The 72,089-nt window shown below is 43.0% G+C and overlaps 1 pseudogene; it reads left to right on the top strand.

Annotated features, from left to right (window-relative positions):
* Positions 1 to 33,862: 33,862 nt before the first annotated feature.
* LOC116641436 lies at positions 33,863 to 34,575 on the top strand (annotated as a pseudogene).
* Positions 34,576 to 72,089: the final 37,514 nt, after the last annotated feature.

Below are 72,089 nucleotides of genomic sequence, written 5' to 3'. Positions count from 1 at the left end.
TCCTTTAACCTTATAATATGCATGGGGTTCATGCCACTGTATCTTCTTTACAATGAGGAAACAGTCTCAGAGAGAGAAGTTAGCTTGTTCAAAGCCACTTACACAGTGAGTGACTCAAATCCAGTTCTGTCTGACCAAAACTTCCATAATTTCCAAAGCGGAGAACTTTTAAAACTAACCAAATGCCTGGGCCCCACTCACTTCATATACCTGAATCATAATCTTTGAGGGCAAGGACTAGGCATGTATTATTTTAAGTAAAAATTTTAATAAACTATAGCAGACATACAGAAAAATGAACTCATGGAGTATAGTATGGTATATTTCCCCAAAGTAAACATACCGTGTGTGCAGAACAAACCAGCCCCCCAGGAACCCCCTTGTATACTTCTTAGTCACTACCACCCCGTTCTGTCCAAGGATAACCAGCATTCTGACTTTAAATAGCAAACATTCATTTTCCACCCTTTTGAACTTTATGTAAATGGAGTCATATTGTTGACATACTTCCGTGTCTAGCTTCACATTACATTCCTGAGATTCATCAATATTGGAAAGGATGGAAGTTGTTCGTCCATCCTTGTTGCCGTAGTGTATCCACTGGGTGAATATACCACAATTCATTTGGCCAATCTGCTCTTGATGGACGTCTTTCCCATTCTTGGGTGTTACAAATGTGGCTGCTGCTAACATTCTTGTATCATTCCTTTGGTTAACAAAAATGTATGCCTTTCTGTTGTGTGTCCACCTAGGAGTGCAACTTTTGGGTCACTCTCTGTGCAAGTTAAGCTATAGCAGATCCAGGAATGAGTATTTTAGAACTCCTAGGTGATTCTGATACATATCGAGGGTCGAGAAACCCTGCATAACCCTATGTCACCTCCCTTATTTAGGAAGTAGCTGTTGTTGCTTTCTGGAATATAATTAAGTCATAATAAAGTTCTGCATGGAGCACCAGGTGTTATATGAAAACAATGAATCATGCATCACTACATCAAAAACTAATGAGGTATTGTATGGTGACTAACATAACATAATAAAATTAAATTAAAGTAAAAAAAATAATAAAGTTCTAGATAGAAGGTTTTGCCTTATTACTAAAGACAGCCTCTCTTCCTCCCTCCAGTCCTCCATCCCATTTCCCTGAACCGAGGCATTCTAACTTTTTAATGCCTAAGCTTCAAAGGCTGGCTGGTCTTGGAAGAAAAAAGAGCCTGCTTGCCCGTGTCCCTTATTCTTGGAAACGGGAAGATTTTGCCATTGCAAAGAAGAGAATAATGGACTAGTATAATTTTTGGCACCAAATCTCTTAGTTGCTGAGGACCCATGAAAGGAACTGATGGTGTTACGGCAGATAATAAGCACACAAAATGCATAGTACACAGCGTGGCTCTCAATAAATGGTTCTGTTATTATGATTATGATTATTGCTATCATCAGCAGCAGCAAAGAAGTGAAAATATGCTAGGGCTGTGGGTTCTTCATGAAACAGATCTGGCCAGTCATTTCGGAATACTCCCAACATGTACCATGGCCCAGACTATATACGGCACGAGGAGTTTAGGGGGGAGCAAGCCAGGCTGACTTGAAGACACTCACTTGTCTAGTGGCAGAGGGGAGGGCCGCTGTATCTCTGAGCTCGTGCTGTCTATGCGTAATGTATGTGGTAGAGGGAGGGCACTTCAAAGGGTGGGTATTTCAGAGGAAGCCAGTCCCCACTATTCCAGGATCGTAGGAAAGCAGATTCCTACTGAGGATAGGCCACAAGCTTTACTTCAGGCTCAAGGAATCTATACACAGAGACCTCAGAAACTATATACTTTAGTCAGGGTGATTTTAATCTCGAATTAAGAGAGAATAACCCAGTTTAACTCAGAAAGAAGTGGGTGGGAGACCTTGTAGTTGAAAGGTTTCCAGTGCACAAATGCTTAGAACAAACTGCACCACTGGGCTTCAGGCAAGGGGAGGTGGGCAGCTCCAAGTATGGACAGGTCTCAATGTTTTGGTTTCTTTGCTCTGTGTGCTTTTAACTCTGTCTTGTTTTCTCCCTCTGCCTCTCTCACCAGGTCTCTTCTTTCTCTCCATCTCATAGGTTCTTTGTGTCTCTGTGCCCCTGCCCCTTTCTCTTCTTTTCCTTCTAGATCCTCTGCTTACTCACAGTTTCTGCTCCCCAGGATTTCAGTTTGTGCGGGTCATTGCCTTGCCATGGGCCTTAAATCTGTCACAACTCAGCCTCAGGGTCTCTGTGCTTTTGTGCCCCCTGCTCTATTAGTAGCTATATTTTGTGTCTCTTTATTCAAGCTCCCAACTGATTGTCTCAGTTGACCTCTCAGAGCTCACCACTTGAATTATAGATGGGTTTCCATTGCATAGAGTGGCGTCCTCCAAGTTGGGAGCCCAACTCCGATACAATCAACTGTGGCTAGGGGAAGAGGACTGCCTGATCTCATGCTCCGACCATTCAGCTACAGATGGGCAGTTGCCTTAAGACAGTGTGTTGAGTGAAACAGGCAATGAAACATGGTAAGAAACCTTTCAAGCTGCAGAGTCCTAACATCTGAAGTTTGCTTGGTGGGTAACTAGAGGCTCCTGGGGGCCAGAAATTTTGTTTGGATTCTCTTTGAACACAGAAATTGGTTCATAAGGCTCAATAGTATTTTTGGAATGAACGGATTCACTTCTCTGTTCTCTATCATAAATGTGTCTTCCCTCTATGCCCCAAGACTTGGGGTTTCACTCTTTCACTTACTCATTCAACAAATATTTACTGAGCTTCTACTTTGTGCCAGACACTGTTTTATATACTCAAGATTTAACAATGGATAAAATCCCCTGCCTTGGTAGAGCATAGTAATAAGTGCTAGGAGAAAGAATAAAGTAAAGTGGTAGGGTAGTGATAGGGAGGATATTTATGCAAGGGGGTCAGGGAAGTCTAGTTTGAGGAAGTAACACTGAGTAGCTAATTGAATAAAATGAGGGGTAAAACTTACACAAATCTAAGGGAAGGTTTCCCTAGAGGAAAGATTTCTTTTCACTCAGATGAAACAAGCAACAAGTATAAAAGCTGTAAGTGGGGATAAGTTCTGCACTTTATAGGAGAGCAAGATGGTATGCTTCCAACCTCCAAGATAGCTCCTAATCTCTGCTTCAGTGTGTGTGTGTGTGTGTTTTCTCTCTCTCTCTGTAGTCTCCTCTCCTGTGGATTCAGAGCTGGTCTATGTGACCAATAGCATATGACAGAGGTGATGGTGTGACTTCCAGTGATAGATTACAGAAGGTATTGGCAGTCCTGCCTTGGCCTCTTGGCTTACCCACTCTGGGAATAGTCAGCCACCATGTTATGGGGCCACACGAGAACCCTGTACAGAGACCCTGTGGAGAGGAGCTAAAGCCTCCTGCCAATAGCCAGCACAAACTTGCCAACCACGTGAGTTAGCCACCTTGGAAGTGGATATTCCAGCCCTGGTCAAACCTTCAGGTGACACCAGCCACAGCATACATCTAGACTGCAACCTCATGAGAACCTCAACCACAAAAGTCCAGCCAAGCTTCTTCCAAAATTCTGGTCCACAAGAACAGTGAGATAGTAAATATTCACTTTTGTCTTAAGCCTTTAAGTTTTGGGATAATTTATTATGCAGCAACAGATGATCAGTACATGTGACCAGTGAGTCTAGAACAGAATGAGCTCTGGAGGGATGTTGTAGATTAAGGATGGAGCACATGGTCATATTATATAATACTTTGTAGCTTATAACAAAGAATTTGAATTTATCCTGAACTTGATGTTAAACCAGTAGAGGGTTTTGACCATGGGAGTGGCATTAGGTTTTAAAAAGATCATCCAGGCAGCTAAGTGGAGAACTGAACCCAAGGGGGCAAGTGTAAAGGCAGGGGAACCTCTTAGGAGGCTACTGTGTTTGTCTAAGTAGAACATGATGATGCCAGGGACTCTTTAGGCTCTATTTTGAAAGGTATAATCTGTGGGTTTTCTGGTGGGATTGGAGTAAGGTGTGGAAAAATGAAAAGTCAAGATGCATTCAAGCTCTTTGACATCAGCCACTGGGAAAAGAGGATGCCTTTTACAGAGATGAGGATCACAGTGCTGGTGGCATGGGGAACAGATGTAAAGATGGAAGAATGGAACATTTGGAAATCAGTAAGAGGAAGAAAAGCCAGTTGTAAAGACTGAGAAGGAATGGCCAGGAAAGTAGGAGGAAAACCAGGAGAGTGGGCAGTCCTAGAAGGCATGGGAGGAAAATACTTAAAGGAGCAGAGAGTAAACAACTCAACCAAATCTGCTCAGTATATTGGTAAAGTGAGCTGTAAGCGCTGACTGCTGAATTCGGCATGGTGGACATCTTTGCCAACCTTAGGAATGAGAAACACAGCCTGGCAGGTGTGCTTATGAATTCATCAGCCCCAGAATATATTTTGCTAGTCTTCCTCTTCCTTGTTCCATAATAAAATCAATGCAGACAGTACCATTTGTCACCCATCTGTCACATTTACACGGCAATCTTCATTTTGTGATTCTCCTTTGCACACTGACCTATCAATGGTGCCCAATTTTTCACACCTGTGGAGACTGATACTAAGTTAGAATCCACCCTGCTTTGGAAGTTGAGAGTCTTAAGTATGTATTGGACGGAAGAAGAGCTAGAGGTGAGGGGACCAGGTGGGGCTGGACAAAGTAGTGAACACTTGATTCGATTCTGTGGGCCATAGGAAACCACTGAAAGGTGTCCTGTGAGCATTTGACACGTCCACCTTGTACTTCGTCAATCTTCGTCAATCCTCCAGTCAGTAAAGTGGAGAGCAGAGGGGCTGAGAAGGGGATATTAACTGAATTTAAGAGGCTAAGCAGAATTTGAGTCTCACAGTTATTACTCAGGATGAAGACAAGTTTTTGCTGAATTTTAGGGATCTATAAAAATCCAGGAAAGGGAATAGGAATGATGTTGTCAGAGGATTAACAGGATGAAGTGAAGAATCACAGATTCAAGAGACCCTCTACTTTCCGGACTGGAAAATTAGAAAGAGCAGGCCGACTGTAAATTCTTTGCCTCAGTTTCTCCACCTGGAAGCAAGGATTGCCCCAACACCTGAACTTTGATCACAGGTTTCTCTCAAAGAGGCCACCGGAGCTCCTGCCTCCTGCATCAGCAAATCGCTATTTGCTCCCAGAGAGAGCAGTTATTTATGCAGGGGAACAGAGCAAACCTGGAAGGAGGTGCAGTGCAAACCTCCCTCCTTGGCACCTCTACGGCCTTGGTGTCTCTCCTTCAGCCCCTCAAAATCAGATCAGATCCATAGGGCGCTGGCACTTAGAAGGTGCCCAACCAGGGCCACTTACCATTATCAGTATTGTCTTAGAACCCACAGATCAGTGTATACAGTTGATCTCCCTACCAGGTCAGCAGCCTACTTCCCCGGGGAGTGCTCTTTTTCCCTTTGGTTCCCCTTTGATTCCCAGCACCTAATGCAGTCTCTGTCACATACTAAGGGCACAGAATGATGCCGAATTTTACTCTTTGCTCAGTGATTCTCTCTGTGCCTTTACAGTTTTGGCACCACTCCCCAAAGCCCCCTACCCTTAATTAATTTCCAGCTTCCCAGGAAATGTGAAGGCATTGTGGTCATGCTTTCATTCATGCGCTCATCTCATGGATATGCATTCGTTGGTGGGTCCAGACCTTGCAGCAGAGTGAACAAGATAGAGGCTGAGCTTATAGTTTCATGTCAGAGTTCTTCCATCAGAGTCACTTGGGGAACTTGTAAAAAATATAACTGCCAGGACTACATTCCCATCCTGTTGGTTAGTAAGTTTTCAGACTAGGTTCTGGGGATTGGCATTTTTCGACAGATCCCATGGGATTCCGTGGATGGGACACGGAGAGTTCTGTGAGAAGGTATGGCGTATATATTATTCCTGACTCAACAACTTAGTTTGGAACCTCAGAAAGTTCTGTCATAGTTAACACTCAGTTTCTCCACCTGCAAAGAAGAAAAAACCTCTCTCCTGCCTACCTCTAAGGGCCAATGTCGGGACAATATAAAATAATCAATAGCAGTATGGGCTTGGTATGTGTCACATGTCTCTACACAAACCACAAATTGTTGTCCTTAAGCATTAGCCAGTGTTGGCGACTTCCGTGTGGCTGGCACTTCATTACTAATTTAAAAATGCATTATTGGGGCACCTACCATGTACAAGTTAGGGTCTTCTATCTTCCATGGACTCTTGATAGGGGTTCACTAAATTGGCTGTAAAATTAGTGGCTGATGACATTTTAATGTACTGTCTCTCTGAGTATGTTACATTTACCATCTTGAAGAAAATAATAAAATAATATAATTGATAATAATAATTGCATTCATTTTATTGAAATTTTATAATGTATCAAGTGCTGTGCTAAGCACTTTTCTTAGAGCTGAAAAGGACTTTTGGAACTGTCTACTAGAGGCTGCAAATCAACATGTAACTGATCATTTTTTTAACCTTAATAGTGTTTTAAAAGGCAGTGTCTCTAAGCATGAGACACATTTAATAGAAATATAAAAATCCTAATCCTTCTTGTTTCTCAGAAGACTCATGGCACACACCACTGTCACCTGCCTGAGCCTCAGAGGTAAACTCAATCCTCCCACTTCACAGATTAAGAACTGGATGCTCAGAAAGTTTATATGGCTTATATGGAATCATTTGGGTCTGTCTGAGTGCTCCGGCTCTTTCATGAAATTGCTTCTTCAGCTTAGCAGCCATCAAAATCTCCAGTTCAGTCAATTAACCTGGAGCCTTGGCCTTTAACTCAGTTACGCACCACAGGCTGAGCGAAGCCTTTTCCTTCATAGCCATGACCTACCATGATCTCTAGCCCTTACTGTCTCTCTGGGGGCTCCCTCAAGCCCCGTATCTTTCACATGTGCTCTCCCCTGCTCCCGTGCACATCACAGGCACGGAAATGTCCCATCAGGTGCACGCTCCTGGCGCTTCCTCTCATGATCTCCTCCTCACCTCATTAGCCACTAGATACCCTTTGTGTGGAAGACGGGTTCCTGGCATGATGATTTAAGCAGTCAATTTAATTGGAAGATTAGGAAAGACCTGGTGTCCGGCCATCATTTAAGAATAGATGGAGCAATAGTCCTTTTTAAAGCCTTTTCCCCGCTCTCAATTCTTGCATATTTTGCACAGTTCCCAAACTCTAGAATTTCCACCTTGTTTTTGCACCACTAGTTCCTTCATTTGTTGTCATCTCTGCCCCAAGCACCTCTGCAGAGAGGACTTTCTCGCTGCCCCATCCAACGTGGCCCTCCATTGCCTCCTGCCACTCTACATCCAGATCACCTACATTTACGTCATCCACAATATGGTGGTGGGTTGATGGTGGCCTCACATCTCCCTCCAAAGGGTTCATTGCACAGACTGGAAGGATCCCCAAGATCCCACTTTCTAGTCCTCACATCTGTAAGTCCGTCCTGTTAAGTATGGGCAGGACCTGTGACATGTTTTTAACCAATAGAATATGTCAAGGTGATGAGATAAGATTATAATTTGAATGTGATTTCTTGATTGTATCACATTTGGTAGACTCTATCTTGCCAGCAGACTTGTTCTCTCCATTACCGGCTCTGAAGAAGCAAGCTGCCACGAAGTAGGTAAATGCCCTGTTAGAGAAGTCCATTTGGCAAGGGTCTACGGCCAGCATCTAGGAACTGAACAAGAAGCTGAAGTTTTTGGACTTTCAGCCATGGGGAGATGGATTTGGCAAACAACCTTAGTGAGCTTAGAAGTAGACCCTTTGGCAGTTGAGCCTCCTGATGAGAACTGAGCCTTGGCCAACATTTTAATTTCAGCCTTGCAGAGAGAATGCAGCTCACTTTTGCCCAGACACTTGAACCGCAGACACTGTGAGGTAATAAATATGTGTTCTTTTAAGTTGTGGTTTGTAGCAATTTGTTAGAAAGCATAGAAAGCTAGTAGGGATATTTCCCCATTCCTTTACCTTGGCTTTGGCTGAGTAACTTGCTTTGGCCCATAGAGAAAGGCAGCAATGTCAGTGTGCTGGTTCTGTGCATGAGCAAAAAGAGGTCTCATGTGTTTGTGCTTGTTCTCTTAAATTTCTGTCATCATCTTCAGAAGCATGTGCGTAGGCTAGCCCACTGCTTCCAGAAAGAGAATGAGAGCCCCAAGGAATATTCTCCAGTGAAGTCTAGCCTAGATTGGCCCTTTCTCAATTGACCTACAGATGTGCAAGAACCACTGAATTTGGGTCAGTATGATTCCATGGGTAACTGGGCAGAACTGAGACTGGAGCTCAGCTCTTCTGATTCTTAGTGTGTTGAATTCTCAGGAAAAAGCAACTCAAACTAAATACTAATATTTATATTTGCTTTATACTTTGGCATCTGGGGTTTTCATCTGGGGTTTATAGATAGAGGCCATGGAGGGAGCTCTTTGAAACACTTGAAATTATAGATTAAATTTACATTTGGTGCATTTGGTGGGAGAGATAGCCTATAATGGCCTCTCACATTTAGAAAGAGATCCGTAACTCCTCTCCCGTTGAAGACCCACTGACACTAACAGAAATCACTTTCTCCCCTGCTAAGGCCAAGGGATGGTGTTGTTCACTTAAGAAATATGATTCTCAATCCCAGTTCATTTCTCTTAGTTATTTATCTTAAAATTTTATGGATTGGTTCTTGATAGCTTTCAGACAAGGTACCATTTCTTTATACCCATGCATTTTCTTTATCAGTTAAAAAATATCAATATTTCCCTAAGGAAAATGATTCTAACAAGGATGTTTTTAAAAGCCCAACAACAGAACCTACTAAGAATGCTAATTCCCTTAAGTTCTTTCAGTTTTATGTCTCCAAAAGAAATTACTTCCATGGATGTGAGTGTGGTATATTGATGGGACACATTGTGTTTCCAATTGCCAGGAAGAAAATATCAGAGAACCCAAGGGAGCATGGAGTTCAAATCCCCACTTTGCTCCCATTTCCTAATGGCACAGCCTTGCAAAGGTCACTCCACCTCTGCATTTTGGTTTTCTTAGCCTCTAGGTTGAGACAATCATATCTATATTTACAGGGTTGCTGTGAGAATTACATGAACTAACATGTGAAAACCTGCTTGGCACATAGTAAGTTGTCAATAAATGTTGAAAATTCAAATTTATTATACTTCCTGCCATTTCTGCTCATTTGCAACTCTTCAAAGTGGGGAGAGCCACTTCTTTGTCTCCAAGTGATCACTTGGGGAGTGGAAGTGGGTTGTTTATTGACTATTCAGCCAGGCTCCTCCTTTTGGGAGACAGGGGCTATGTAAATACCAGTATTATTATATTATCCATCTGGCACTGTGGCTTCGGAGTATAATTAGCTATTGCGGAAAATACATTGAAGAAAGAAGGATCCAGGATGATGTAACAATAATAGTAGCAATTAGCATTTTTCTTGTTTTGTTAAGGACACAGAGTTTATGAGGCACTCCAAGAATTTCCAAATATTAAAGAGACTTTAAAATCATTACACTTGTCTCTACTCCCATTACTTATAGCCCTCATCTCAGTCATCAACCCATCTCTTGTCAAGAATATTCTGACAGTTCCTAACTGGCCCCCTCCGCTCTAGTCTCATTCCCTTTTAATTTATTCCATGCTCTGAAGTCAGAATGATCTTTCTAAGATACAGCTCAGACTATGTTCTCTTCGAGGCCCCTTGGTGGTCCTTCAATGACTTTAGGAGAAAGGCCAGACTTTGTTAATAATGTTTCCAAAGCTTTTCTGGGCTGGCCCTTGCCTCATACCTCCCCACACATCTTTCTCCATCTCTGCCCCTGCTCTGTCAAATTTCATTTCATTCTTCCAATCATTCACAACTCTGCTATCAGAGGGTGAGAGAGTTTAGTACACGGTATCAGTCTACTCCATGCCTGGCCTTGCAGCCAGATGAAATTGGTGCAGGCTGTTGGGGTATTGCCATTTTACCCAATAATCATGTAAGAGAGCCTGGCTTTAGGGCCATTACACATGGCGGCTTCCACTCCTTCATCCCTGAATTATATAGACTCACCTGCTCCCACCCTTGTAGAGCAGACAACCACAGGCCTTCAACAATGGGGCATTGCCTCTGTGAAAATTAGGGCATGGAGGAGCATAGCGGAAAATCTTTGGCACTCTATAAGTGTCTTAGCTAGAACAGAAGGAGCACAAGTCACAAAAGAAAGCAAATCATAAGTTGGACTTTAAGGAAACTGCTGCTCTTCAAGACATACTCTTGAAAAAATGAAAAGGTGACCCACAGACAGGGAACAATAGTTGCAAAGATATATCTGATGAAGAACTTGTATCTAGAGTACATAAAGACCTCTCAAACTTCACTAATAAGAAGATAAACAAACCCACTAAAAATGGGCAAAATATTTGAACAGACATTTCAGCAAAGAAGAGATAGGGTAACAAAAAAGCACATGAAAAGAAGTTCAACATCCTGAGTCACTAAAAACAAAAACAAAAACAAAAACAAAAAACTAAAATCACAATGAGCTATCACTGACCGACTACTAAAATGGGGAGAAAAAACTCACACCAGTGGGGGAGGGGTGGGGAAACGGGGACTCTGAAACTTTTTATGGAAAATGTAAAGTAGCACAGCCACTTTGGAAAGCATTTTGGCAGTTTCTTTCTTTCTTTTTTTTAAAGATTTTATTTTTAAGTAATCTCTACACCAAATGTGGAGCTTGAACTCACAACCCCAAGATCAAGAGTCACACGCTCTACCGACTGAGCCTGCCACGTGCCCCTTGGCAATACATATGAAAACACATGTCTGCACAAAGACATGCATGAGGATGGGTATAGTAGCTTATTCACCCCCGACTGAAAATATTCCAAATGTCCATTGACTAATAAATGGATAAATAACTTGAGATACATCCAGGCAATAGGATGCTACTCAGTGATAAACAGAGCAAACTCCTAGTGCAGGCGACAATATGCCTGAATCTTTAGAGTGTGATGCTAAGTCAAAAAAGTCAGATGCAAGCAGCTGCAAACTGTACGATTCCATTTCTATGACATTCTGGAAAAGGCAACTTCATGGGAAAAGACATTGGATCACTGGCTGCCTGGCCCTAAGGTTGGGGGGAGGGAATTAAATGCAGGGGGTCACGAAGGACCTCCTGGGGGTGGAGGGAATATCTGCATCTTGATGGCAGTGGTGTTCATATGACTCTGTTTGTCAAAACTCATCAAACTATACACCTAAAAAAGTGCATTTGATTGAATGTAAATTTTATTTTCAAAAATCATGAGTAAGAAGAAAAAGAGACACATGGAACAAAACCCAAACAGGTTTATAAGCTTGCTCAAGATCTCTCAGGAAGTTATTTTTGCAGATTCAACCTGCACTCAGCATCTTGTCCTAAATATAGTCACTGTTTATTGAGATGCTAAGGAGAAAAATAATTGTCCCACCATATAAACAAAGCAAACTCGTTTGCCATTCTCTCTGAGAAGCAATGACAATGAAAACCCACTAGGGAACCACTGCCCATCGGGGTTCCCATCTGCATTGGCAAAAATCTTGCACAGCTGTGTGATCTCAGGCAGGACTGGGCCTTTGCAAGGAGAAGAGCATGTCGATCTAAGGACATCTGTAGCCTTGGATTCCATTCTTGAGAGTCATGCACATTCCACTGCTAAGTTGTCTTGTTTCTCCAAAGGAGTCATGGATAGTTCTGGGCCTCAGTTTCCCCCACTCTTGGGAAGTCTAGGTGCCTTGAGTTTCTCAGGGACAGACCCAGTGTTTGTTAAAAAATAAATAAAGACAGTTAACATTTTTAGGTACTTACCATGTGCTACCCACTGTGCTGAAAACTCACATGGGTGATGAGGGCTCATTTCATTTCTTCAACAACCCCATTTTTTGGGTCAAATAGCTAACCCTTCGAGATAGGCTAGAGAGGCAAGCACACAGTAGATAACATCAGCGTCCTGCTTATTCCCCCCACGCTCTGACTACTTCAGTCAATGCTCCCGGCCTGACTTCTGACTGCCTGCGATTCTTCTCAGGGAGTTTATTCCTCGGGTGCCCAGCCTTGATGAATTGCCTTCCTTTCTTCCATTTTACTTCTCCATTCTCTTATAGGTGTTGGCTTCACCATACAAACAAACTACTTGCCCACCAATCCTTACCTCTTGGTTCTTATCTGGAATAATCCAAACAAAGAGCCACAATGGCACCTGGACAAATTAGTGTTGCAATAACCATGAGAAGTCGTTCTCAGAGGAGGCTCAGAGACCACGTGCAGAATCTGAATGAATGAATCAATCAATGAATCAATGAATGAATACATAAATAAATAAAGCCCCAGAATATCAGAAGGAAGAGGGTTTGTAGAACCTTGTCATGCCGAGGAAAGGCTTTCTGGAAGTGGTAAGAATTTAGTTCAGCACTTAACCCTGAGTGAAAGTTTGGGCATCTCCTTCCCTATATAGAGCAACATGTGGCTGGAATGTCGTGGTTGAGGGATGAACGGGCAGTGACACTGGTCAGAGAGGGCCCAAAGTGAACAGATTGAATCTGCCCTGGTGGTTTAGTTTCCTTCCACGATACCACCTCTCTGTAAGCCAGCCCTCTTCCTTCCAGGAAGTGGGAAGAAAACAAATGAACTGTATGGCCAGCTCATGCGATGGCATCTGACATGTGGCTCCAGATCCTGGAGTGTTTCTGAGCTCCTGGACTCCAAGTCAGGGCTAGGATAAGTAATAGTATTTGGAAAAAGGTAGTGGCCTGATTCTAGGGACAACTTCTTCATGCTGATTCCAAAGAGATAAGCTGGAGGCATGACACATCACACATGACTGTGTTTGTGATCTTTCACATGTGGGTAGTAATACCTATGGGGCTGTCATAGGTAGTAAATGACACAACATCTGTAAAGCTCATCATAGTTTCTGACACATAACGAATTCCAATTAATGGGATCCCCAATGAGCAAAATGCCTTAGTAGCAGAAGACGAATCTTGTCTTCAGTTTCTAAGTAATGTTCAGCTTTGTTCTTAGAGGAGTGAGTGTCCTCCAATAGCAAAACCATAAAGTGGAGACCGTGATGTCTTCCTCCCCAGGTGAAGATTTTTATGACCTGATGCATGTGGAGTACCAAACTGATGCTCAATAAGTACCATGAAATCTCAGTCTAAAGACATAGGAGGAGGTGCTAGTCTTGGAGAGCAATGGACTGCAGCTTCCCCTGACTGATCTCCCAAGAGCTTATTCTACCCATGGGCATAACTCCAGGGGGAGGAAGATTTACCCTGAAGCTGATGAGCTTGTACTTCATGGTTCCTCACTTGCACAGCCCTCTGAGGCCAAAATTCTATATTCATACTTTGGCATTTTTTTTGTTAATTAGAGCCCCCTCCCTCAATCAAACACACCTCCGTCCCCATGACCAGGATTTGCTCCCAGATGGGGGCAAGGGTTATGATGGGAACATTCTCTGGGCTCACAGGTGGAATCCAGGTGAAGCTGAAGGAGTGAATCCAACCAGAACCATCCTCATAAGCCACTGCGCCTTCACTCAGGTATCTCTTCTTTCATCCTTTCCCACTTCCCTGCCTTCCTCCCATAACAGAGTCACAGGATGTCCAAATGTAAGAAGCATCAAGCTTTACCACCTGATCTCTGAAAAAAGGAAGGTGTTTATTTGCTCAGTGGCTGAATCAAGGTAGAACTTTGGTTTCCTGTCTTTGAGTTTAGAGTGACTTTCTTATACTGTACCCTTCCTTACTCCCTCCCTCTCTCCCTCCCTTCCTTTTTTTCCTACCTTCCTTCTTTCTTTCCTTCCTTCCTTCCTTCCCTCCCTCCCTCCCTCTATCCTTCAATTTACTGCCTAGAAATAAAGGAGTTTTATCTTTTCTCTAAAAGGAAGTTACTTCCTGAAAGTAGCCAACAAGGGACAAAGAGCTGTCTAATTTTTTTGGCATCCTGCTCTGGGACTCGATTGTTTCCACTGGCCTTTTGTGCTCTTAGTTTATGAAAAATCAATAGTTTAATATAGAAAAAAGTCCCCTGGCTATCTATTTAGAGCTGTATTGCCTTCATTGCAGAGCTCTGTCTCTGCCTGCCTGCAAAGAACTCCTAAGTCAGATTGTTTGGTGCGGCGTTAGCCCAGCTCTTTGCCGCCCACCCACCTGATGTGGGATGATGATAGTAGTAAGAGCCATACCAGAACTCAGACACGTGTCCAGGGCTGAGCACTTCCGAGAGACATCTCATGTATGATGACCCTCATCTACATAGTTGACACCCAATAAATGCTTAACTGAATTGCTTCAAATGAATAATTGCAGTACCCAAGTAGATAAGATAGAAAGCATCATCCTTGGGTGGCGGGATGGGTTAGCCTGGTGATGGGTATTAAAGAGGGCATGTACTGAATGGAGCACTGGGTGTTATATGCAAACAATGAATCATGGAACACTACCTCAAAAACTAATGATGTAATGTATGGTGATTAACATAACATAATAAAATTTAAAAAATTAAAAAATAAAAAAATAAAAAATATATTAAAAAATAAAAAATAAAGAAAGCATCATTCTTATAACAGTAAAAGAAGCAGCTAAGTAGTGGGTGTCTACTGTATTTCCCACTGTCAATATTAATCTTATCCCCTCTCTAGCATACTCACTTAAGAAAACAATTATTATCCCCATGAAAAAATTAAAGCTTAAGGAGTCTATGTGACTTGCCAAGGTCATTGGGGGAAAGCACAACTGGAAAATAATACCCCTTTCCTCTTGCTAAAGCCCCTAGTTTCTCTGCTTGACCTTAGGGTCTCTGGGCATATGGGAAAATACAACCCACAGGGATTTAGTGATGCGCTCTTAAACACCCACATCTTAGACTAAATCTTGCCCCTTGTTCCTTCCCCAACCCCAGCCAACTGAAGCCCAGAATAAGCAATGTGGACCCTTGGTTCTGGTTAGATTCACTCCTCAGCTTCACCTGGATTCTACCTGGCTCCATAAGGACCCATGATCCATGCCTAGACTCCAGGTGAGGTGGGCCAATTGGGTTCTTTCCTTAGAATTTTGGACTTGAGGGACTCAGGGAGTGAACTAGCTGGTAGTGACTTCCTGTGCTGGAAAGTCTTGCAGGCACTGTGGCTGGAGCAGCCTCATGGGTTATGCTCAAGATAAGGCAACAGAGGAAGCTTGGGGAATGGGAGAGGAAAGAGAACAGAAAGGAGAGAGTAAGGTTGTTGCGCATGTGTGGAGGAGAAAGAGAGAAAGAGGTAGCCTCTTCCTGCTCCCTCCGCAGCTCGGTGGTTTGGAGTTAACGTCCCACCACTGAGTCGGGGGTCAGCAAACAGCCTGCAGGCCAAATCTGGCCAGCTCCTTATTTCTGTAAGTAATTTTATTGGAACATAGCCACACCCTTTTGTTGATGTATTATCTGTGGCTGCTTTCAGTCTACAACAGCAGAGTTGAATGGCTGCAATAACAACCAGATGGCCCACAAAGCTTGAAATATGCATGATCTGGACATTTGTGGAGAGTTTGCTGATCTCCGTGCTAAGCCTGAGGAATTCCTGGTACATGAGAACTTTTGTTCATAACTAAGGTCATTTAAAGGATTTTTAGGTTTCAGAGACTTTGGATACTTTCACTTTGGGAAACGTTGTGAAATACCGTCACACTCCACATTACATATATTTCCTTAAAACTTAACGTTAAGATGGAGCTGCAGTTCATGTAATTGATACAATGTTCCATTTTAGACAAATTTAATTAAAGAATTGATTTTTGACTATACACATTGCATTTGTATGTATTCTGAAGGAGAAGTCCTCTCCCCAGCCCCACCCTGGGGGGGATCTCAGACCCTGGCCAATCTCATAGGCCTGAGGCTGTGCCTATGTGTTCTGTGGGTACCATGGCGAGGCTCAAAGCACCTGCAATGTCACTTCTTCCTTTATCCTATTGTTTTAAACAGCTCGACTGAGATATAATTTATATGCCATAAAATTGACCCATGTTAAGTGTGCAATTCAATGATTCCTAGTAAATTTACAGAGTTGGGCACCCACCGCTGGAATCACATCCCCATCTTACTTCTCAGACAGAGTTCAGTGCTATCTTGAGGTTCACTTTTCCTTCCAGATGGCTTGTCCTCTTCCAAGCTCTGTTCCCTAAGGGCGGGCCGGTGCTATACCGTGTCAGCAGCTACCCTTGTATTTGCCGGACTGCAAAGTTTATGCTTTATCTGCATGATCTCACGGCATTCTCCTGGGCCTGAAGTGTGGCAGGCCCAGTCATTTCCAGTTCCCAGATTGCTGTCCAGCTGACAAGTGTTAGGCACATTTCTAGGCAATGTGAGAGGGTCATCAACACAGCCACCTCTTTCGAAATTTGAGGAACGATCAGAGATGGGCATAAACAATGAGCAACTGAAAGGAGCAATCTAGACTCTTTAGGAGTATGGCATTGTGATTAAATTTGGGTTAGAACCCTGGCTCTGACTCCCATTTGCTGTGCAACGTGGGCCAGCTATTCTGGTTCCTCAGCGATAGAGAAGGACAATCCTAGATGCATGGTTAAGGTGAGAAGTGGACCTGTTAATCTACGTAAGACACCTGGAATGGTGCTCAGAGCATAGTCAATTGTGATAAATTTGGAAACAACTCTTAGAAACGGATAGACGTCCTCTTAGCATGCAACTGTAAAGTGAGTTGAGGAAATATTTGATGAGTCTTCTTGAAGTGGGGGCTGGATGTTCAGAGGCAGCAGGAAGGCTTCGAGGAGAGGCGGTATGAGGATGGAGAGATAGCAGTGTGTCACCCCTCCCCTGTTGGAGGAGAATGGATCTTGAACAAAGTTTTGAGAAAAACAATGAAAAGTCTATGTCAACAAGGAGAAAAAAACAGAGACAGCATACATGGCTGTAGGGGCTGTGTTAGAACAATTCCCCCAGGCTCTGGGATTACAAGATTTACCTCTGCTGAGAAATTGAGTGGGTCAAGGATATTGTACTTAAAAAGCAAAGACAAATCCCCAACTGTCATCCAAACTGAGGAAGAAACACAGGACAGAAGTGCGGATGCCATTTAAGGGAAATATTTGTAGATGGCCCTGTTTGTCAGAGGAGGGAGAAGCCATTCCAGCTGAGGGATTTAGGGAGGCTCCATGGAAAAGTGGGTTTAGGAACCTAGCCTTGGGTCATATGTAGGGTTGTTATATGCAGAGATGAGGGGTGAAGGCATCTCAGAGGATGAAATAGTGGGTGTAAAAGAGGAAACTGGGACCTCACAGAGGCAATGGGAGTAAGAGCAAATTTATTTTAGGTTGGATAATAATATAAATAACCATAACTGCTATGTATTGTGTTATGTGCCATAAACTTTGTGTTATCTCATTAATCATAAAAGCAATACTGTAAGATAGATACCATTTTCACTATTTTGTAGATGAGGAAATTGAGGTCCGGAGAGATTCAGCAACTTGCTCAAGGTCACATTGCTGGGATTCTGAAACCTTTCACATTTGTGCCCCAAACCCCAAACCCGTGCTCTCTGTTACTGCATGAAGAGCTGAGGTGGGTTTGGAAGAACCACCTTCCAGATTTCATATGAGGATTAAAGGAGGTAATTTATGTGATATTCTCTCATACTTCTGTCTGTGGAAAATCCTGCAGAAAGGACAGCTGAAATCATTCCATACATTTCCGAGAGCTGCCATAATAGATCGGATGGCTTAAAACAACGGAAATGGATTCTCTCATAGTTCTGGAGGTACAAGCCCAGAACCCAGGTGATAGCATGGCCATGCACCCTTCAGATTTCCTAGGGAAGAATCCTCCCTTGTTTCTCCCCAGCTTCTGGTGGTTACTGATAGCCCGCAGTATTCTTTGGCTTACGGATGCATCACGGCAATCTCTGCCTGTCTCCACATGATGCCCCCCTCTGTGTCTCCGTTTTCACCTGGCATTCTCTTCTCTGTGTACTTGTCCAAATTTTCCTCTTCTTGTAAGGATACCATTGATGGAGTTTGGTCTCTATGACCTCAGCTTAACTTGATTACATCCACAAAGACCCAATTTCCAAATAAGATCTTATTCTGAGATTCTGGGTGGGCATAAACTTTGACACTTGGACCCTGTACAATAATCATCATCATCATCACTTCTTACGTAGTGGTACGACCATTCTGGTATAGCCTAAGTGCTCAGTACAAGGTAACCTTAAGTAATAGCAACAGCTGTAGCAACAATGATGATAATAAATAAGATAATGTGTATATTTAGTATCGTGGTTCGCGTATAATAGGACTGCTCATTCTCTTCTTCCCCAAAGCACCTAGCACTTGGGGGGTACACACAGCAAGGTGCTGTATAAATATTGGTTGAACAAACCGCACATCTCAGTTTCTTAGGAAAAGCCCCACCATTTGTCTCCAAGAAATTGACATCAGACGTGGCATGGAGCCGCGGGAGGGGCTGTCACCTGCGAGCAGGAGGTGTGAGTGGATGATGGGCTAGCTCCCCACTACAGGCGCTGATGGCCGCTCCTAATGAGACAGGGTGAGAAATGAGCTCAGTCTATGGGGCTGCAGTTTAATCCTTTCTGAGCCCACAGGGTCCCAGCGTGATGACACCAGCTGTTTTCAGATTCCTTTCTGGAGAAAGCACAAGCTGTTTTTGGTTTCACAGTGCAGGAGGCACCCTCAGGACCCACCCGAGCCCTCAGCACAGTTTGCAACACCACCAGGCAGAGAGGGGAATGAGGGGACCTGCATTCCAACCAGATGGAGCAGCGGGATCCTAGTGGCTGAGGGCTAGTTCTTTTCTACCTGTGACCCTCGGTCTTCTCATCTGGGAAGTGGGCGTGAAATATTCAGCACACTGGGCTGTCTGGAGGATTAATGAGATAATGGGTCTGAAAAGAACTTTATAACAATGGAGAGAAATGTAACTATGTTATCTGTCTAGCCATTCCACCCTGACAGAGCTAAGGTTTTCCTCCCTGGTCACTCCCCATATTGATGCAGATTTCTTATTCTCTCTTCATAAAATCACATGCTTAGAAAAGCATTTGAGGGGCAGCTGGGTGGCTCAGTCGGTTAAGTGTCTGACCCTTGATTTCGGCTGAGGTCATGATCTTGGGGTCGTGGGATCGAGCCCTGTGTTGGGCTCCATGCCGAGCAGGGAATCTCCTTGGGATTCTCTCTCTCCCTCTCCCTCCGCCCCCCATAAATAAATAAATCTTTGGAAAAGAGAAAAGGAAAAGCATTCAAAACTGATTTGAACTCTGACATTCCTGAGTGATGACAGCTTCAAGTGCTCCTTTCCTAGGGGCTTCTTCCCCAGAGGGACCAAAATGATAAGCAGGATGAATTTATTTGTTAGTTCGTTCATCCACTTATTCATTCATCGATACGTTTATTCATTTGTTCTTAGAGCCATCATCCATTTAACTATCGTTTATTATGCACTTGCTCTGTGACGGTCATTTCCTACGATTAGAGATGAATCCAGCGAGGACTCTTTTCATGGCACTCACCAGCTCAGGAGGCAAGCATGTGAACACAAATAACCAAGGCAGGGTCATGTTTTGTGACTTGGGGCAAGTCTTTTCCTCTCTCTGGACCTCAGTTTCCCATCTATAAAATGAGACAACTGGACCAATTGTTCTCAATTCCCTCTCCTAGCAATCTAAGAAACAACTGCACTATTGGGAAGAACACGGAACTGGGAGTCAGGAAATTCCCATCATGGTCCTACTCTGCCAACAACTTAGAAAGATTCTAAGTCCTTTCCCCTCTGTGGGTCGCAGTTTCCTGGGGTATACCTGCTGGGGCAGGGTAAAATAATCCCCAGGATCCTTGCAGCTTAGAGCCTTTTACTTCATGAGATCACTCAGCTCCTTGTCTGGGGTCCAGTGACACAGCGGTAGCAGCTGAGTGAAGATTCAGAGGAAGGCACCAAAGGGATGGCATAGGAACGGAGCTCCTAGAAGCCTCTATCAGTTGTCAGCAGGTGTTTCCCTGGGATGCTCAGCATCCTGCCAGGGCTGGTGATCTCTGTCTTCTGCTCTCACAGGCTGAGCACAAAAATGTCAGAGGCAGAGAACAGACAGCTCCTTTTCCTCACGGAGGCCATCCTGCCACCACATTCTTGTATCCTACCCCGGGCAGTGTGCAAGCCATGCTAATACTGAGTATTTACAGGAGGAGCCGAAAGGGGCAGCAGCCCTGGACCGTCTAGCTGGGGAGCATCCTCCCAGCTGGTGGATTCATGAGAGCCTCTTGGAGGATGTCACCTCCAACTTGAGATCTGAAGGATGACAAACAGCTAGACCAAGGGTGATGTGGGTGGGAGGGGTGGGAGAGAGAGCAGTGTGCTCTAGGAACCAAGAGTTCAGTGTGGCTGGAGCACTGCGTGCTGAGACAGATGTACCTAGATCTTGAAAGGGTCTCAGGAAGCAGATGACCAGAGCTCCAAGCTCAGCAAAGCACTGAGCTCAGGGCAACTTGAGTCTCTCTTTTGAGTCTCCCCAAGCCCCCGTTTCCTCTCATATAAAATGAAGAATGCTCTAAATGCTAAGTCCTTATTTCAGTTCTCTGGTTTGATGGAAGCCTTTCTATGATATTTTCAAGATCTCTGCATATATGTGACTTTCCTCTACTCTGCAGCCTTCAGGCACTGAAGACTGAATCTTGATCTCAATCAGACTCCCCTCTGGGTGAACAAAAGAAAAACTGATTGGATATGTACATGTGGGGAGGGGGTTCTTTTTTCTTTGCTCTTCTTGCTTTGTGACATCCATTTTTTCCAAGTACATTTCAAAGAGATGTGATGAGTGGAACCACCGAAAGGAAGAGGCTGAATGGATGGCCAGGGAGATTAGATTAGAAAAAGGACAATCCATGTTACTTTTAAGGTTAATGTGAGCAGACAAAAGAGAGTTCCTCTGGAAAATCAGGTTAACTGTAAGGAGATGGAAGAGGGATGCATGTTAATGGGGACAGGTGGGGAGCTGTAAAGGACATTTAAAGAAGAAGAAGCAGAGGACAGAAGCTGGACAGATTAGATGGGCGCCCTGGAGGTCCTACAGGCTTCCTGGAATGGGACCTGCTCTTGAAAGGGGTTCATCTTCATGTGGGGTCTTCCCAGGGGCCACTTTGAGAGGAAATGGAAGGAGCTGTGTCTTTCACCCACTCCTAGATCAGCCTATATCATTGTTCATGTGGACTTCGGACCACTAAGTTACCTCCTCCCTCTGCTGGGTTTCCTTGCATCCATCATTACAATGCAACCAAGGTTGCTTTCCTGTCTAGCCTCTAGCTGCCTCATCGCCCTGTATTTATTCCATGCTACCTGTCTCCGGTCGCCTAAATTATCCGGCTGTTTGCTGAGATTTTGCATTCTTCCATGCTTCTGAAGCTCTACCAGTCCCATCTCTCTACTTGGGAGAGGTATGTTGAAGATATGCGGAAGTCCTAACTCCCAGTACTTGTAAATGTGACCTTATTTAGTTTTTTTTTTTTTTTTTTTTTTTAAAGATTTTATTTATTTACTTGAGAGAGAGAGAATGAGAGAGAGCACATGAGAGGGGGGAGGGTCAGAGGGAGAAGCAGACTCCCCGCCGAGCAGGGAGCCCGACGCGGGACTCGATCCAGGGACTCCAGGATCATGACCTGAGCCGAAGGCAGTCGCTTAACAAACTGAGCCACCCAGGCGCCCAATGTGACCTTATTTAGAAATAGGGTCTTTGCAGATGTAATCGAGTTAAGACGAGACGATACTGGATTAGAGTGGGTCCTCAATCCAACTGGCCGGTGTCCATATAAAGAGAGAGGAGCACATTCACTTGGAAGAAGGCCACGTGACCATGGAGGCAGAGATTGCTTGAGGTGATGTAGTTACAAGGTAAGGGACACCAAGAATTTCTGCCAAACACCAGAGACTAGGAAGAGTCAAGGGAAGATTTCTTCTTACAGCCTTTGGAGGGAGCATGGCCCTGCCAATAGCTTGATTTCAGACTTCTAGCCCCCAGAATTATGATAGAATAAATTTCTGTTGTTTTAAGCCCCCTGGTTTGTCATAGTTTATATCAGCAGCCGTAGGAAACTAATAGAGTTGCTTCTCTGTTTTTGTTCTGTTTTGTTTTGCTTTTTAGTGAACAGCTATCCTGCTTGCCTATCTCTAATCATCCTAGGGATCAGGGCATCTGATTTCCTTTTTGAAAATGACCCTTTCCCATCCTGTGTGCCTTCCTCCAGCCAGAGGGTGACCTCATGACATGGTAGGCCAATCAGACACACTCCCTGGGAATGTGAATCTTCTGCAGAGTGGCACTAGCTAGATCAATGGCTGGAGCTCACTTCTCTCTATGGCATTGTTCTGAATGGACTGTCCATTTGTCCCCTTTCCCTAGATCCCTGGAGCAGTCCCTGCTCCTTTTCAAAACCAGGGATCAACCCCATAACCTTCTAGTAATTTTTTTTTTCATTTTCTTCTTGAGCTAGAATTGATTTCTGATGTTAGCAACCCAAGAACTTAATACAGTGCAGGCCCTTCTGCTCCCCACACTCAGGAATCCAAGCCTCCACTCCAGTGCTCACGTGGTGATCAGGTGTGAGTCTGTAGAGGACTTCCTCACCTCCTTTCCCCAGGAGGAAGAACTGGGTTTCCGTCTGTGTCAGGAGTGCTGGGGAATATAGAGATACTCCATTAATGAGTGTTGAATGGCCAAAGGAAAGGAGCCTCCCTAGGGTCCCCTGTAGTGTTGTGTGTGCTTTGGTGCTAAGAAATGATAAATTGATATATTTAATGCTATCTTCCATCACAGCTCCACAGGACATCTCTCACAATACCCCTGAGACCAATACTCATATACTCCAAAGCCAGGACTAGGGTGAAGGGAGTAAGGCTCTGGGGTGGAGGTTGGGGGCAAAATTTAAGGAAGTGCTCACTCTCATGATCAGGGTCATGCAAGTGACATCCTTGAAAGTAACTGCTTCATTAAATTTTGTCTAAATATGCACTTTTCTTAGTTAAACTACCCAATATAAACTACCCAGTGCTTCATTATCAAATCTGCAATGGCTCGGCCAAAAAAGAACCCACCCACATTATTCTGTTTCTTTAAGGAAAGGACAGATATGTAATAAGATGTGGTCAGTGCAGTGGAAAAAAACATTCTAGGCTAAGAAGCAGGAGAAATGGGTCTTATTTTTGAGCTTCTCTGTAATAGTTGTGGGATTTCAGTGATGTCAATCTTCTGGGAGTCAATCCCATCATCTTTAAAATGGGGATAATAATAAGACTTACTATTATTATATTGTTTTGTGAACATTAAGTAATACATTTAAAGTCGTTAAACAATGCCTAGCTCAGAGTAGGCATGATATAAACATTAGCTGTTCCTGTCATCATTTGATGGGCAGAATGGTTCTGAATTTATCTCTTTTCAGTCTTCAGAAAGACAGGGTAATAATGTTCATGCACATAATTGTCAGGATCATTGGGCATCTCCAAATTAAAAAAAAAAAAGGTGAGAAAGTGAAAAGCATGGATTATGATCTCTGTGCCAACAAGTTTGGTTAATCTGTGATGTAAGAGTTTGGGTTCAGATATCAGAGAATTTTTAACTCTGACACAAATTTGCTGCCTTACCTTGGGCAAGTCAGGCTAAGTTTCTAAGACTCCATGTAGTCGTCTTTAAACTAGAGGTACCAATAATCCGTACCTTATAGAGTTTTGTGGGACTTAAATGGGATTATAGGGGCAAGCACTTTGCATAGATTCTGACAGACGGGTGGTGATCAATGTAACACAGCTGATATCATTGTTGGCGAAGTTTCTGTTGAAGCAGGGGTTAAAATGACAGTCGCCTGTGACTTTGGAAGGTGATTTATGGGAGCCAGTGGTTCTCTTCAGCAGGCAAGAGAAGGATATCAATCGGTGAAAGTAAGCTGTAAGTGAAAATTGAAACTGTCAGATGGTGTGGACTCCCTGCTCAGTCTCTGGCAATTTTTCCTCTCTTCTTTTAATTAAAAGTTTTTGTCTTCTGATGTAGAAGTGGAATAAATCACTACTGACCTTGGCATGCTCAGTGCCTACCTGGGGCTGAAGCCTGGGAGTCTTCTTCCTAGGGAATCCAGCGCAGGACTGGCTCCCAGAAGTCACTCAACAGGTCTCCCAGCACCGTGGGCATGATGGCTTTGGATCCTGACCTGTTGAAAACCGAACTCTAGGACTTCTGGATGTTGGATTTTGGCAAGTTATTCTGAAATATACTTTCCTTTTTTTTATGAAATGGAGGTAATAATGCCTACTTTGAAGGATTTTTTTTTTTTTTTTGAGGATTACATCAGAAAAAGTATTTCTAATTACAATGCCTATACATAGAAACTCCCTTCTTCACTCTGGGCACTGATGTGTTGTTCTCTGGAAGCGCTTGACTTTCTCAGGCCTATCAATCAACATTCTCCACTTAAGGAAACAGTGTGGCAAAGAGTGCAGATGCTGGAGTCATACCACTTGGATTTGAGACTCAGTTCTAGCATCTACCCTATGACATTAACCAGGTGAGTTAACCTCTCTGTTCAGGTTATCTCTTCTGGCATCAAAATTGATCTCAAAACTTAGTAGTTTGTAATGACTATTGTATTTTGATCACCATTTAGTGGATCAAGAATTCAGGACACAGCTGGACAGTTGATCTTGGATCCATGTGGAGGCAACAGAAGAAGGATTCATGTCTGAGGTGGCTTCTTCACTCACATACCTGGTGCTCCGTTGCTGCTCAGCCTGGATCTGCCTCCCATGACATCCAGGCTCCAGGACCTCTAATCATCATTTGGACTTCTTATAGCGTGACAACTTCATGGTTGTTGGACTTTTTACACAGCTTCTCAAGGATTTTGGAGAGAGGGTACTCCAAGAAAAGCTTCTCGTGACCCAGCCTCAGAAGTTCCAGACACCATTTCTGCAGCCTTCTGGTTCAGCAAACTATTAAGACAGCCTCAATTCAAGGAGAGGAGAATCCAACTCCATTTCTCAATCGAAGGAGCAACAAAGAAGGTACAGCCACCTTTAATTAATGAAATTTAATGAAATTAATGAATTTTATGAAAAACAATGCTTTCCAACTTAATGAGAACATAGACTGCCCAGATTCCCGGGGAGAGGGTATCTGTCAATCTGAGTATTATTATTCAGAGGTCCCATCCCTTTATATCTCCATCAGCCTAAGGTGACATCCCAAATGAAGTCTGTCTATCACCTTTAATTTATCATACCCCCCCAAGCCTCCGCTTTCTACCTCATGGGACTTGAGGAGAACTTAATGAGGTACTGGACCAACAGCATTTAGCACAGTAGCTGACATATAATAATCACTCAATAAAAAATGACCTGTTATGAATTAGTTAGCCCTTCTCCAGCCGTCCCTTCTTCCTCATGGCTGCTACCTTCCTCCCCACCACTTATGCCCTGTGCATACACACAAATCAGAGCTTTTCCCAAGTTGAAATGAATGGATGGTTTTAGGGGGAGAAATGAGGTAGTCCTGGGCATGCGATTTTGGTTCATGCTACGATTCAGACCTGGACAATGGTGGTAGTGCAGGAAATGGGAAAAGTGGATGAGTTCAGGGGCTATTGGGAAATTGCATTAAGAGCTTAGTGATTGATTGATTGATTGATTGATTACTTGATGGAATGGGTGCGTAAGGAGAAGAAAAGATGAGTCAGGACAATGCCCAGGTAGTTGACCGTGGTAACTGGTTGGGCATTTGTGTGTTTCACCAACATAGGAAACACAACATTTAGGTTTTGTTGGCTACTGCTTCTTTTTTTTATACCCTTGTCTTCCCCATATCTGGGCAGCAGGCAGACATCCTAGCAATTTAAACACTGCTCTTTCAGTAACAGGGAAGCCTTGAAGCTGGTTGATCAGAAGAATGACATGAAACAAGTTGTTCCTTAGGCAGATTATGTGGTTTATAGCGATGCAAGACAGATGACTCTATCTTGTATCAGTGTTGGTCTGTTCATATTTAAGACTCTTCATGGCATTAATATCGCCTCGTCTTCTGCACAGATAGAGTGCGATTTTCTGGTAGCAAGTTTCAACTGTAAAAGAGAGCGAGAAAAACAATGCTTTCCAACTTAATGAGAACATAGACTGCCCAGATTCCCGGGGAGAGGGTATCTGTCAATCTGAGTATTATTATTCAGAGGTCCCATCCCTTTATATCTCCATCAGCCTAAGGTGACATCCCAAATGAAGTCTGTCTATCACATTGTCTTGTATCCTCCCTCTGGCGTGGTCCTTCTTTATGATCTTTGGCTAAACTCATTGCTCGTAGCTCCATGCACACAGCTCTGGGCTTCTCCAAATGCCCTCTGGCCAGGGAGGGCTCTTCTGTGATATTTGATCTGCCAGCTGGTGTCAAACAGGCTTAGCTTTTCCACAGAGTAAATGCACTGCAGAGAAACTGTATAAAAAACACATATCATGATGACATGAATTCAGATATAACATGAGAGGCAATTTTCCCCTTCTCCATAGTAGCCTTACTCTAGTCTTTTCTTAAATTTTGTAATAATGTGATCCCACATTTTATGCAACTGAAGATTTGGACCTTGTTTAGAGCATTATAATGGAGCAATGATAAAAAGAGCAATGAAACTGTTAACAATCACAGTAACAACAACAGCCAACTTTAGAGTGTGTTTATTACATGCCAGGCTTTGTGCTAAACGCTTTATATATGCTTATCTCATTTAATCACCATTAGAATCCTTTGTGACGGATGATTTTTGTGTCCATATTACACATAAGATTTAGAGAGGTCAAGTAATTTGCCCAAATGGCTAATATGTAGTGAAGCCAAACTTCAGATCCAGGTCTTTCTGATTTGGTTCCCCTGGTGAGTGAGGATATTCACATGATACTGGATATTCACATTCTACTGCCCTGGAGGGTTTCCAGATGCATTGGGTTTGACCTGAGCTTTGTCTTGATGAAGGACTTGCAGTCTAGACTAGTTTACTTTACTGAGTGCTATACAGAGCCCTGACATCCTGCTGGATGGAAAATGATAGAAACACATTAGGCAATCAAAATGTAAACGTTTTCACTTAAAGAGCAAATTGTGGAACACGTAGGGGACTTGAGATCCATCACATTGGAATTCAGCAGCAAGGGTAAAAGATCCAGGTATGGTAATAAGTTCAGACCAAGGGAATGTCGGCAGAGTGGTGATTTCATTAAAGATAGAGGGCTAGGTTTCATACCCCCACGGCTACTGACACAAGCAAGTGGCCAGGGCTCTGGAGGACAGGTGACAATCAGTGCCATTCTCTGGGGCTCCAGGGGAGATTTGCAGAGACTTCTTGTTGGAACTCTTTTTTCGCTAATATCTTAGAACCCATTCATGCGGTTATTATGCCATCGACACCAGGCAGGAAATATAGAGTGATGAGGACCAGCCGTGTGAGCACTAGGCAATGGGACAACCTGAGAACACACGCTCTTTACAGAGAGGCAACCTCCACTTAACTCTAGCCAGGTGGTATATGGCTATTTCATCTATCAAGGTGTTCTAGAAGAAACCACACGCCCAAAATGAAGTCATTTGCCCCCATGACAGCAAACCAAGACCTAATTACAATGTTAAACCTGTCCCAGGAATGTGACCTTTCAACAGCCCAATCCAAAATTTCCAGGTCAGCACTAGTGAGGTCAGCTGAGTGATGAAAACTTTGTCATTCCCTCTCCCCCCCAAAAGAAAGGTGCCCTGGTCAAAAACAATCCCCTCACCCTTTTTTTCTCTTTTGCTAATAACTTCCTTGACCCATCCACCTATCTCTAAAATCCTTCCATTTTGTACAACTCCTCAGAGCATCTCTCTACTTCCTGTATGTGATGCTGCCTGATTCGTGAATCGCTTAATAAAGCCAATTAGAACTTCACATTTACTCCGTTGAATTTTGTTCTTTAACGAAGGTAAGCTGGGCATCAGAATGCCTATGTGAAATATGCAGACTTGTAAATACTAGACAAAATAAAGAAAAAAGTCCTTCTGGCCCACATCTGTTAGGCAAATAAATCCCATGTTTCTGGTTGGAAATACAAAATTTATTCAAATGTCACTTGTTTTAGGAAGTCTCTGTGTTAGTTTGCTAGGGCTGCCATAACAAAGTACTACCATCTGGGTGGCTAGAAACAACAGACATTTTTCCTCTCATCATTTTGGAGGCTAAAATCTGAAATCAAGGTATCCATAAGGCCATATCCCCTCTGAAACCTGTAAAGGAATCCTTCCTCCCCTCTGCCTAGCTTCTTGTGGTTTTTCTGGCAATCAGGACTGGGGAGTTGAGGGCAGGGGGTGGGGGGGGAAGGAAATTTCCAACCTTCTAATCACTTGGTAGGTTCCACTGCTAACCCGCCCCAACCCCTAGGTGCTTTCCAGGAAGTCACTCCATTAACATAACAAAAGATGCTCTTACTGCTCTCATCCCTTAGGAAATTCCAAGGGGCTCTGTGGCCCAGACCAAATATATATATATGTTTTTATAAATCACAATATCACAAATACCTTGGGAGAAGGGGTTCTGAAAGGCATCAAAGAAGAGTCCTTTATGCTGGAGGGTGTGGTCAGGAAGGAAGAATAGGACTTTGTAGGTGGGAAGGGGAGTTGGGGAATAGAGCACATTCTGGGCCCAAGCAGAGCCCCAGGGAGGAGTTTTCAAGATTGCTAAGAAGTTGGGGAGACCCTCCAGGCACAAATAAGGCACAGGTCAAGCCATGGCCAGGTCAGAAGGCAGAATGCTTGAGAAGCAGTGACGGCAGTGATGGGGGCATGTCAGGAGGAAGGGTGAGAAACGAGACTAGAAAATCAGGTGGGGCCATCGGAAGAAGGACCTTCAATCCCAGGGTAAGGACTTTGAATCAGGGAAGTGGCTCTGAGATGGAAAAAAAGTTACCCTTGCAAGGTTTTCTCAGGTGGAAGAAGTAAGAGACAACATTTAGTCCACAGAGTCGCGTGGACTGGTGTGCAAGATAGAGGACTTGTTTTTCTCTTATAACTGAAAGTCATTTCTGTTTTAAGCCACCCTCCTACTGTATGGCAATCGTTAATTACCAGGGATGTGGGTAAGTTCTCCCCTTCTGTGGAGTTGGGTCTAAGTCCTGGGGGATGTACACAGGGCATAGTCATGCTGGGTGTGGATTCTGTCCAGATCGATCCTTCCACCTCTTCTGGCCCCGGCTGCCTATCAGGAAACTGTTGAATCCTTCCATCTTCCCCACCACAGATCTCTCCACGTGGACCATCTCTTCAGACCACGTCTGTGCTGCCACCCAGGACGCACTGTCTTGTCTTTGGGCAACTCTAAGAGCATCTCTCAGCCCTGTCTGCCCAGACCCTTGGCTCTTATGAGCTTCAGATGTCCTAGACTTACGCTGGGTTTCTCTTAATTTCTTGGTCACCCTGGGGCAGACAGAGCCGAAGGCACCTTCCTCACACATGTCAATTACATTCTTAATTTGCTTCACTTTTTATTCTTCCTCTTCAGTTTGAATCATTATTCTTGATCTCAACATTAGCAGTGAGCGGGGATTCTTTTTTTAAATCTAACTCAGAGATTCTTAATATGGAGCCTAATAGAATTTTAAAGGTCTGTGAACTTAGATGGGGGGAAAAATGCATCTTTATTTTTACTTACTTCTGACTGAAATGTATCATTTTCTTCCCTTACAAATCTAAGCAACAAATCACATTGGTTTTAACAGTATCGATGGCTTTGTAAAATACAGAAATGATAGATATTTTCATAATCATATTATAGTCATTACAGATATCCTGAAATATTATTGATATATATATGACTCTTTCCAAATTATAGTGGTTATTACAATATCTTGTTAATATGTCACCAAAGAAGCACATATGTTACTATACTACAAAATTTTAAACTGTTTTAATGAGTGTATTTCTGTATAATTGGCTTCCTCTGTGTTAGTATCTATTTCATTTTTCAGGAAGAATTATAAAAAAAAAATAAAAACCTTTGGGGTGCCTGGGTGGTTCAGTCTGTTAAGCGTCCCACTCTTGATTTCAGCTCAGGTCATGATCTCGGGGTCCTGAGATGGAGCCCCATGTCGGGCAGTCTGCTTCTATCCCTCTCCCTCTGCCCCCCCCAAGCACACACACATACTTTCTCTCTCTCTCTCTCTCAAAAAGTAAGTGAATAAATCTTAAAAAAAAAAAACCACAACTTTGAAATGGTGAAAAATGAGTGCTAGTCTCCTATAGAATGTGAGACAATCTCTAATGTCCCTCTGGTTACCTGATTCTATAGTAGTCTTCACCTTTCATTGCCTTTGAGCTATTTTATGCCTCTGAAAATTGAGCAAAACAGACCAGTGGAAATAACTCTTGTCTGGAGAAGTGAAATGTGTCCTGTAGGGGTATAGAAGATCCCTCTCTGACCTTTCCCAAGCACCTGAGCTACAAGCAAGCTTTGCATGTATTAATACATTCATGTCAGCATTTCCAATTGCCTATATATGTTTCTGCTTTTTGGATTCACCCTTTGAACTGGTTTGTAACACCTTCCTGATTTCTTGATTCACTGGTGAGTTAAATAAATACTTAAAAACCTATTCACTTTGTAGCTATGATTTGATGTTGTAAAATTGATTTGCAATATGGCTTACGCATGTAAAGAGCCGTTCTGTGGTGTCTGTAGGCAACACATGTCACCGCAAGGGTGAGAAACCCAGCATGTAACCCCCCATCCTTGGGTACCTTCTGGCCCTAGACATTTGATACTCAAAAGCCTTTGTTCTTCTTCTGCAGGACTATCCCTTTGTCCAAGCAATGCAAGCCAGGGGGGTCTAGCTGCCGTTTGAAAGAGGGGATGGTCAGGTGAGCAAGAAAGAGCAGGGTGGGGATGAAGGAAGCAGAAACACCATCTAAGACTTCAAAATCATCCGACAACCTGAAATAAGGAACGATCATTTTCATCTGACAGAAAAGGAAGGGTCTAGAGTGACGTTAAGGGCTTTGTCTAAAGTCACTCTAGAATCCCAGTCATCATTTTCCACAGACTATATTCCACAGAGAGGGGCGTGGGGGGGGTCACCGTCCACTTTGCCCTGAAGGCGGAACCCGGGAGGGGCTGGGGAGAGGCAGAGCATCTTCAGGCACGCGGCTCTTTCGGCTGAGCAGCCATTTGGCTCCTCACTGTAGCTGTCGTCTTTCTCAGTAGGGCCGCGGCGGGGAAGTGTCAAGCTGGTTCCCTATTGTACACATCAATGTAGCTGCGTGGTTGCTGGTGTATCTTTTTTTTTTTTTTTTTAATCACAAGTCTGGGCCTTCTGGTAATAGACAAAACATGAGCCTCTGCTTGCCTGCTTTCCTCTGTGCGTGTCATCGGTGTAATCAGGGAACAGGTGGGAAGAGGCGATTAATAGGGAGGGAGGGGACAGGAGGAGAGGGGATCTACTCAAGGAGTGGGGGGGGAGTTAATTTGACCCTGAAGCTCAGAGGCACTGTGTCCTCCAGCGAGGCTGCCACAGCAGATATCGGTGGGAACAGCCTTTCTCCAGGCTCTCAGTCTCATTTCCAGTCTGGGCATGCTTGAGAAACCATTACCATATTTATAGAGCTACCTGGCCCCACGGCACACGCATGAGAGGGTTAGAAAGACCTATCTATTTTTCCAGCTGTGCTGCTATCCTCAGCAGCGAGGCTGGCGGGGGAGAAGGGAGGGCCCGGTCCCAACATCAGGACAGCTGAGAATTAGCCTGCAGAGGCTGGCCAGAGAGGAAGGACCCACTGGCCTCCTGCTTGTCTCTTCCAACGGGTCAGGCTGAGCCAGGGTGGCTAGCATTGGATCTCTCAAGGCTGAGAAAAGGAGCATGGTGGACTGCTGGGGAGGGAGAGGATTGTCCAGGAGCTAATGTCAATGTTTGCTCGCCTTCACCCTCAACCCAGTTCCCTTATTGAAATGCAAAGCTGCCGGTAGATGGGGGGGGGGGGGCTGGGGCGGCGGAGGCTCTGGAAGCAGTGGCCAAAAGTGGACAGAGCATGAATTTAAGAAACAAAGAGATCTTATTAGTTGTATAACCTTGGGCAGATTATCTAATTTCTCTGACCCTCATTTTAGTCATTTGCACGAAGGGGATGATAATGAATTGTTGGAAGGATTTAATTACAGACATAGCTGGATGTGTCTTAACAAGTGCTCCTCTTCCTTGATCAGGCCATTCTGCCCCACACTTAAGTTTTGGCTCACATCACTGCATACGATGTTTGTTATAATGGTCATAAATGCCTGTGTGAATGTATCCACCCCTCGCTACCCCATCCCCCAGCACATATATGCTCCTGTGCTCGCTCTCTCTCTCTCACACACATACACACGCGAACGCATGCACGCACACGTATGATTTTGTTCTAATCTTCAACTGTGCCACATCTACCTTGTTCTTTATACCAGTTGGTGGGCCTTGCACCAGGAAAGTGGCTCTCAGGATTGTAGTCCCAAATAAGGGTCCTGAGACATTGCTGATTGTTTGTGTCTCTGGGCACCCCATGTTCCCACGACCATCTGGTTACAATATCAAGGTTGCAATGAGAGCAATTGAAAACATATTTATCCCCTGCTCAGTCCAGCTAAACATCAACTATACTGGTAGCAATTGGAAAATATATTTCACTTCATGCTCTGACCGGCTAACGAGCAAGAGAGAGCAAGCATCTTGAAGCAAACCCTTGGTTCCACAAGAACTCTAAAACTGAGCCACAAAAGATACTATGGAGTCTCCTCGTTGGAACCATCTGTGGGTGCTATTCACAACCCCTTTTTCCTCTTTTCCTTTAATTAGGACACCTGATTCCTGAGGGGGAGGGAGAATTTGGATATCATCCAAGAAAACAAATATATGTAGGTAGAAGGGCATCACAGATGTATATGCATATAATGGGGGGTGGATGGAAGTGGGTTCATGGCAATTAGAGGCTCTCCAAGCACAGGTCTATGGACAGAGGCGCCAGGGCAAAAGCAAGAGAAGACCAGATAGAAGTGGGGGAGAAGTGAGGTGTTCTCAGAAAACACGGGTCATAGTGTGAAGCAAAAAAAAAAAAAAAGGAGTGCTGTAGAACTACAAAGCTAGAAAATCTGTCCTGACCCACTTACTCCTCCCAAAAGTTAGGGAAAACTAATCTCACATCAGAATAGGCAACACAAAAGGATCAAGTTTGAGTCCCATACAAATTTATTAGTAAAGAAAAAGGGGACCAGAGAGGACTATAATATCTCGATTGGCAATTTATTGGCAATGAAAGTGAACCATAAAAACATACTCCAGATGGATGAAAACTGTGGGCTCAAATTTCATAATGTACTAAAAGAAATTAAGGTAATAATGAGGAAATGAAAGAAAACATAAATCTGTAACAGAAACACTTAGTAATAAAGTTACAGAACACCAAAAGGATTAGGAAATAAAAAAAAAAAAACCCTACTGATTTCAGAAATAAACATTGAACTGGAAAGAACACAAGAGTGAATGAATACAGCAGAAAATAGCCTAAAAAATAAAGGTTAAAAGGAGTAAAATTTTAAACACCAAAGCAAATGAAGAAAGAGATTTAAAAAAAAAAAAGATTTGAGAAAAAGGGACAGAAATAGAAAACAGGTAAAGAGCAACAAACATGTATATAATATGTAAGAGTTCACAAAAGAAGAAAACCAAACAATGGAACAGAAATCATAAAAACCACCCAGGCAAACAACCGATTTTTTTCTGGCTGGAAACATGGAGGGTGCAGAAGAGAAGACAAAGAAGGTTCCTGCTGTGCCAGAAACCCTTAAGAAAAAGCAAAGAAATTTTGCAGAGTTGAAGATCAAACATCTGAGAAAGAAGTCTGCCCAAAAGATGCTTGGAAAGAGAAGGAGGAAGCTTATCTATGAAAAAGCTCAGCATTACTGCAAGGAATATAGGAAGATGCTCAAAACGGAAATTTGAATGAGTAGGATGGCAAGAAAAGCTGGCGACTTGTGCATACCTGCAGAACCCAAATTGGCACTTGTCATCAGGATCAGAGGTATCAGTGGCATGAGCCCGAAAGTTGGAAAGGCGTTGCCAGATCGTCAATGGCACTTTTGTTAAGCTCAACAAGGTTTCGGTTAACATGGTAAGGCTTGTGGAACTATATACAGCATGGGGGGACCTAAAATCGGGAAATGAATGGACCTATAAGTGTGGTTATGGCAAAATCAACAAGAAGTGAATGGCCCTGACAGATAACACACCGACTGCTCGATCTCTTGGTAAATATGGCATCGTCTGCATGGAGGATCTGATTCACAAGATCTATGGTGGGAGAACATTTCAAAGAAGCAAACAACTTCTTATGGTCCTTCAAATGATCTTCTCCATGATGGGGAACGAAGAAAAAGACCACCGATTTTGTAGAAGATGGCAACAGGGAAGGCCAGATTGACAGGCTTACTAGAACGATGAACTAAAGTATCTACCATGATTATTTCTGTAACCTGGTCAGTTAATAAAAGACTATTTTCAAACTGAAAAACAAAAACCAAACAACAGCAACAAAACCAGTTTAATACAAATTTGTCTTTTAAAAAAAGGATCTGAAAGCACATACTGGAAAGGAACCCTATATACTCAAGAAAAATGACCCAGAATGACCAAAATCGAAACATTCTAAAAAATGCTTTGAGCTCCCAGGCAAAAGGACTAAGTCATTTAAAAAGGAAAGAAAATTTGATGGCTATCAGATTTCTTGACAGCAACACTTTATATCAGGAGACAATGGAATGACATATTTAAGATACTCAAGGAAAGAAAATATGAGCCATATATTATTAATCCAGCTGAACTTACTTTCAAGTATAAAGATGGCAGACAAACTGCTATCAATAAGAAAGAACTCAGGAAATATTGTTCCCAGGAGTCTTTCTTGAGTAAACTACCAAAGAATGAAATTGACTGGAGAGACATTGACATAAGGCCTGGTGGTGAGCATTAAATATATAGCTACCTGTAGAAAAAAGTATAAATGATGCTTATAAGAGAGAAGGTACCGGCCATAACAACCCTATGGTCTGAAATTGTAGGAACACAGCATCAACTTTTAAAAAGGGGGAAAGCATATAAAAAGTAGATTAAGCTCATGATTGCTTTACAGTTATTACCTAGGAATAAAAAGATACTGTTTCAAATCAATTCCTGGGATAAAAGGTGATGAAGAAGAGATTATTAGCAAATTTTAATACTATTCATAGTAGTAAACTAATAGTCAATTTGTCAAGTTTGAGCAAACTTACAAACTTTCTTAGTCAATTTGTCAAGTTTGAGCAAACTTACAAACTTTCTTAAGCACTCTATCCTCCCCCTAAAAAAATGTAAAAATATAGAAATAAATAAATAGACCAAATTATGAAAGACCATTTGTATAAACGATAGTGTATTTATAAATACAACATAAAACATGACAGAGCAAAGGCCAAATATAACAATCTTATCTATAAGTATCATGGGTTTAATTCACCTCTTTAAAAAATTTAGATTCTCTAACAAAACAAATTCCATACTGTGCTGTAAATAAGAGATACCGACCTTGAAACTATAAGATAGAAACAAGTTAAAAATAAAATAAAAGGATGGGAGCACATATATCAGGCAAATGGAAACAAAAATAAATCAGAGGACTTTTTCATCACCCCAAAAAGAAACCCAAACCCATTAGCAGATAATCTTCATTTCCCTCAAATCCCCCAGTCCTAGGCAACTAATCTACTTTCTGTCTCTATAGATTTTCCCATCCTATACATTTCATCTCAGTGAAATCTTACAACATGTGCTCTTTTATGATCGTTTTCTTTCACTTAGCATAATGTTTTTAAGATTCGTCCATGTTATAGTATGTATCATCTCCAGTCCTTTTGACTGCCAAATAATATTCCATCAAATGAATAATTCACTGCATTGAAGGTTGCACAATTCTGTGAATATACTAAAAAATATTCTGCAGTTTAAATGGGTAAGTTTTTGGTATATGAATTATATCTCAAGAAAGCTATTACCAAAAAACAAAAAAGATAAGTAAAATAAATCAAGGTTCACAGTCTGCATATTAGAAAAGGTAGAATTTCAATAGCGTGACCAACTTGTCCAGTTTGCCTGGGATTTTCCTGGTTTTAGCACTGAAATTCTCACATCCTGGGAAATACATGGGCAAACCGGGATGTTAGTCACTGTAAGTGTAGACCAATGCTATTTAAAAGAGACACAGAAAGATATTTATAATGTTATATACTGTAAAACACAATAAAAACAGAGCTGTTAATACTTACGCATCCAAAACCATAGCAAAAACATAAAAAACTCTAGAAACAAGAACGAATATAAATTCACAGTAGTATCGAACATACCTAGCACAAGCCAAAATTTATGAAGTAGGCAAAGTTTGATACAATTTAGAAGGCCTAACCAACACAGTGAATAAAATAGGTATCTGAATATTAGTAATTCAGAACACAAATTATTTTCAAGAGTGTATAGAATACTCATGCAATTGTCTATACTTTAGGACACACGCACATATGCCCCTCGGTAAGTTCCAAAGAATAGAAATAATAGATTTTATGATGATAGTCAAGAAAAGTAGAAATGATGGAAAAATTTTTTTAAAGTTTTCTGTCAAGAAATTTTTTTAAGTGTTTACTTAAAAACCTTGGGGAAAGTGAAATAAAGTTACAAAATTATTTGAAAATGATAGTAGTAATGAAAATACAGCATACAAAGTCTATAGAATAAAACTAAAGCATTTGTCAGAGAAAAAAATCAGAGCATGAAATACCAATGTCGAATAAATTAAAAAGATAAAAATAAATGAATAAAATACCCAACTCAATAAAGTTAGAAAAACTAGAACAAAGTAAACTAAAAGAGAGTAGAGGGAGGAATTAATGAAGATGAGATTAGGGGATTAATGAAGTGGAAAACGTAATTTAGTAAGTCCAAAAGTTAGTACTTTAAAAAAAATATCAATAAAGCTACTTGCAAACCTAATGGAGACATTGGTGGAAGAAAACATTCATACATAAAATTAGAAATAACAAGGGGGAAATAACTATTAAAAGAAAAAATCTCAAGGGACTACTTTGTATGATTTCCATGGAATATACCTGAAAATCAGATGAAATTCATCTTTTTAAAGAAAACTACAACTTACCAAATTTCGGAAAGTTGCAAACAATCCATCTTCGAAAAATTAGTGAAAGTCGTTACAAAGTTCCTCGTACAAAATCACTAGAACAGGTACTTTCATATTTGAATTCTACCAAATCTTTAAAATCAGATTATGTCAATGCTCCTTAAATTATTGCAAAGTATGTAAACATAAGGTACTCTTCCAAATTCATTTTATAAGATGAGCATAATGTTTGTTCCATCTTCCTTAGCAAAGTTTGCATCAAAAAATAAAGGTACAAATCAACATTACTTATGAATATCAATGCCAAAAAATAACATCAGCATATTAAAAAGACATATATTACACCAAGTGGGTTTTATTTCAGGAACAGAGTGTGGTTCAATATTAAGAAATCTATTAATATTATCCATCATATTAATAGAACTAAGAAGAAAAAATCATATGACATGTTTATAGATGGATGAGCCATTTAACAAAATCCTATACATTACACATGTTGAATACACTCAGTGAAATGGGAAATATCAGAGGATATTTCCTTAGTCTGTGCCAACATTTCCATTCATTATCCAAATTAATCCTAATGACAATCTTACAAGGTAGGTAGTATTCCCATTTACTTATAAGGAAACTGTGGCTTTGAGAAATAAAATAAATTATCCAAGGACACATATCATTAATATTTGGAAAAGCTGGTATTTGAATTTAGGATCAGCTGACTCCAAATCCTATTAGCATCTATACCCACATTATTCTTCTTTCTACTGGCTCTTCAAAGTTGTCCTTGATTACCATAGATCTCAGCTTCTACTTCTTGATCCCTTCCTTTCTTTCTTCTTCCTCCCTTTCTTTCTTCCTCCCTCCCTCCCTCCCATCCTTCCTTTCCCATGGCATTGCCTCTCTTTATTCTAGCAATTCATTTGCACTCCTCCAGTGGACTGCATCCAGTGCTCTGTTCGTTTCACTTTATGACCTAGGGACAGTTATATCTGCTTGAGTCTCCTATTTCCCACCATGATATGAGCTCTCTGAGAGAAATCCTCCCATCACACACGCCCCTCCTGCAAAGCATCCTGTGTGTTGCTGAGTTCAGAGGAGTGTCTGTGCATGGCCTGCTGATCGTTTTTCGATCGAGTGCTGGAATGTGAAGGTTGACTCCATGAATTCAAAATTAATACTGATACTTATCATCTGCATAGCAATATGATCATTGTCCCCACATGTATTGATTATACTTCTGTAACCCTAGATATCCCCTTGAAGACTCCCTACCTCTTGCCATCGAAGAGAATCCTGTGGAGGGAGTAAGGCTGAAGTCCTCCCCAGATTTCTACTGATTCAAGGTGGGAGTAAGTGAGGTGGGGCACAGAGAAGGTGTTCATCTTTGTTGGTGCCCCTCTACCTCTTAGATACTCCGTGAATTTTGCTTCCATTGCACATTACTTCATTCCTATTGTAAAATGTCACCCCTTCTTCAGAATTAGCAACCACCAGAACCATCATGATGAAAGTGACTTATTCCTACTATATGAGAGTATATTGTATTTTACAGGGGAGCTGTGGGCGGTCAAGGCTGGAAGGGGCCACACCAGCCAGTACACATTTCCAAGCTTTCTGCTCATTTTCTAGACTCCTTTTTTTGTCCCTCCTTCTTTCTACCTTTCCTCCTCCACTCCTCCCTGTTGTCCTAAAAGCCCCAAATTCAACTTCCTGTATGATGAAGAACAGTGCATCACTTTTCTTATGTCTTCATGCCTTCCTTATATTGCTGACATGTCAAAATTTACACTTGTTCCCTCCAAAAAGATTATTCTCTCTTTAGTGCCTTCCACTAAGGTTATAAACATACCCCCCTCATTGTTATAACTATGAGATGCAAGCCCCTACATGGGCTACAGAAGCAAATAGGACAAGGTCCAGAGAACATACAGTCAGATAAAAGTTGTTGGTGGGGGGGCAGTTCCTGGCTGGCTCAGATGGTTAAGCGTCTGCCTTCGGCTCAGGTCATGATCCCAGGGTCCTGGGATCGAGTCCCGTATTGGGCTCCTTGCTCAGCGGGGAGCCTGCCTCTCCCTCTGCCTGCCGCTCTCCCTGCTTGTGTTCTCTCTCTCTCTGTGTATCACTCTGTCTCAAATGAATAAATAAAGTCTTAAAAAAATTGTTGGTAGGGGTATGCTATAGAAAATGGTTTGGTGGTTTTCCCAAAAGCCAAATGCCATATATGACTTAGCGATTCCATATATCCACACAGAAACTTACTTATACATGAATGTTTATAGAAACATTACCATAATAGCCAAAAGGTGGAAACGACTCAAATTCTCATCAAGCGTTGAATGGATAAACAAAATCTGGTATCCCCACAGAGTAGAACATTACTCAGCTATAAAAAAGAACCAAGTACTGATCCATGCTACAGTGTGGATGAACCTTGAAAAAACTAAGCTGAGTGAAAGAAGCCAGACACAAAAGTTTACCTTACATGGTTTCTTTTGTAAGCTACATCCATAATGGGGCCAATCCAGAGACAGGAAGCAGATGAGAGGTTGCCAGGTAATGGAGGGGGGAGAAGAAGAAGTCATGATCACTTGATGTGATCAATAAAGGAAGGGGAGAGGGAGGGAGGAGGGAGGGAGGAAAGGAAGGAAAGAGGGAGGGAGTAAGGGAGGAAGGAGGAAAAGGAGGTGATGTGGTGTTTTTGAGGGATGATGAAAAATTTTTAAATCTAGAGAGAGCTGCTTGTTGCACAACACTGAATTTTCTAAATACCACTCTATTGTACACTTTGAAATGGTCAATTGTATGATATGTGAATTTTACCTCAATAAAAATAAATACACAATGCAAAAAAAAAAAAAGCCAAAGGTTAATGGTATACGTGATGTTACTTGGGGATCAGTGGGGGGAAAAAAATCAAACCTTAGGTATTTCTTGCTGGATGTCCTTGAAAGGTGAACCTGGGATGACAGCTTGAGGTTCCCAGATCCTACTGCACCTGCATTCAGCTGGCAGAAGCTGGATTAGGACTCATCTCTGGCTGATACAGAGGAAGAGTCCATTAGTAAAACCCAATTTAATCTTCAAAAAATGAAGTGTTTCTCCATTGACCTCGAGGAGGCCACAGATTCCCCAGAAGTATCATGCCCATGATCTATGTCAGCACATTTACTTCCCTTTAATGGCCATCAGTCCAAGGAAGACCTGTCTCCTCATTGGAAAGTGAGTTCCTGGGGGAGAGAACCTGACAGTGCTGGTGCCCACAAAGAATGAGAAAAGCCTGTGGTTCAAATGTCATTGTCCAGGAGCCATGTTCCAATGTCTTTTGTTAAAAAATTACAGCAGCATAGAAGAAAAAGTGAGCTCATTCAAGGGGTCACGGAGGCCGAAGGAGACCTAGGGTTGGAGCTGCTGGGAAGTGGATTTACCTTGGGGTACCTAGGGGCCCCCCAGAGCTTGTCAGCCCTCCCCCTGCTGCTGCATGTGGGATGCGTGCACCGTGAGCTCTCTGTCCTGGAGAAGTTGCAGAGACAATGGGTTATCAACTTTCAAATCCCTGTGAAAAGAAATTTCACACTGATACAAAGTACACCTGGAGAGAATATTTGAATCTGGTCATTATCTTTTCTGTGGAGCATTTGGCCAAAAGACAAAGATGCCAGTATGCCCTCCATACATTTTTTTTCTCCTTCCAAATAAGCTCACTGTAACTTTCACATAGAGTTCCCTGAGCCCTTCTTAGTGCGTTCCATAAATGCCTGTATTTCTAGAAATTGCTGCTGACTCCAGACATTTCTCTCCTATGTGTTAAAATGTGTGTATTATCCTATGTCACATCATCTTAAAATCTTTAAAGGTACCAATATATGACAAAGAATGATCTCACAGGTTAAATGATAAATGATAACATTTGTCTTCCCAGGTGCTGTATGTGAACAAAAATCTTCAATGCCTTCATCCCCAAAGAGAGAAGCACAGAATTTGAGAAATCAAACAGCTCAAAGCTCTCAGTGAACATTTTGGGGAAAAAATACTAAATGAATAAATCATAGGGAGTAGATATTGGAAATCAGAATACCTGGATTTCAACTCCAGATCCGCCTGCCCCTCAGGAACTGTGTGCTCCTTTGTGGAAACCTCAGGTCCTACCAGAGAAAGAGAGAAGGACAGGAAGAGCAGCAGGAAAGATGCACATTGGGGATTAGAACTTCTCTCAGTGTAGATGGAGATACGGGAGTATCATGGAGACTGACTGGAAATTAGTCTTGAGAGGTAGGTTGGGGTCAGACTGTGAAAAATATTGAATGTCTTATAAAGAAACTTGACCTTGGTCTGATATAAAATGTGTTTTCACTTACGGTTTTCTAGCAAAGGAGTAGCATGATCAAAGCAGCATTTGACAAAAAGAAAGAAAGAGGACACTTACAAAGTGGAGGACAGATTTTTTTGACAAAGACTGGGACCTGAGAGATCATTTCGAGGCCCCAGTCCAGGTGAGGACCCAACCTAGGATGGAGACAGTATGGGAGACAGTGTCCACATATCTGGGAGTGGGAGTCCATGGAACATGGAGTGATGGCTTGGGGGAGGCAAGAGCCAGAAGGTAGTTAAATGCCACTCTGGATGATCAATCTAGATTTTCAGGAGCTTTGTAGGGAGGAAATAGAGTATTAAGAACACTGGCATCAGACTCATCTTTATTGGACTCCTGGATCTGTTTAATAAATCTGTGAAATTAGCTGTGTCTCCACTCTGCATCTCAGTTTATTCATCTGTAAAATGGGAATGACAATAATAGTCACTTCCTAGGATTACTGTAAGGATTCAATGAAAAAATTTATAAAGTAATGTAGAGAAGTAATCAGCACATGGGAAAATGGCCAATAAACGTTACATATAAATGTTAATTACATATTATCTAATAGATGGAGAATATAAAGTAAAATGGGTTTAAAGGTGACATTTTCCAGAAGCCAAATATGCTTAGGCAAAATCAGGGATTTTTGTTGTTGTTGTTGTTCCTGTGGGATGATAAAACCAAGGGTCTGAACATCACAAGGCATTTCCATCTTTGTTTCTGCTCTCTCTTTGTAGAAATTTTGTCCTCTTGGGAAACTTTCTCCCTGTCACGAGAAGCAGAATTAGAAGTGTTTATAACCAGGCATCTCAGCTTTGTCAACAAAGACAGACTGGCTTCCCTGGTACACCATTTAAGATTTTCCAGGAAAATAAAAATTCTGATTGGCCTCATTTGGCAAGATCACTCCAGGTACAATCAGCTATAGCCAGGGGGTGGGTAGTAGGATCAAACCCTCACTCTTACTACATGGTTGGAGTAGGGAAAAAGCATTACAAAAATAGACTCTAGTTGGAGACCTATTGATTTTGCTGAGCTGGCTTTATAAGTTTGTATAAGGTCTTTCCTCATGTCGTGGTGGGCACAGTTTGTCTATGCTTTCTTTGCTGGGCATAGGAACTGGGCAAGGTGAGTGCTCCCTCCCCTACCCCTCCAACTTCCCTTCTCTCAGTGCTCCCATTATAGGCTCTGTTGACCAGATAACATCCCAGATACTTGGGCATTGAGGGGCATGTGTTTGGGTCATGCTGTCTTTGCCTGGGCCAGTCACCCTTCCATCACTTGAGATTCTGGGCAGAGTTGTGAATGAACACATTTCAAATGCTATCAATATTTTATGAATTTCCATCCACTTACTTTAATGGGGAACTGTAAAAGCATTTAACCATATTACACCCCATCTCTCAGGCATCACATTATTCCAACAGAGCTGTTTTATTGGAATCAACCACCAGGGCAGTTGGGATGGCTTTATCTACCTCCCCCCACCACCCCCAATTTGTTCATCGGCATGTATGTAAGTCTGTTTGTCTGTCTACCAACCTATCTCCAATCTATGTATATTTATCAAATAAAATCAACTAATAACAAAGGGAACATCGGTTTGGTGTGCATGTGCACATACATCCACACGTGTGCACACATTTATATGCATGCACTGTAGTGCACTGAGAAAGGTTTCATCTCCTGGCCTTGCTTGACTGGACTTTGGCTTTAAAAGGACATTTGGTTTTATGGACTCCCCTGGGTTCTCTTCTGGAGCATTTACTCTTTTGTCTTCTGGGGGAAAAAATCTCAGGGAAGCATCTTACCTGAAGTTTAAATATCTGAAATTAATGGTTAAGCATCCAGGCATCGGAGTCAGATGGACATTGGTTTCACAGCTCAACTCCACCACTTACCTTTATGATCGTGGGCAAATCACCTGACCTCACAGCACCCTCTCTATAAAAGGGGCATTTCAGAAGCCATCTTTCAAGGTACTGAGGATCAGGTGAGGGAGTGTGTGAACACATAGTGAAGTACCTGCATGGCAAGGGGATGAGGGCAAAAATGGGTTTTCTGAAACTGAAGGGCTCAGAGGTTTTTTCTTTTCACTTCCTGGAACTTCTGGGCTACAACATGTATTTGTTTCTGGAGATAGCTTCTGTCTGCACCACCTGCCTGAGCACTGCTTCCCCCCCCTCCCTGTTTATCTACCCCCCCCGTCCCCCCCCCCCCCCCCCCCCCACAAAACCCAGCTTCACACCACAGCTGGGTCAGGACTTCACTCCATTTCATCTATTCTGAGAAACCTTCCTCAGTGCCCCCGGACTGGATTAGGAACCTTTCTCTGAGCTTCCCTTCACCACCCACTCTCTTTCCATAATGCAGTATTTAGCTCACTCTGTTATAATTGTCTTCCCCCTCTGGATGACAAGCTCTTTGTGGTCAGAGTTCAAGCATTATTTCTTAGCACAACTAATGATGCCCTTGGGATCTGAGCTCTGCCAACCTCATCTCTCCAAAAGCTTCTCTATCCATTGAGTCTAGCCACCATTTTGTTCAGCACTCACTCTGTGCCAGACAGATTCTAACCACGGTATGTGCAGTAACTAATTCAATCCTACATCAGCCTTACAAGAGAGAGACTATGATGATTCCCATTGTACAAATGAGGATGTTGAGGTTAGGAGATGATAGGAAATTTATACAAGGTCCCCAGCTCATAAGGAGCAGAGCCAAGGTTTGCACTCTGGTGGTCTCATTCCAGAGACTATACCCACCACCGTGCTGCACTCCTTATTTATATACTGTTCTACCCATTGCTCCAACAAAGCTGACCTCCACACAACAAAGCTGACCTCTACCTATTGCTCCAACAAAGCTGACTTCCAAATGCCCATGCCATGTTCAATGTCAACTCATGGCCTTTGCACATGCTACCCCTTTACCCGCAAATGCCCACCTGCCTCCTGGCTTATCTTCCACTTGTCCCTCAGGAGCCAGAACACCTTCCTCAATGCCCTGTCTGTGTTTGCAACTCACATGGCACTTACATCGTGCTAGTCTGTTTACTTGCCTTTTTGCCCATTGGGCTGGAGGCTTCTTGGGGTTGGGGCTGTGCCTTTTTCATGTTTGTGGTACCTAATGCAGTTCCTAGCCCCTAATGGAAAATTAGTATCTGTTGGTTGAAGAAATTCTTTTGACATTCCTGGAAGCTGAAAGACTTTCTCAATATTGTCATCTCTTTTAATCCTGGCTTCCTCATAAATTGTATATGTAAATCTCTATCTTTGATAACATGGTTATCTGCACACATAACTAAGATGCCAGAGCAAATGAAATAACTGCTAGAGAAAGGTACAAGTAATGTGTGTCTGTCTGAATTAGATAGGGACCAGCCAAATGAGTCTGAGGACTCCAAAGCTAGCTAGCATCTACAGTGTTTGGGGTAAAGGTTTGGTGTCTCACCGCTAATTTCTCTATGACTTTTTGAGGAGGAAACTGTGCTCACAAGGAAAATAGAGAAATGGGAAAACAAAGTACATATTGTGTATCTAAACATCTGGGCCCATGTAGCTCTATCCAAATGCTGAGCATCTTTGATAAGAGGTGCTGGTATACAAGGTTTATGGTAAGAAGCTTAAGCCTTTCCTATACCATTGAATCTAAATGGTAGGGTCTGCAGAACAGTCTTTGAGTCTACTTATTTGAAAAGGCTCTTGGACAAGTCTTGAGGGCTGCCTGCTAATTCATCCAGAATGGTAATCCATAGCAAAGAATGAGCAGGGACTCAGATTTACTCCATCAACAACTTTTCTGAAGGCTGTGTGGTCTGGTCCATCCCTTCTGGCTAAAGTACTGGACATGAGGTAGAAAAGTTCTTCTCCTACTTAAAATATCTGACTTAAAATGTCTAGGAGTGGAGAGTGTTAGAGTAATGGGTGTGAGACAAAGTTCACACAAAAATGGACAGTGTCAAGTATCAAGTGTTACTGTTAGAAAAATCAAACTAAGGTTTTAAGTAGCAGAGTCAGAAGACAAGGCAGCTTGAAATAAAATGCTGGCAGATGAGTAATGAAAAGAGGAAGATTCTAGATGTTTGCTGCAATCAGAGGTAGAACTTGCTTTGTCAACTTTCTGACCAATGGATCAGGGTCATTGACAAGTATAGAGCTCAGAAGGGTTCACCAGGAAAATCATGATCTGAGTTAATGGTCAAGGAGGACCTTGGCTGGAGCTACTCTTCTTCTCATTGGCTCTTGCTCTCATCTACTTCAGTGAATCTGAGGGTAGTGTCTGGGTGGGATTACCATGCTTCCTTCCTAAGCTCCTCTATCCTTAGCACGAGTGAAGATCATTTCTGACATAGAAATGAAATCAGCTGCCAAGCTCCATCAGGTACCCGTGTTCCTCCCCTCCCCACTTCCAGGAAAACCTTTCTCTTGAGCAGACAGAAAACATTGCAGCCTCATGACAGTCCCTTGTCACTCTGATGCTGCGTGTCTTGCTTCTGACATGATAACCAAGTGCATGAGATGGACAGTGTTTGTGTAATGCTGGTGGCTTTGTAGTGGAATCACAAGGCTGGGATGAGGGAGGCAGGTCAGGGCTGGGACATCTGGGAACCTGGGGTCTTTTCCCCTTCTGTACATCTCCTGCCCAATAGGTTGAGGCAGCAGTAACAAGTCTTCTTGGTCATGCAGAATCCCAGCCCATTGTTCAAGGAGCCTCAAGCTACAAAACTCCACCTGGATCTGATGGTTTCAGTAAAAACTAGTTCAACTCATTAAACACACATTTACTGAGATCCTGTTTTGTGCCACGCAAAGAGGTTTGATGCCAGGGACTACAAAGATGAAGAAGAAGAAGGAGGAGGAGGAGAAGGAGGAGGGGGGAAAAGAAGAATAAAATTATAATGGTGGTTCCTATTGAGGACATGCTATGTGTGATGTTCTGTGGTTATTGTTATAGATGAATCTACATTTAATCATCTCAGTAACACTGTGAGTAAGGTATTAATAGCCCTGTATTACAGATGAAGAAACCCAAGCTCAGAGAAGGTAAGTAACTTGCTAAGCTCACACCAGTACTGAGTAATGGATCTAGAACTCTGATTTAAGTGTCTTTGGTTCCAAAGCTTCTTATGTTCACGTTTGTGTTCTATTTTCTCCAATGAGTCCTGCATAGTAAGCTACAAAGTTATAAGCTACAAAGTTATATATACATAATACATATATTACACACGCCATATATATATATATATATATATATATAGATAGATATAGATATATATACACACACACACACACAAAGAACTCTTTCTTAATTTCCTGGTAGCCATGTGACACTATTAACCTCTCTGGACCTCAGTGACTTTACCTAGAACACGTAATAATAGTATCTATATTGTGGAATTATGCTGAGGGTTGAATAAGAGAATGTATGTAAAGTCTACATAGTTAACAAGTATTGAATCTTATTTTGTACAAAGCCTTCGGATGCAATCCCATTTGATCCCAATAACAACATCGCGCAAGATACTACTATGCTACTATTATTATTCCCTTTTTGTAAGTGTTAAAAATGAGGCTTCAGGGGCGCCTGGGTGGCTCAGTTGGTTAAGCGACTGCCTTCGGCTCAGGTCATGATCCTGGAGTCCCGGGATCGAGTCCCGCATCAGGCTCCCTGCTCAGCAGGGGGTCTGCTTCTCCCTCTGATCCTCCCCCATCTCATGCTCTCTCTCTCTGTCTCATTCTCTCTCTCAAATAAATAAATAAAATCTTTAAAAAAAAAAATGAGGCTTCAGTAACTTGTCTAACCAATAAGTAGCAACATGGGACTAGAATTCAGTAAGTCTGACTTCAAAAACTATTTGTACGTGGACAAGTTGAGCTCCATCGGTAGACAGGGTGGGCTAAGATCTGTCTGAACATCCCCAAGAACGGCAGAATATATGCTTTCACCACACCAGGCTGCCTTCTTCAACAGGAGGGTCTATTGGAGGACCCATATCATCCTGTTGATTCTGCAAGAACGTTTTGTTATACATAGGACATTGCTTGAAAATTGACCCAATATTCTCTTTTGGATGATTAATGTACATCGATTGCATGCATATACTGTATATTGAAAGAAAACAGAGCTTTTTTTTGCCCTTTTTTTTTTTTTTTGGTATCCGTGGATATTTCCATAGTTCATGCCTCGGAATAGAGCAGGTTCAATTATCAAAGATGTTTTTCTAGAAGAGGCAGATTAATACCAATTAACAGGTCGAGATAGGAGTGGAGACCTTAGCCTGTTCACAGAATGAGTTGTGATTTCATGTCATCTGACACATGCATAATTACACACACCAGGAAGCATCCACCAATGTGTGCATCACAATAAATGTGTGCTTAATTACAAGTCATCGTGCATATATGCTTAATTACACATCCTGCTACCTGCGGGATTAATTACATGTCGTGTAACACGCACACAATCAGAAGAGGTGACATTTGATGACATTAAAAGAGCTAGGAGAACATAAAGGAACAATTTTTAAACAGTTGCATAATGTGTGTGCTTTTTTCTCTTCACAGAAAGCATCAGACATTAATTTCTACTCAATCAATCAAGAAGCACTTATTGAACAAGTCCTGTCAATTTTACTTTTATAGTGTCTCCCGCATGTAGACCTCCCTTTCCATTTTCATGATTCTTAATGTCATCACCTCTCACCTGACAGTTCAAGGTGATGGGAAGGACACTACACCCAAATCTCTCTCCCTAGCTTTCAGCCAACGCCCTGGTCCAAGTCACCAGCATCTCTTACCTACATTGCTGCAGAGATCCCTAACAGATCCCCTGCTTTCTCCCGGCTCTTAAACTCTCCATCACCAACCAAGGGACTCGAAACTCTATTCTTTTTTTTTTTTTTTAAAGATTTTATTTATTTGACAGAGAGAGGGAACACAAGCAGGGGGAGTGGGAGAGGGAGAAGCAGGCTTCCCGCAGAGCAAGGAGCCCGATGCGGGGCTCGATCCCAGGACCCTGGGATCATGACCTGAGCCGAAGGCAGACGCTTAACGACTGAGCCACCCAGGCGCCCCTCGAAACTCCATTCCGGTCATCTCAGTTCCTACCCTAAAACCCCTCAATGACTTTGCATCTATCCAGAACAAAGCTGGACATTCTGAGCTTGAACTGCCAAGCCCTGTTTGTCCTGGCCCTTACCCACCCCTTTGATGTCTTGTTACCTTGACCTCTCTCCCTAACGTCCAGCCACACTGCTTTCTCTCCATTCTCCCAGCAGACCATTCCTCCTACCTCAAGATCATTCACACATACTGATTCTTCTGCCCCCAAAAGTTCTCCTTCCTTTCAACGTATCTAATTAAATCCTACCTAACCCTCAGATTCCAGCTCAAATATGCCTTTCCCAGGAATGCTTTCACTAGTGCCCCAGACCAGGTTAGGTCCCACTATTAAACTCTGTATTTTTTCTTCTAAGAAATGATCACAATAATCATCATGGCTCATCTGTACAGTATTCCCATTAATGTCTGCCTCAGTCACTGGCAGGTCCACAAGGACTGTGATTGGGTGTATTTTTATTTTCCATTATGTTCTACTATAGTGCCTGGCATACAGTAACCTTCTAGTAAAGTTATCAGATTTCATAAATAAAAATACAGGATGCTCTGCTGAATTTGAATTTCAGATAAATAACAATTTTTTGAGTATGTCCCATGTAATATTTGGAACATACTTCTGATAAGACTAATTTGTGCTTACCTGAAAATCAAATCTAACTGGATGTAGTATATTTTATCTGGCAACCCTACTTCCTACTATGTGATGATTGAATGAATAAATCAATCGGTAATTAGATGAAGATTCAGAAGATGCTGGTTCTAATTCAACTCTGGTTTCTGGTTTATCCTCACAGACCACTTCAATTTTCCTCCCATATACAGTGAGAGTTCATGATATATAACTCTGACTCCTATAATATTGGCATGATATGGTGAGAAACTAGAGCAAAAACCAAATAATGATCCCTCCCTGCCACAGTCCTCTCTAGGATGGTTCTTTGTTTCTAAAATGATCTGACTGGTTGAGTGGTTCCATTCTCCTCCTCCAAATTCTAGCTCTCCTGCATGTCCCCCACCCCCAGATTTAAAATACCCCATTTTTGCATACTGTTCTAGGTCTTTTGTCATCTGAAACTGTCTCTTTTTTTTTTAGAGAGAGAGAGAGAGATAGAATGCGCACACGCAAGCTGGGGGCGGGGGGCAGAGGGAGAAGGAAAGAGAGAATCTCAAGCAAACTCCAGCTGAGCAAGGAGCCTAATGCAGGGTTTGATCTCATGACCCTGAGATCATGACCTGAGCCGAAACCAAGAGTCAGACGCTCCACCAACTGAGCCACCCAGGCACCCCTGAAGCTGTTGCATTTTAAATCTAACGGGCAGGGCTGGGACTAATATTTAACATTAATGCTTAAGAAACTAAAGATCAATGCAAAAAATCCATGATGAACAAAATATGGAAAGTTTAAATAAAAACACCATCAGTAGGACTGATTTTTTTCTTTTGCCTCAGGCTCCAATATGGCTTGGCACAATGCTTTTTATTGAAACTTTTGATTTTTTTGCTCATCGTGGATTTATTTGCATTAATTCTGATTTTTTAAGAAAATATTTTGAATTGAATATTTTAAAAACATATATTGAAAAAGTATGCTGAATGTAGGACTTATCCTGATTGCTAGGTATTTTGTACCCCTTTCCATTTAGCACCCAGGCTGCATGCCTCTCATCCTTCACTCTTGTCCCGGCTCTTGTAAGCAGAGCCAACCTTTGAAAGGAAACTTAGAGTGGGCAGGGCATCAGGGGCAGGGATAGCGGGGTTGGAAGTGCCATGCTGAATTTATCCTGTTGCCCAAGAAGAATAGAACGGTTTTGAGCAAGAGACCAATTCTGCTTTGAGTTTTAGAGAGGTACTCTGGCTGCTGGTCTGGTCTAGAGATGGGTAGGAGGGACTATCACTAAGGCTTGAAGACCACAAGAGGAAGGCAGTACCGTAAGCGATGCATAAGATCAGGGGCAAGGAGGAAGCGGTGAGGATAGATGGAATCAGCAACCAGCACGGTGACAATGGACTAACTAGATTTGCTTGGAAGGAGCACCGCAGCACCACCTCCTTTACCTTTACTTCTTGGGTATTCTCTACTGTCCATTCTCTGTTCCGCTTAGCACGTCTTGTTGGAAAAGAGCAGGCAGGGAGGGAGCACAAAGGGCGGGCTTGTTAGCTTCAGTGAGTAGGATTCTGACTACACGGATGCTCCCTGATTTATTTGCAGACCTTCTGGACATTTTCCCAGCCTCTACATAAATTAGTTCCCCAGAGATCCATACATTGAATAGCATACTCATTGTTCCCTGCATATATGTTCCCAGAGGTGGGCCAACAAATTCACTTTCTGAAATGGTCTGGAAAGGGACTGTGTCATTGACATTCTCCTCCATGGTATTTGTATTTCAAAAAGCAACATGTTCAGGAATCCATCATTCCAATTAAAGCCCATCTAGGTCTCCTATGAAAAAGAAATATCAATATGGCAGAGTCCCCAGCCCAGGAGGAATCAAATTTAACTTTCAGCCTGAAACCACCGTGAACGTGCTATGTGGCCTTGAATCCACTGCATGGCTTTTCTGTGCTTCAGCCTTACCTTTGGGAGGAAGCTTCCAGTAGACAGACGAGCCTGAACTGTGGGCTTTAAATCTTGATGTTGCTACTCACTGATTGTGTGCCCTCGGTCAAGTTATTTCACCTTTCTGAAATATACCTACCTTCCCTTCCTGTCAAAGAGGGAGAGCCATGCCCTTCCTTTTAGGGTTGTGATGAGGATGGAAGGTGTTAATGCCTGGCAAGTGTTTAAAACTTCCCAGTATTCAATAAATGATAGCCATCCCCTCCCTGCAATGGTTATTGGAGACCGGTAATAGAAAAGAATGTGCCAAAAAAGAGCGGAATGCCATTTTTTCAGCTGGCAAAAACTCAATACCATTATATGCCAAGATTTGCTGATACAATGAATAATTTTGGAGTAATTTTACAATTGGGTATACAGAATGCCAAAATTCAATATGAGGGTGAGTTTTGATGAGACGGGGTCATTCTGGCTAATTGCAGTGCTGTATAGGGAAATGCTGCTTGTGTTTTGTGTCTTGGTAATATTTTTCAACTGTGTACTTAAAAAATAATAATTTCCCATCAATGATCTCTTGACAATTTCCTGGATGAGAAAAAGGAGACCCAAGTACACTAGCTCCAGACCATTGTGTGTTATGGTAATAAATTTCGATTGCAAAAGCAGTCATAGATTTTAAGTCTTTGTGATTTTTTTGGATATTTGACTTAGTTATTCCTTTAATATGTTTTAAAATTGGGTCTCAGGTCAAGAGGAGTGTAGTCTCACCCCATAGTGTTAAACAACATGTAAAGTTTAAAGATTTTTCCCCCATCTGTAAAATGGAAGCCATACCTGCTTCTTAAGTGTGGTGTAAAATGAAATGAGAGAATGTATGAAAAGAGCTCAGCTTAGTGTCTGAGACAGAGCAAGGATTCAATGACTAGTGGTGTGACTATCATCATTAGAATGGTGATGACTAGATAAAATGTTTTCTTTATTTTTTCAAATACTTTCTGATTTTCTACTGAAATATTTCTCCCAACCATGTAAGTGAGCCTCAGTTTTAACCCTGTGGCCCTATAATGTGACTTCTGTTTCATTAGCATTTTGTATTATGCCATAGAATAATTACTTTCATTTTTATTTATATATAAAACAAATGGATACAATAATTTTTTATCCTATGAGAAATGCACTTTCCCGTAGCAAAATGAGGTTCGTGAGATGCCTACAACCTGGATTCTTGTAAAACGTTTGTCAATTTATCCAAAGTCACTTAGCAAGATCTTTGATTCTGAACACTTTTCACCCCCCTTCCAATTTTTTTGAACTTAACGTTATCTCTGTGGATTTTCTTCCAGAATATTTAAATTTGAATTTGACTTTATATCCTCTGGAATATGGTTGAGATATTCCCTTTCTTTTCCCCCCCTTTGTTCTGCCATTAGTTGGTGTGTTCTCAGTGAATGCAAATTCATTTTTACATCAGCAAAAGCAAAATTGAATAAGGAAGGCCATCTGATATGTAGTAAATCAAACAAAACTACAATGAATTTCAAAGCCAAGTATAAATTTAAGACACAGCATGATGTGTAGGAAAGAGCAATGAGCTCAAATCAGGTGATTTGGAGTCTACTTTAGACTGCCACTGACTCACATCATGACCTTGGGAAAGTCATTTTGCTCCTGCAGATTTCTGGTTTTGTTTCGGTAAAATTAAGTGTAGTGCTAGATAATCATGAATTAACCATTGATTTCAATTAAACATGTTATAATTCCCATTAATGAACCTAAAAAATTAAGCTTGAATCCCAATCAAGTGTTAGAAAGTAATTTGAGTTTTACCAAGATTAAGTTATATATTGAAGTAACCTAATTTTCTCCTATCATGGGTGTATTAGATCGAAGAGTATTAAGTATCACATGTCTTGATTTGACATGTTGACATCAGGGAACTTGATCAAGTTTCTCCTTATGTGTTTCGGACAAATTAGAACAATATGGACCAGATCAGTGGCAAATAAACCCAAGATATGACTGGAATCTCCAGAGGAGTTATATCAGCCTGCGTATTTCTGAATCTCATTCTTAGAAGTTCTGATTGAGATGGTCCTGGGTCAGATCCAGTGATCACAATGATCTCCAGTTGATTCTGAAGATCATCTTGGCTTGGAAACCACTGGACAAGATTATAACCAGGTGGAGTAGTTAGTTGAATTACCAGGTGGGTAAGTTACAGATTTCTATCTGTGACTTGATGCTTGTCAACTTGTGTATGCATGATTTGGAGAAGATATAGAAGGGATATTGATTGGGTGTATAAATGTTGCAGATATGTTGGATGACAAAATGAAGGCTCAAACTTACATCAATGGGTAGAATAATGAGTAGAAACAAGCAAAATAAAATTTAAGGGATGCAAAAACTCTTGTACTTCGTTTACAAGTTTTTAAATTAAATGTGTGATATCAGATGGGGTATCTGACCTGTGAGGCACTCATGTGGAACAGACATTGAGGTATGAGGGAACTAGAGTCAAGGCCTCTTTCTGAGAATAAAATTATTTTCATGTACAAACACTTTGTACGTGGTAATTCTGTTTTTAATTATTTGAGGAACATCTATACCATTTTTCTTGGTGGCTGTGCCATTTTGCATTTCCACCAACAGCATGTGAGTTCCCTTTTCTCTACATCCTTGCAAACACTTGTTATCTGTTACTTTTTTGATAATAGCATCCTGACAGGTGTGAAGTGATATCTCATTGTGATCTTGATTTGCATTTCCTTGATCATCACCTACATATGATCCAACAGTCCCACTTCTGGGTATCTATCCAACATAATTGAAATTGGGATCTTGAAGCGGTATTAACACTCATGTGTTCATTGCAGTGCTATTCACAGTGGCCAAGGTATGGAAACAATCTACATGTCCATCAACAGATGAATGGATAGAGAAAGTATACATACAATGGAATAATATTCTGCAATATTAAAAAGAAGGAAATTCTATAATACGCAACAATATGAATGAATCTTGAGGACATGATGCTAAGTGAAATAAGCCAGTCACAGGCCAACACATACCACATGATTCCGCTTATTTGAGGAAGCTAAAATAGTCAAACTCACTGAACCAAAGAGTGAATGGTGGTCATCAGGGACTGGTGGGAGGGGAAAATGAAAAGTTGTTAATTAACAGACACAAAATTTTAGTTAAGCAAGATGAGTAAGTTCCAGAGACCTACTGTACAACATTGTACTTGTAATCAAAAATACTATATTGTACACTTAAAAATTGGTTAAGAGGGTACCTCATGTTAAGTATTCTAACATCAATAAAATAAAGAAAAATACTTGTATAAAGTGTAAAACATCATAAATATCATAAAATGACAACAACCGATCTCAGAGGCAGAATCGAATGGTTGTTAAAAGTCAGAGTCCTAGATACACATCCTGATTTTAACTAGAGACAGTCGTGTGGTCTTGGGAAAATTATTTAACTATTGTATGGCTTGGCTCTTTTGTCTATGATATGGGAATAATACGTTCCTAACCGGGATTGTATTAAGGATTAACACATTTAGCATATTGCCTGGCACATGACACTCAGTAAACTGTATCAATTATTTCAGGTATCATTTTATAGTGCCCAGAATGAAGGAGGAACAGAGTTGTACTTTGTTAATTATCAGATGACACACGAAAAATCATAGCCAGTTTGGGATACCATCCTTTAGGAGACTTATAGGCCAAAAAGAATGGGTTCAAAGGCAGGAGGTGGTACATGACCAAGATGGTGAGTCCTCTTAAGTACAATCAAATGCATTTGAAGGTGTCAAGAGACTTTTCTCTTGAGAAGTAAAGCCAGAAGACAACATCAACCTAACCAAAGGGCAAGTACAAGAAAACTGCTTTGTTTTTTGGCTCCACAAGGCAAGCTTCATTTGGGTTGGATGTAAGGATTGGACACTTTCTATGGTTAGAAGATCCTGGGTTTCCTGGAGCAGGAAGCAGTCCCTGACCCTTCATTGTGTTCAAGCCCCATGGTCAGGGTCTTTGTGTAGGGGACTCCTTCCTAAGGTCAGAGTTTGCCTGCTTGGACTAAGGCTTCTAAACCCCTCTCAGAAGTTAGCATTATAAGGTGGAAGTGATGGAGGCCTTCCCGGTGACTTCCTGAGGGCCCTAATGTGCCAGGTGAGTGTACCTAGAAATGGGTGGGGTTGCCAATGACTGCCAGTTCCAAAGATGGAAAGTGATTTGTGCTCTCATCTAGTTTAATGCATCTGTCTTTTCTCCCAGGGCATCAGCCAAGTGCCTGCATATTGGGCTCGTCAGTCTTTCTTGAACTACAGAATTGGGGGGTTGCATTTGGCTAATGAACCTCTTCGGAAAAACATACTTCTTCAAATTAGGTTCTAATTGTGTTGGGGAGCAGCAATTGCCTGTAACCTGTTAATATTTTAGGAAGTTGCACCCACCTGAGTGATTTGAGACCCAACAGCCTTGGGGAGTGCTGGACTGACCCCCCCACCTCACTAGCCTTCCCCCACTTTCTACCTTCAACCTCGCTGCAAGGTTCTGTCTGCCTTGTGAAGCTCTGTGGGGCTCACCAAAATGGGACACTGTTGGAATCCTAACATCAGGAGATCTGGCAATTAAGTGGGATTAGGGTTAGGAAGTCATGGTACTTGGATTCCTGGTGTAGTCCCAGGAAATGTGTGTAGTCCCATCTTCGTTTAATCAATTAATCCACTTGGCAATATCCCTATGAAGTGGCCTTAACCTCCTCCTTAAATAACCCCCAAACTGGGCAACTCAGCACTGTCAGATATCCCATTGTCTTTTTGTACAGCTCTGAGAGCTGGAAAGGTCTTATTGAAGCCAAATCAGTACGAAATGCTTAGTTCCTTTGGGGAGTAATACTAACGAGGATGATCATAACAGTCTACATTTACTGAACACTTACTACCAATTAAGCAGTCTAGTAAATACATTTTCTGGTTTAATTCTGATTATCATGCTATCAGATTCATATCATGCATCCTATTTTATGGATTAAGAAACTGAGTCCAGAGAGGTTTGTGGGATTTGCTCAAGGATCAGAAGTGAGTTTCATATGATTGAAAAATCTCATCCTCTAAACCTCTTCCTTATACTCTAAATGCAGGTCTGTGGGTGCTCTCCTGAGTTGGGCCTCCTTAAAAACCCCATCCCCGAAAGAGACTAGATCTTAGATCTACACTTCATCACCAGGTATGGTTCTCACTGCCCCAGAGCAGAGGTTTTCATACTTGTAGGACCCTACAATTCCATGTTTGCATCTTTTTTTTTTATGTCCTGGACTTCTGTATAAGATGTCAATTGGAGAAAAGTTCCATGGCTCATAAAAGTTTAAAAACTATTTCAGTAGACCAGAATATAGATATATAATCTAAATATTAATGGGATATTTTAGGCCAATCACATATTATAATACCAGCCCACCCCCAAATCCAACTCACAAAGCATTCAAGAACAATGCTCATCTAATAAAGGAGGGGCTTACATGTCCATCAAGCAACGAAGCTTCCTAAGTATCTTCTTTACCTGTCCTGATTCTTTCTCCAGGGTTGCAATCCTTGTGGCACTGCTGTCTCTCCCTCTATCTCCCTCTTTATCTCTTTTGCTTTCCTTGAAACTCAAATACACACTCTCAACACTAACAGACCCAGCTGTCTTCTCCCTGTGCCTGCATTTAGACCTTTGTTTCTCCTCTACACCCAACTCCACCTTGACTCTCTTGAACTGAGTGATAAAGGGAGAACTTAATTTTTTTAATAAATGGAAAAGATCTGAAAACATGGATTTGGATTCAAGGAAAGGGAAGCAAAAGAGGCAGAAAAAAAGAAGAGAGGGAATGAGTGAGTGAAAAACATGGAAGGAAGGAAGGGAGAATGGAGAGAGAGAAAGAACGGAGGAAAGAGGAAGAGAAAAATCAGTTGATGGATTGTTCCTGCTGGGAGGGGTCTCTTGTCTGGTATACTCTGGGAAAGCGGGGTGTGGGACCCCCTTGCCCCAAACCTTAACTTATTTCCCTGTAAACACTGTCTCTGCATCTTCAAGTTATTCTTGGATCACTGTGAACATGTAGGGATGTTAGCCCCTGACTTGTATTTGGATGTAAATTGGTAGAAACACCCCAAGAGTAGGAAGGTGCTGATCTAGCACTGTTGGGAGCCATCCAGATGGGAACTGTTCTGTGCGCTGTGGCCCCACCCCATGCCTTTTCTCCTAACTCGAGGACAGGTGCAAGTCTGGTGCCCCTGTGGCTTTCCACTTCTCTCTCTCTGTCTAAAGAAACATGACAGATAGGTACAAGCTCTGGATTAAAATGATTAGTGTGACCTAGCTAAGCTCCATGAAGCAGATGGCATTGGAACAATAGGTAAGCTTTGGGTGTGCCAAATTGGGGGTGGTAAATCTATTCCATTCGGGAAAATCAGGAGACATTCCAGGCCCTTCTCCCTACCCCAGTGGCTCATGCATCCAGAGACTTCACCGGGACGCCATCGGTAATTGCTACCTCCATAAAGATGTTGCTGGCTCCAGTTTAGAGGGGATAAGGACATTTGGGTCTCTCAGCCCGTCTGCCTACTTGAACAGAGATGTCATTCCTTGTCTCTTTCCGACCCTTGTTTATCTCTTCCTTCCCTTGGTCCCTGCTCCATTCTGCTGTAATTTCAGCCATGGGGGAGGAAAAAAAAAAAAAGTCAGATATGGAGACATCACTGGAGCAAACAGCATTTACCGTGAATGTGGCAGTAAATGGCCTCCTCCCCGGCTTGTCATGTTTTAACTCTCTTAAGGAAGGAGGTGACAGTGCACTTCTCTTCTCCAGGCCCAAAGGCCAGGGAAGACATTTCATCTGGATCATTAACTCTAAGGCATGATTTTACCAACCACACCTCTCTGTGGAGCGCATACGCTGGGGGGAAATGGTGACATAGCAGCATAGCCTGGTGCTGAGCGTCACCACCTTGGTTCCCATCCACGCCCATGGCTCACAAGCTGTGTGTCCCCGAATTCACAATCCCAAGCCTTGGTGTCCTCACCTGCAAAAGGAAAGTGGCCGCCCGTGCTTGGCCTGCTTTGAATAGCGATGGCGAGGCTATCATGAGAAAGTGTGAAAGTCACCGGAGGCTAATGCACTACTTAAGTATTCATTATGAGGATGGCTACTTTTTGTACCAACCTCCCGACATCCTTCCATCTCCAGTTCTCCCTGGATCAAACCCTCCACTCAGAAAAGTTTCCGATACCAGTCATTTCCATGTTAATATCATCGCGTCTCTTTGCCCCTGGGTTCTCCAGTTCCATGCCAGCAGAATGATCTCCCAGAAACACACACCTGATCCTGCTCACACCCCACAGTCGTTCCCACTGGCATGAGTTTGCTTATCTAACACAGTCCGATGGAAGTTAACCATCACGGACTCTGCGTTCCAGGCACTGTCAGACGTGCTGAAACTAGAGCATCAATGAGACAAGGGAGGTCTCCCCTTCAAGAGGGAGAGACAGAAAAAAAAAAACAGGAAGATGAATAGAGAAGATCATTTTAGTTAGTGGTAAGTTACAGAAGGGTAGTAAAACCAGGGATAAGGCAGGAGGGATGGGAGTGTGGGCAACACTGGACATCTGAGCTCCACCCAAGTAAGGAAAGAAGCAGCTGCATGCAACGTGGGTATGGGTAGGTTAACAGGACAAGAAACTAGCAATTACAGAGGGCCGACAGCATGATGGACTTGCATGATGGACTCGGCAGAACTGCAGAAAGGGGGCTGGTGTGGTGAGCAAGGGGCGGTCGGCAGGAGGCGCGGGGACTAAGGAAGGCAGGACCCTGTAGACTATAATAAGATTCTCAGCTGTATCCTGGGTGCAAAGGGAAGCCTTTGCAGGGTGTAAAGCAGGGGAACGACATGATCAGATTCACTTTTTACAAAGATCACTCTGGCTGCACTGTGGAGAATCGAATTTTTGTGGTTGAAATTCCAATAGTGACATTCAGAGTCCTTCACTCATCGGGTCCGCCTTCCACTTTCAGTTACACCTTCTAGCTCTACCACTAGTCCGGGGCTCTTGGCATGCTCCACTACTTACGGTTCCTAAATACCAAGTCCTTTCACACTTTTAATTCAGCTGTTGCTGTTCTTTCTTCTGATAAAGGCTTCGCTGCCGTTCCAGGTGGACTTGTACCTCTGGCCATCCATGCTGTGTGCTTGAATGTGGAACAAGAACCAGAACATTCTCAAGGGCCCAGAACAGTACCAGGGAGTTAATCAAGCAATAGATATTTAGTGCTCATCCACCCTGTGCCTGGCACTGTGCTGGGCTTCCAGGATGCAAGGAGAATGACACAGACATAGTCCCTGCCTGCATGGAGCTCATCATCAGAAGAGTGAGGGAGAGTATCCAGGAACTGCAGAGCAGGTAAGAAAGCCTATACTGTGAAAGATAACCCAGTGCTGGCAGAACTCCTCTTGGAAGCAAAGAATCATAGATGGATGGTCTCCTGGAATCTTTAGCTTATAGAATCAAATCAGACCAGGAAAAAAAAATTCAGGAATTAGAAATGCATATTTATCAAGTCTCTGGAGGATGGGGTGGCTGTATAAGCTTAGAAGTGATAGAAGATACCACAAAGGAAAAGACATAAAGCAAACTGGGAAAATACCCACAGCAAATATGACAAAGGATTACTATCTTTATTATGTAAAGAGCGCATGCAAATCAATTAAATTCACTAAGACCCCAGAAGATAAGTGCGCAGAGGGCACAAAGAGACAATTCTCAAAAGAGGGAAATACATACAACTGGTGAACAAACACAAGAAAAACATGTTCTTTCTAATAATCAAAGAAACGCTTATTAAAACCACGCGATAACATTTTTTGCTTATTGAATTAACAAAGTTTAAATGCAAACGAGAAGAGGATGGCCAGCCAATGCTTTCGAGAATGGGATAATCGAGACTCTCAGGCATTGCTGGGAGACGTGTAAACCAGGGCAACTGTTTTTGGATAACAATTTGGCAGTGTGCACGAAGAGTCTTAAAATATGATTTTATTTTAGTAATTTAATTTCTGAGATTTTTTTTTTCCTAAAGAAAGATTCCAAAAATAGAGAAAGGATCTATGCATGAAGATTTTTTTCCCCCAGAGCATTATTTATAGTAGCCAACGGGTGGGGGGAGAAGAACGAAATAGAAAATTAGAGAGGTACAGATAGCCATATAAGGAAACATTCTGTGGCCATTTAAAAAAATGTTTATGAAATGCTAAAGTTAAGTGAAAAAGGAGGACAGAAAAAGAAATTCTGCATTCAGTATGCTTGTGCTTATAGGGAGAATATCATAGGCACACTGACTTAAAAATTTCCGCATTGTTAGATAGAGCAGAACATCGCTGGGGACGTTGGTCTGGGTCCAGGGACGTGGACTTAGCCACCCAGCTCATACCTCCTTGATGGTTGGAGACTTGGCAAAAGAAACAGGGAGCAGTCCCAGGCTTCCTTCGGGGAGCCTGACTTGGTTCCCCAACTTCTGAGTGAGCATCTGCATGATTTTAAGAAACCAGGCTAACGTTCCTTTCACAAATGAGGAAACTGAGATCCAGAATGGTTTAGTATCTTGGTCAAGGTTGCACAGATTTGTGGTAGAGCTGGTCCTAGAATTCAGGCCTTCTGAATTCAAACCAATACAGCCTTCTACCCCATTATGCATCTGGCTTAGTGGATCAGATTTGCATTTATTTGGGTGTGTTCGTCTTCATCCATATGCATGGTTGTGGATGCACAAGCCTTTATGTATATTCAGAGGACAAGTAAGCAACCATTGTGGTCTGCCTGGAATGTCCTGTTTTTGCACTCAAAGTCAGGCAGCAACTGTTGGTCACCCTAAATGTTTGTGGGTTAACGCTGCTTTGTGAGCACAGGCTTTGTGGGCATCCTCTGCATCTCTTGGTATGTCTTGGCTGATTTTTCTGCTGCAAACTGGCTTCCCGTTCTGCCCCCGGCCACTGGGGCTTCACAGCCCGGGGCCAGACTTCCTGTAACTTGGGCCTGGAGTCAGGGGGAGGGGCTCTCGGGAAGCCGCGGGTCTGGATCCCACGCGCCGGTATTCCTTTGCAGGCAGCCACCACGGCACCATCCCGCCTGCTTCTCGGACACCGATAAATGTCCCTCTCCTCTGATCCCCCTGCTTCGCTCAGCCCAGGACTAGATCTGTTTGCTTTCATCACGCGGACATGCACTTGTCTCTGGCCTCGAGCCACTTCATTAGCCCTAATGGGGGTGGAGACTGTCCTTGGACGGCTTCGCGCAGCTGCCCTCTGCTGGCCAGTAGCCGCATAGGCGGCCGGCACTGGGGACCCAGAAGCTGTGGTTTCCGCTTGGGAGACTGTGCCGTCCAGAGGCCGGTGTTTCCCAGAGCGATCCTGACCCGGAGAGGCAGTTATGACAAAACACCTTTCTGCCAGTACTGGCCACTGAGAAGCCCCAATCCATCCCCCGCAAGAATTAACAGGTACAAACATGCCTTCCTTGTGTCCACTGGGAAGATGGGTTATTAAAATTACCCAGGGTGTTGAAAGCACGATTCTAACTTTATGACCTGGAGCAAGCCGCTGCGCTTCTCTGGGCCTCGACTCTCTCATCTGTAAAATGGGCACACGACGGTGTCTATCATTATGTTCTTGAGCGCCTTAACTGAGCCTGCCTGCCACACAAGGCAGCTTGATAAATGGTGACTGTTATTATTGATAAAGATACTCTTATGATCGCAATTGGAGAGCGCAGTGGGACTGCTTAGTCTTCCCGGCAGGGATGGGGGGGAGGCTGTGTGGATGGAATGCTTTCTGAGTTGGGTCTCGATGCATTGCTAGGATTTGACATTTCTTTTACTACTATTACTATTACAATGTGCCACATGTTGCCCAAGAGATGAGAAGGGTACAGAAATGAGTAATTCACTGGACCCAAGTCAGAGTAACTGCACTACATTCAAAATCAAATGAACAATTCTTATAATCGATTGCGGCATGTTTTAAAAATAATAATGGTCATAATAACACAATGGCACGTTTGTTTAGCACTTTTCAAGTCGCAGGGTCCTTTTACAGGCCCCTCGGAGAGATAATGGATGTGAACACTTCAGGAAATAGACAGCTTTCTGCAAAATTAAGGTGATTTGTATTGAGGGGCGAAGTTTGTCTATATCCTTCATTGACTAAACAAATCGTTTGTTTGCTCCTGTTAGATTGATAAAGACGATCACAGAACCGTAGGATCGTGGACCCTCGGAGCAAGGCGAGACTTTATCTGTCCCTCTCTCCATCCATTGCTGTCCACAGAATGCCTGTCAGGCAGGAATCCATACTCTGTTTGATTGCTTCTGGGGATGGAGCGCTCACTTCCACTCCACATAGAGGTTCATCCGTCTTTGGATAAGCAGATACATTGAGTGTTCAGCCTCTCCTTCCCGCTTACCGCCTAAATCTAGACAACCAATTATGTTCCTTTTGCCCCTAAATGTCTCTCAGCATCTTCATCATTACTGTCTCTGCACACATACCACTTCCCTTGCAATGATCATAATTCTGTATTTGGACTGTCACCTGAAACTCGCCCCCTTCACTCCCAGCCCCGTTCTGCACATCGCTTTGTCACGTGCCAGCCTGATGCTGCATGCCCCGGCCCGGAGGGGTGCAGCCTGCTGAGCGAGGCCTGTGATGTCCCCTAGAGCCCAGGCTCTAGCCTTTTCCCGGGAGGGGTTGGCACACAGCAGCCTAGGGGCCAAATGCAGCCCACAGCCTATGTGTGCTGTGAACAAAGGATGTTTTTGACATTTTTAAATGTAAATTGTGATATAGACGATTAGCCTTTTGGTTGCTTATAGAGTTGAGGACATTGTCTCTTGGCCTTCAAAGCCTAAGATGTTAACCATCTGACCCTTCACTGAAAAAGTTCGGTGACACCTACTCTGGAGGCGCCGGCTCCTGACGCCCCCCACACACTTGGCTTGCCAGCCACCTGGGATAACTCACCAGACTCGAAGCGTAATACGCTTGATATACCTCTGAGCCTGACAACACTGTCCTACCCTGCCTTTCCCTGCCGTTCCCTGCGCTACACTCCTACTAACCTTCTAATATTGGTGCTGACGCTGATAGCTAATGAGTCCCGGACACGGATTATGTGCTGTGCACTGTTTAAAGCACTTTACGTGTATTAACTCACTTAAGCCATACAAGTCTGTGAGGGAACCACTATTATTCACATTTTACAGAGGAGGAAACCGACATGCCAGAGATCAGTTCACTCTGCCCAAAGTTACAGAGCCCTGAAGTGGCCAGTTGATTAAAGACGCAGCTCTGATGTCCTCGGGGCAAGCCTGCTCAGGATTCCTGCAGGTAATCTGCTGTTCCCTTTGCTCGGATAACTGAGTGCCCACCTGGATGATAACACATCCCTAGAAGATCGCCACTCTTTGTGCCAGGGGCCTCCTGCCGACCCAAATGGGGACCTGCTAGGGGTCAGGGGTCACATCTTTTGCACTTTTTATTTCCTCCCCAGGACATATCCCCAGACCCAGCTCACTACTGGTGCCGAGAACAATGCTCAAGTGAACCAGATTGCAGGACTCCCTGCATTAGGAGTACACATTAGGAGTGCTGTTGACTCGAGAGGCAAGGAGTGAGTGAGGACCCTGGAATTTGAAACTCTTGCTCTGAGGCTTGATTGACGATGGGATGGGGATAGGACAGGTTCTTCCAGGACTGGACTCCCAGAAGAAGACTGGAAGTGTATGCTAGGAATGGCAAGGATACCAGGTTCTAGAAAGGTGGCAAAAAGAAAAACACCTCCAGGTAGGGGTCTTATATGTTTCATATATAATAAATAGCACTAAAAAGTTTGAAATGCTGTTTAATGGCAGGGAAAAGGCATTTCTTATGCCCTTAGGTCCAGGAGTGGGGGCTAAGTCAAAAGGCTCGCTTAGAAATTCTTTATCTCTGGCTTATTACCGTGGGGTCTAGAAAGTCTCCCTTTCTTCCCATCTTGGAGTTTCGGGATGAGAGTGCTGTAGGTTTTTCAGTCTATGTTGAGAACTTCAGCTGCTTAAGGGATGGGGAAGGCTTAATGATCACCTGGTTTGACCCAATGGAGAGAAATCTTAGGCGAGAAGAAAGTAATTCACTAGAAGGACAGCGACATCTTGCAAACCATGGGTGACGGGCATAGCTGGATCACAGGGACTCCGTGCTACCAGATCTGCAACCTTCCTCTCATTTCTGAATATCACTTCCATTCTCTTCTACTGGCTTCCTCTATGAGGCACAGAACATGGCTCCCTGTGGTTCTCCCCATTCTTGTTCCATGACTGCCTCCACGGAGAGACTCAGTCTCTTCCTTTAGTTCTGGTGTGCAAATCCAGGAGAAACTGATTGGCCTGGATTATATGCAGAAGTTACCTCTGGGCCTGCTTGCTATGGTGGGGGGCCAGGGCCAAGCAACACAAGCATGGCCACCAGGGTCCCACCACCGTGGATTGAGGAGATGCCCCAAGTAGGGATGCTGGTATTGTGCGCTGGGTGGTTGCTTCAGTTCATATCCACCTCAAAAGATGAGAAACAGGGACCCCGCAAGGCTGTTAGATAGTCTCCACCAGAAATCTCATTTTTTCAAAGAAGCTGGGATTAAAGAACACTGTTTTGAGTCTTGGGTCTTCCTTTTAGGAAGAAAAGTATGGAAGGCCTCCTACATGATAGCTGTTTTATATTTAATCTTCAAGGCAAGCATATGAAAAGGTAATATTTACTCCTATCTTACACATGAGGAAACAGAAGCTCAGGGGGTGTCAGTAATCTACCTGAGGATGCTTGGCTGGTAAAGATCTAGCCCAGGAGGGCCATCTGGGTCCTTTGATATCCCAAGCCCCTGTCCCTCTCTTTATACAACTTTATACCTTCCACTAACTAGAAAGTTGCTCTACCCTTTGGGACATTGGTTTCTTCTTCTATGGGAAGTGATTCTTTCTAATATAAAAATTCATCTTTTCTATTTAATTGTCACACCTTTTCCTGTTTTTCCCAGCCTCCACAGACATACGCGTCTCTAACTCTGTGATAACTGACACATCCCATTATTAGAGAGGAAAGACACTCTTGACCTGTGAATTTCTGGGCAGTAAAGTAATGGGTTAGTCTCTTATTCCAGGAAGACAAAACCAGACCAGTCTGTAAGCTTAGCTTTCAGGCTAACTTCCTGTGTGAACTTCAGGGGATTGCTCCTCTTCTGAACCTTGGTTTGCTTACTCCATAGACCCAGGGAATGTGCGGTTGGGCTACTTAAGGAATCTCTCTAAAGCCAGTTCGTGCAAGTGGATTTTTTAGCTTTAGGAACTTCCCTTGTCCACATCTCTCCATGGTCCTTGGTTTTCTCATCTGGAAAATGCTGGAAGTTGAACAAAACATGTTGCCTCCTTCCAGCTCTCAAATTCTGAGCCTCTAGCTTCTCTGCGCATGAAAACTCATGCTCAACCCTTGCCCAGACTCACCCCTCCTCCTACCCCTACAGAGACTCCTGGCCCTGCACAGCCACCTCCCCTGCCTCTCTCTCCCCATCAGCCCAGTGACTCACTCACCCCCCAGCGCTCCCAGAGATAACTCCAGCAGCAGGCTCTCTCCTCCTGGCTCTTAAGGAGGCCACATACTGGGCTAAATAAGCTGCTTACCAGTGCGGGAAAGGATGACCTTTAGAGTATCACATCTTTTTTTAGCTTTGCTTTAAAGGGAAGCTGGTTTGGGAATGTGTTGGGAAGATGTCCCTTTCATTTGGTGCTCGGGGCCCTCTGAAGGTGGGGGTTCAGGAAGAGAAGTTCTTCTGTGTCTCCTTGGGTACTTCCTAAGAGCCAAAAGATCAGTGCTGTTTCTCACTTCCCAGCCCCTTGGAAATTATTTGGCCCCACCTGGAACTCGCCATGTCTGTGGTGGCAAGGTTCTGAAGCGTGGACATGAAGTTAAGAAGTCCGATTAGTTGTGTGACCTTGGAGGAGTCATCTCACTTCTCAGAGCTTTGGACTCCCCCTCTGTGAAGCATTAGCATAATAACCACACTTACTGAGATACTCCATAGCAACAACCAGAGCCTGTGTCTCTGAATGCCTGCTGTGTCCTAGGCACCATCTATGAAGATCTCTACGCATCATCTCACTTCACTCTTGTAATAGCCCCCAGACTGAAATACTATTGTTATTACTACTTTGTGGATGACCAGTAAAGCTAGTCTCGAAGATGGCCTCACCTAGAATTCAAACCCAATTCTCTGTGACTCCTGAGTCCTTAGCCTTCTGCCACACAGTTGGGCTAGCCTATATAGACAGTGTTGCCGTGACCTGTTGCCACAAAACTTGGTAAGATAAAACAACCACCATTATACCATGCTTCTGGATTCTGTGGGGAAGGAAGTTGTGCAGGGCATAGTGTGGCTGCCTTATCTCTGGCACTGCTTCACAGTGTCTGGAGCCTCAGCTGGGAAGATTCAAGAAGCCTAGAGGCTGGTCTAGCCCCTGGGCTGGGGTGACTCAGACGAGTCTTATTCTGAAACTGCTCACTGGAACGTCCACATTTAACTCTCCTTGTAGACCAGGTGCCCTCATAGCAGGGTGGCTTGCAGGTGTTTGGACTGCTTACATATTGACCCAGGGGCTCTAAGAATGAATGTTCTACTGAAACTGTAGAACCTAGGCGGCCTTTTATGATCTAGTCTTAGAAATCACGTGGCAGCACTTCTTCTTGCAATCTGGTCAAAGTAGTCATAAACCTATTCAGATTCAAGGGGGAGGGTACATAGATCCACCTCTCAATGGATGTCATTTTAAAGATTTTTGCAGCCATGTTCTAAAACCACCATCGATGAGATCAGATGTGATCTATGCTGGGGCATTTGGCTAGACTGATAAAGACTGAAGAATCTGAAGGGATCAGGGCCAAACATTGGCTCTATGATCAGCCTAAAAATGAGCTTTCCAAGAGTCCAAAGAATAGTGGCCAAAGTGGTGGAGAAAGCTCATCTTGATCTGAGTCAGCACTGTTGAGACGACCTAATCTAGGATATCTTGTAATGCCACCGAGGCTTCCAGGCAGAGGTGATGGGCGAAGCTGATCAGGGAGCAGATTATGACCATTTAATCTTGTTTCCTGATGATGGGTCATGGTGGAGGGCATGGGTTTTGGAATCAGACAGACATGGGTTCAGAAGCAAGCTTGACCATTTCCCAACTCCATGAACCTGAGCAAATAACTTGACCTTTCTAAGTTTCGGTTCACTTTTATGTTAAATGAGATAATACAAGCTACCTCTACCAGGACCCTAGTGAGATATCGACCAGAAAGCGCCAACATGGTGCCTGGAGCATAGTACACACTTTTAAGTGTTAGTTATAATTATTCATCATTCAGTCCCTCATTAAACACATGTTTATTGAACACTTGCTATATGGCAACCCCTGTGTTTATTATTTTTATCATTGTTGCTATCGTTATCATCAGCAGATGTGGCTACCTGCTTGGAGAAGCTCCTCAAATGGAAATTGAGAGTTCAGGGGAAGGGTTGAGCCACCAGGGAAGTAGATGAAGCAGGCAGGGGTTCAGGGAACCCAGACCAACAACCAGTTGTGTCATTTGGGTAACCCACAGGGAGAGGAAAGCCCCGAACTCCATCTGGGCACATGGGTCCCGAGAGTATCCTCGACTCATCCTTTCTGGGTTGGATGTACCTAATTAGGCTGGACTTGGGTAAGGGGTTAGTGGGTCCCTGCAGTGATAGTTGTTGTAGGAGTGGGGGAGGGGGAGAAGCAGGGGCCACACCCTCCTCCTCAGAGTTGTGAACCTCAGATGAGACAAAAGGCGAGAAGGTCCTTTGTAAACAGGGAACGTATGACAATATTAGGGATGATGCGGGTGATGCGCCTTGGAAGCCAGCCGTGTTGTCTGCATTTTTCTCCATTTCTTAATGTGATGCTTCAGGAAAAGAGCACACTCTGAAGTCAGATTCTGCTTCTTATTAACTGGGATACTTTTGACAAATTCTTCTCTCTGAACCTCAGCCTTCCCACCTGTTAAATGTGAATAATGACAACACTAACCATCTTAATTGGTGTGAGTATTAAATGAAACCTCCGTGTGAAGATTTGGACATGGAGTAAGCCTGTGTTTTTCAAGGTGTCCGGGGACTCTTGCATTAGACTCCTCTGATGCACCTGTTTAAAATACAGACCTTATATCTATTCTTATGAAAATTTCTTCACCCTTATTTTGCTCCATATTTCCATATAGCTTTGATCACCTGATATACAGTATACCTCTTTCATTTTTTATTGTCTGTTTTCCCCATTTTCCTTCCTGTAAACACCATAAGAGTGGAGACTTTTGCTGCTATGCATCCAGCCCTTAGAACAGTGCTCGATAAGTAGAAATAAAAGAACACAAGGATGAATGAATGAGAATCTCTGGAAGAGAGTTCTCAAATCAGCCTTTTCTTAAGTCATCCGAGGGGATCCTTACACACACTCAGGTTGGAGGGCTACCACAGGAAGTGCTTAATCAACATTGGTGGTTTTTCCCCTTCCTTTGTCCTTAAGCATCTTAAATTTGTTTAACTTGCTCAAAGAACCAAATTTCGAAGGTGAAATAAGAGAGTGAGTAACTCTAGGATGGATAGGATTATCTGGTAGCCCCTTTCTTTGTTGCAGAGCTATCCAGGCCTTGAAAGGAGAGGGCTCTGTTTTGGTGTACTCTGATGGCAGAAGGGTATGCAGCCCTTAGGCATTGACCCCTCACAACTGGGTGCCTGGCGTACAGGCTCCTGAGAGTCCTGGAGAAAGCAGTCTGTCTACTGACCCCACCTTCTGCTCAGTTTGGCCCAGGGCCTTGCTTACTTGATGTCAGTCACATTAGACTTTGGAGGTGGCCTAACTTAGGACCAAATAGGGCATGGCCTCTGCTCTAGCAGGATGGACCACGGTTCAGAACTGGACCCTGCTTCCTGGCCTGATCTGGCTCTGGTTTGGGAGAGAACCCAGGATGGCTGGCTGACCAGCATCCGAAAGCCATGGAAATAGGTAGAGGGTTGAGGTCCTACCAGAGACTGGGGGAGACAGGAAAGGGAACTGGCATGCAAGGCAAACCTGCTACCCTATTGTTCATATATCACCTCTCTGGCTTTGAAGGTTTTGAAGGTTTAGCGATTACTGGCTGTGTGACTTTGGGTCATTGACTTCCCTCTCTGAGCCTTTGTTGTGTCATCAGTAAACTGGGAGTAGTAGTAACATCTCATGAGGGTTCCTCATGTGGATTTAATGAAGATCAAAGAATTCCACGGGGCATATAGTATGCCTTAGATAATTTCCTTCTTTCTTTTTTAACTCCATATATCCCAATTCATGTAAGGGAGAACAAAGGAGAATGTCAGATGGAGGATGGTGCCTGCTGCTGGGCACGTAACATGCAGCTCTGGGGACAAAAGCCAAGGGGAGGGACGTGCACGCTGGGGGTATTTTGGAGCCACTTGACTTAAGAAGCTCAAGCTAATCAATCCCTCTCAGCTCATCATGGGCCTTGCAATCAGGGCTCCCCTACTCACCTGCTGCTCTGCCCTTGGGGAAGCTGCCAGAGCCAATCATGGGGCATTGTTCTCCTAGCTCAGCTCCTTGGAGAAGCACTCTGGGCATGGCTAGGAGACAGCAGGAGGACTCATGGAATCCCAGGCGTGCAGTTTAGATCTGGATGACCCAGTGCAATACCTTCAGTTCTCTCATGAGAATAAGGAGATGATGTGACTTAGCCAAGGTCACAGAGAAAGCCTTTCTGAAGAAAGGAGGAGATTTTTATATTTACTGGTGTTTCCATTCATTCATTCAAGAGGGTTTATTCATTGCCTATTATGAGTGCAGGGCATCACAGATCACACAAGGCCACACTGCATTCCTAATTCTACCTCCTTTCCAGTGCTCCATGCTTTTTTCTCTAAAGACCAAAGACATTCCGGTGGTAACTTTACTCAGACCTGGACGAGGGCCACGGAGGTGTTCCTGCCCGCCCCTTCATCCCCCCCAGCTCAGTCCTAGATTCTCAAGCCCTAGAAATTGCTTAGGACACCAAGAAATAATGGATCCAATTGGAGTCAGTGGAATTTACTTTATTTGAATTGACTTGAACTGAATGAAATAGAATTACAAAACTAAATGGAAATAATTGAATTGAAATATAGCAAATTGGATTGAATCGGGATTAATTGAAATGAAATCAATTGAGAATGTATTGAATCATGGTACTAGAAAAGGTTTGGACATCACCTCCCCGACCCTGCTCCTTGTACAATGAGAGAATCAAAGCACAGCAAAGGGGAGTGTGGGGCTGAGTGTGATGGAAGGTCAATGACTTTGAGAAGGTTAAGAAAGTGGCAGATTCAGGCTTCCAAGCCAGGTCATCTGAATCCCTGGTCAGCATCTATCTCACTATCCCATATTTCCAGAATGAGGGGGTCTGAGGCTGGGTTTCTGAGAAGGAAGCCAGGAGTCAGTAGAAATCAGCAAGTGAAGAAGACTTTGGGGAAGGTGATGTGCCCAGTTTTAATAACCTCTCCACCTTCTAATGTATAACCAAGCTTGTTGGCCTCTGACGTTGGCTTTCCAAGATAGTTCCTGTCTGGGCTGTGGTGGGTACATGAGGAAAGAGAAGCTTAAAGTCTCTGAGCCTAGTGGCAGAAGGAATGGCAGCAAGGTTCTTTGGCCATGATTCTTTATGAAATTGAATTTACTTTGAGGAATAGAGATGTGATACTTGTAGCTGACTACTTTCCTTGAATTCCCAATTGCAAGATCACTGTGCCTGAAAGTCCACCAATAGTGCCATTCCTTGGATAATGTTTAAAAAAAGTTCTATTGAAATACACATGTGTTAGCTGGAGGAGATAGCATATTTAATATCCACATATTAATAACCTTATTGTATCAACTATCTGACACCAGAATGAAGGCTTGTGTGGATGGTGGAAAGAAGTATGGTTTACGATAGGGAAGTTGGTTTGGATCAGTGACCAATGCTATTTTTAAAAATTGATATAAATTTCTCTACCCAGGAATTTAAATCTGAAAGTCTCTATAATGAACAGGCGTTATTCTTATGATGAAAGCATTATATAATAATAGTCTGGACTCCTAAGGAAAAGGCAAATGGTAGCCCACTGACCTCTTGTGCCCTTCTCTTCCCACAAGTGGTCATAACCGCCATCAGTGCTCAAGGTAAGAATTAAGTTTCACAAGTAATCTTTACACCAATGAGGGGAGGTAAGTCAGGCACTCTTGGTTTCATTTTACAGAGAAGAAACTGAGCCCTGAGATCTTCAGTAATGCACCTTCCGTCTCGCGGTAAATCAGAGGCAGAAGGAGGACCAGAGCCTCCATCTTAGCTCCCCAAATCCAGAAGTCTCTCAGGCATATTATATATACACTGTACAAGTGCAATCGATTTCCCATTATCGTTCCATGGTTGTGTGGGGTAGGGGAGGCAGAAGTCATGGGGTGGGCACTTCCAAAAGCCAAGGGTGGCTACAGTCCATTTCACAGACTTGAGCCGCCGACGGAGCAGCCTCTGGAGTGTGTAATCACCCTAATGAGCTGTAGCGCTTGTCAGGTATGTGGTCCGGATGCTTGTTGCTGTGATTTGGACATAATTGGCCCTGCCA

This window comes from Phoca vitulina, unplaced genomic scaffold (genome assembly GCF_004348235.1).
Source record: "Phoca vitulina isolate PV1807 unplaced genomic scaffold, GSC_HSeal_1.0 scaffold21, whole genome shotgun sequence".
In the NCBI taxonomy this organism is placed as follows: Eukaryota; Metazoa; Chordata; class Mammalia; order Carnivora; family Phocidae; genus Phoca; species Phoca vitulina.
The sequence above is the reverse complement of the archived record's forward strand: the minus strand, read 5'-3'. Positions and strand labels throughout refer to the sequence as shown.